Source organism: Protopterus annectens, chromosome 8.part0 (genome assembly GCF_019279795.1).
Source record: "Protopterus annectens isolate FY-2018-M chromosome 8.part0, PAN1.0, whole genome shotgun sequence".
Lineage (NCBI taxonomy): Eukaryota > Metazoa > Chordata > Ceratodontiformes > Protopteridae > Protopterus > Protopterus annectens.
The window spans coordinates 1,614,664,046-1,614,736,134 of NC_056741.1; positions in this window are offsets into that span (position 1 = coordinate 1,614,664,046).

Sequence of the window (72,089 nt, forward strand, 5' to 3'; positions counted from 1 at the left end):
GGCTAATGTACCCCCTGTCTTGTTCTAGGATACAACAAGCATGTTTCCCTTTACTCTATTAATGATACCTTTGGCTAACATACTTACCTTAAACAGATACCTTACTTTCTAGTAGGATGGGTTCTCTCAATCAGGCTCTGGCTGTAGATCAAGGCTGCCACAGGTAGCACAGTTATTCTTAAGTGTTGTTGACTCACACATTCTGCAGCCTGTCTAACTATGCGTATTGCCTGCAGCAGCAGCTTCAGCCTGTAAAACACACATCTGTATGTAACAAGTAGCTGCTAAAAAAATTCTTTCTGTGCTGACATAATTCCTACCCCAGGAATTTCCAACCTAAAATATGAGAAAGGGGATAGAATCTACATTGAGGCCTTTTATATTGTTGTGTAGTTGCATGTGATTGGCTGATTATACTGCAAATCAACTGTGTACACTGCATGTAACATTCCTGAACCACAGATTGGTTCAGAGGCAACCACCTGCTAATGAGAACCATATTAAAAAGGCAAACACCTAGTTAGGGGAACCATTGCGTATGAGCGAGCGTTAGTTGTATGCTGAACTCATTCACACAGTACTCATGTAACTATATCTTTCAATAAAGTAGTTTTGTACTTCATCAGGTATGTAACCATTTTGTTTTCAACATGATGCATATGTTTGAATATACTTGGGGGAATGGAAATTACATCAGTAAGCCTTTCTATGTACTGATGACATGCCAGTGACCTCCAGCTGTGTTACACCTACAGAGGATGTAGAGTACAGCAAGGGTATAATGCTCTGTATTCACTAGGTACAAAGGTCTCCTGGATACTTCCTTTGTTAGAAGTTGTAGTAATACCCTACTATTTGGTTGGCACTGTTGTTTATGCATATGTTATGGGAGGAAGTTCCCTACTATGGAGCACACTACAATAAACTCCTGTGTTTGTTATGTGATTATACGTGAGCATCTGTCATGCCATAAACAGCAGTGGGTCACCATTTCTACTAACCTAGTTGCTTCCACAAACTTTGTATTTCTGGCACACTGTTGATTAAGCGATGTGTAATCAAGCAGGGAATACCAATAGGTTTCCTTTATTGCTCTATGTCTACATACTGTGCTCTCACATATGTAATCCTGACATGTGTTCTCATTTATTTCTATTTCAGGAAATATTATGAATTCCAGACACCGTCCATCTTTCACGGAGGCAGCAAACAACCTCATTAATGAGGCCTTGAGACAACACCACCAAGTCCTGCTGTCCAGAGGAAGGGCAAATAGGCAAGAGTGTACAGCCCTTTGGGATGAACTGATGCACAATATTAATGCTGTGGGTCACCAGAATCACACATATGAGCAGATGTGACAATGTACCATGGATATGATCAACATGGCATGCAGACATGCAGCAGATGTGGCCAGGGATCATCAGGTCACTGGTTGTGGGCCTGCAGTAAAACAACCTTTGTCAGCCACTGAAGAATTCCTGATGAACCTTACAACACAGGACAGCTTTCAGGCATCTGTCACCCCACATGTCATGGATGTAGGTGCAACCATTTCTACTCAAGAGGAGCATCCAGGTATGCTTAGTTGGAAAAGCACTGGAATGCTGTAGCATTTGGCATGACAGGGTGCACATAGTTTTATGTAGGTGTCAGGTGTTTTGGGGGGAGGTTAGCTGCAATTTTAAGCTCCTGCATAGTTTGTGACCCACACTCCTGTTAATATAGCAGCTAATGTAAATGTGAGATATTTTGAAGTATTCATCTTGTTATACTGTCACATGCACTGCTGTGTACATTACCTCTTCCTCACATTTTCCAGGACTGTCAGGAATAGGAAGAGGCCATGCACCTGCTGCTGGTAAACACAAAACTGTTTTGTCAGACATTTAGATTTAGTTTAGTGTAGTCGCTCAAGTGTCATCACAGGCCTGCTGGCTGGATTTATGTATTGACTACATAACTGAAAACTGTACATATATATTCTGACTGTACATAGTTTAGACACATACATGCATCTTATAGGTGTTACCACAGTGATTGATTTGACAGTATTGTCAAAACATTAAAGATTGCCATAACTGTCAGCTGTGCAGAGTTTTGCAGAATGTCAAGAATATTTATTTCCAAATGATTGCAGATGTGTGGTGGATAATAATGTCCTCATGTCCTTCTATATGAGGTTGTGGGTTATAAAAGTGTGTAATAGTGACAGCAGTGTATACAGCTTGACATATATGGCAATATAGCACTGCAGAGCATAGTAGTGCAGGAATTAATGTAATGCTTTTATCCTTTTATCACAGGTGACCATGGAGGTTGGTCTTTGTCCCCTTCACAACCTGATGTCAGCGTCTTTTCAGACTCTGATGATGATGGTGGGCAAAGTGAGGCACAGCTGGGGGTTGCGGGGGCTGAATCTGAAACAGAGGTTGACATCTCTCATCCAACCTCATTATCACCGTACACAGCCAGTATGCCTATGCATACCCAGTCCCCTGTGGCCACAGATATTCGACAGCCAAAGGTGGGGACATGAACAGTGAAGTGTGGCTACTGTGGCTGCATTGACTGTCAACACTGGCCATAGCCAAACACATGGTGAGGTTCCCTACAGGTGGATTGATAGGGGTGCTCATAGGAGGCCTACTGCCCCTCCACCACCTGTTGCAGGAGTCTCATCTCGTGTCACTTGACGTATGTTTAGGGCCATCATGGATACACAGGCATGTTCAGAAAGGAACTCCAGATGAATGCTTAGGGTTATGGATGCAGCACAGTCTGACATCTATGATTGTCTCCACAGTATTGATGATACACTGGATCAGTTCACTGATGCAGTGAAAAGACATTGGTCTGGGACAGATTGCACACAATTTTTCTTGGAATGCACGTTGTCTGTGATGGAACATCTGGTTGGAGTTAAACTTCAGGCTTGTGGATGTAGGTCAGCAACTACATTTGCTGAAGAGTCAACGTAGCTGTGCACAATCACTCTCCCATAGTGGCAGTGCATCCAGTGCTCCAGAGGGGAGTGTGCTGTCCACACCAAGACATGGCAGGCCATGGGCTCGTGGTCCCATGAAGGATACATTCCCAGCAGGCAGCAGTCATCCTCAAGTAGCAGCACAACATTCAACCTTGGGTGTGGTTTTGCCAGTGCAACTCCTGGCAGAACCAGTTCACATGTTCGGGGAAGGAGACAATAAACTGTCAGCTCTACCATGCATGGCTCACAGCTGTTCAACATATAGACATGTAGGGCTAGCACTGAGCTTGGCTGTGTACACTCAGATACTCATGCACCACTGTCGCATTCAGGTCACCCTACAGGCACACATGCCACATTTCCATGGTTCATTCTGCATGCATCCCTTGCTGACTCACACACAAGCTTGCCAACTTATTGGGTCATCCTAGGTCTCCTGCACTCCCACACAACACCCTGAGCAAGTGTTGATACCTGTGCCACATCCCTCTCATCTCTCTCATGGATGCAAGGAAATAAAGCTCCATGTCTTATGCACAGGGTGACTCTATATTAATATGAATTTGTTTCATGCAATGTTGCTTTTGACTTGCTACTTCTACTGTTCATTTTCAGAATTTGTATGTTGGCATTTATAATGACTATACCATAATAGTGTGTGTACATTATGATGGATACTTGTACAAAAACCCAAACGAAGAAAAGCAACAACTGAATCAAAGAATGAGACCACAAACAGTCTCCGCTAGGTTAGCTAGTTCAAACAGATGAAGTCTGCATCGCAGATGAAAGCGCTTACACTTGTTCTGTTTTAGCTTTTTGAGTGTTAATAAATTTGCCGCCTTATCCCTGTTCGAGTCCTGCTTCACTGTTTGAACTAGCTAACCTAGCGAAGACTGTTTATGATGGATACTGTTATAATGGCTGTGTAGTCACACAATGACAGGAGTCTCATGGAAATATTTATGTCTCACTTTCAGGATTGCGTAAGACACACCTATGGGTACACATCTGCAATCAACCCATCAACATCAGAGCACAGAATTGAATGTCAGCACACAAGACAAATGTCATCAGAAAAGTAACACACTATAGGTTCTGGAGTTCATAGGCTCATAGGTTCATAGGTGTTTACTAGGCTAATGACCACAAGGGCCTTTTTAAGCCTAGCCCTCCATCCCAAATCTATGATGAGCTCTAATACCCTTGGTAACTGTAAGCATGGGCCTTGGAGATGAACCATTTACAGGTTACCTGTTTGCATCAGAGACATAAGTGCCAAATCAAGACTGAATTTCTGGTTTCCCATCCAATTGTTCAAGTTACACTTGAATTGGATTAGGGAGGAACTCTGCTTCACATGGATGGGGAGCCTGCTCCATAGACTGGTTAGACCCTTGGATACATACATACCTATCTCTCCAGCAGGTCCTATTTATATCACAGGCAAGGTTTAAGCCTTTAGAATGGGTAATTCTGGTACTGTTTGTTTTGTGGATGTGCAGGAGGTCCATCAGAATGGGGTCTGACAATGCCCTGTATGCCAGGCATAGATCTCCCCTCAAAAGCCTTTAGGAGACAGAATAAAAGGATAGGGCCTTGAGGCGATCTGCATAGGACATATTACTTATGCCCTGTATACTTTACTGAGGAAACTGTGGATGCTCCACTTTTAGGATATGCCTGGTTACGGACATAACAAAGGGAGCACTGTACTCAATGACAGGTCTGATGAATGCCTAATACAGTGGAACAATGACTTTCTTGGATTTAGATGCCATACCTTTGTTTATAAGTTGTGCAACATAGAATGATTTCCCCACCACTGTAGACAAGTAATGATCAAAAGCTGGATTACTATCTATGTGTCTCCCTAAGTCCCTGACTACTGGGTCAACTCTAAGGGGTGTGTTGTCAATATGATAGTTACCAGGGATGGATGACTTCCCAAATTATACTATTATGCATTTCTTGGCATTTAGTTTTAGTCCAGGACTCTGACACCAGATGTTTGTCTGTGTCAGCCACTCCTGGAGAACATTTGTATCATTGTGAGATTCAGTGACAGTTCCTAATTTACAATCATCTGCAAATTTAGTCAGCCACAGATCATTGACATTGGCCTTGACTTCTGAGAAGTAAATGCCAAAAAGGAGCGGTCCAAGGACTGATCCCTGAGGGACTCCACTTTTGACTGGCCTCTTTGTAGAGGTGGACTCCCCAACTCTAACTTCCTGGGTCCTGTATGTGAGCCAGTTGTCTATCCACCAGGTGACATAGGGGTCTGTACCTAGCCTCTTGAGTTTGTCAGCAATGCCCGAGTGGGGTGTTGTGTCAAATGCATTGTCCAGGTCAAGGTAGGCAGCGTGAATCATTTTGCCCTCATCCACAGCTTTGGTGACCTTCTCAAAGAAATTCACCAGGTTGAGTAGGCATGATCTGCTATTTACCAAACCAAACTGGGTTGGGTCCAGTGTCTGGAGGTTTACTATATCTCTATTGATCATCTCCATGATAATTTTTTCCATGGCTTTACATATAAGACTAGTGAGACTTACAGGTCTATAGTTTTCAGGGTCTGTAGATCGCCCACCTTTATACAGAGGGATGACTGTTGCCTTGCTCCATTCATGAGGCATGAAGCCTGTTTGGAGGCTCCAGTTAAATAGTTATTCCAGAGGCCCTGATAGGTCATGTTTCATGCTATTTAGAAGGTATCCTGGGATATTGTCTGGGCCCATTGATGCAGTGTTCTTGGTCTTAGAGAAACCATTAAGGACCTGTTCCCTACTGATAGTAGAGGGAGTTATAGCTGATGATATTTCCTGAGTGAAGGTTGAGGGGGAGAGAGGAGTAAAGTTGGAGCTGAATTTATCAGCAAGGAGGTTTGTTATATCTTCTGGCTAAGTATAGGCAGTTCCATTTACAATGAGCTCTGCACACAATTGTGTATTGGCTTTGAGGTTGCAGACATAGCTAAAGAATGCTTTTTGGTTGTCCTTGACTTGAAAGGCCAAACTTACCTCAAATTTGGCTTTGGTAGACTTTATTTGCCCTCGGATTGGTTTGTTTAGTTTGATGCAAGTGCATTTGTCCTGCTGGGTGGTGCACCTCCTGATTTTTGCCATGATTTTCTTCCTCCTATTATACATCTGACTGATTTTGTGATTCCACCAGGGTGGTTTGTTTTTTGAGTTAGTTCTGTACTTATTCCTGGTGGGTACAGCTGCCTCTATGCAGCTATTAACATATTTATGCAGGTTTTCTGTGAACTGTTCTGCATAGGCAGAAGTGTTCTCAGGGTTTACAGGGGCTTGAAATTTTGCCAGATTCTCCCTTAGTAGCAGGAAGTTAGCCATAGAATAGCTCCTGAATATTCCCAGTTTAGTTGGGGGTACAAGTTTTATTTTTACTTCAAAGGAGACCATTTTGTGGTGTGACCTTTTGAGAGAAGTCATTACTGTAGGGGGTGTGCAGCTCTCTCCCATATTAGTGAGGACCAGATCCAGTATGGTTGCACCCCTGGTTGGTGTATTGACTATCAGTCTAGAGAGTTTGTGTTTACAAAATTCAGGAATCTCTGTGCATGTACATTTGATGTTGTATAGAATTACCAGTTAATAGTGGGGTAATTAAAGTCACCCATGAATATGGTATCAGGTTGGATGGTTAGTGTGTCTAATAAGTTTAAATACATGGTATGGGTTTCCTGGGTCATAGAGGGGGACCTATAGCTTGCAAGGAAGTAGTACTGGATTTTACCTATGGTGATTTGAACATGGAGCAGCTCAAGTGCATTGTCCTGTTTGACCAGCCTTGAAGTATATTTATTTTTAATGTAAATAGAGACACATCCACCATTAGTCCCTGCCTGTGAAGTAGCTGTAAAATTGTAAATAAAAAAGTTTGGAAAAGAGGAAAGGGTTAGATTATAGAAGGGTTTTTTGGGGGAAGGAATGAAAATTGAAAGGGGGAAAATTAGGGTGTGTGTTTAAGGGGGGGTTGTTAAATGGTTAAAGAATGTTGTTTAGGATAGTGAGCAGGGAAAGTACCCGGGGAACGCCGGGGGCTAGAGCAAGTAGAGGGGGAGTCAGCAGAGACAAACAGTGAGCAGCAGAACCCCAGGGAGAGGTAGTGAAGCAGGTAAGTAGCTGCTAGAAGAGCAGATAAGGAGTAGGACAGAAGGGAGGGGGATCTATGGATCGTTATAGTTTATAGTAGGTAGGAGAAGAGGAAAGTACAGCCTAGAAACAGAAGAAGAGGTAGAAGGGGGAGTTGTCAGGCTACTGGGCAAGGGATGAGAGGGGGCAGAAAAAAAGGAGAGCACTGAGCAGAGATTAAGAAAGAATAAGGGGAGTGAGTAAGGGCATGAAGCCTAGAGTACACTGCCACCTAGTGGGCAGAAAAGAAGTAGCAGCAGGTAGCCAGGTAAAGAATCAGCTGGTGGGAAGGATAAGGTAGGTAGCGAGGGGTAAATCTTTCAGGAGGCTAAAATCAGGGAGAGGGGACTGGCTGCTGGTTTTCTTGACCCAGAGGCTAAATTACTTTATAAAGTGTAATTACAAGATGAATTAAGCAGATTAGCCTAAAAAATGGGTCAATTGTAAAACATACTTAGTAAGTTCAGTACAGTCAGGTAGGAGCACAGGGCAGCAGAGATAGATGATGGCCCAATTAGACAAGGCTTGAGGTGGTTCAGGGGTCCTTAGAAGCCAGGCAGGTCCCTTAATGCAAGGTTGTGGAGAGATTGCTAGGAAGGAAAAAAGGTAAGAAGAAAGGGTATTTAAAAAAGTGATACAGCTTCAAAAAGAACCTTAAGTGCACAGATACCTCTTCCTCACATTTTCCAGGGCTATCAGGAATAGAAAGAGGCCATGCACCTGCTGCTGGTAAACACAAAACAGTTTTGTCAGACATTTAGATTTAGTTTAGTGTAGTTGCTCAAGTGACATCACAGGCCTGCTGGCTGGATTGATGTATTGACTACATAACTGAAAACCGTACATATATATTCTGACCGTACATAGTTTAGACTCATACATGCATCTTATAGGTGTTACCACAGTGATTGATTTGACAGTATTGTCAAGACATTAAAGATTGCCATAACTGTCAGCTGTGCAGAGTTTTGCAGAATGTCAAGAATATTTATTTCCAAATGATTGCAGATGTGTGGTGGATAATAATGTCCTCACGTCCTTCTATATGAGATTGTGGGTTATAAAAGTGTATAATAGTGACAGCAGTGTATACAGCTTGACATATATGGCAATATAGTACTGCAGAGCATAGTAGTGCAGGAATTAATGTAATGCTTTTATCCTTTTATCACAGGTAACCATGGAGGTTGGTCTTTGTCTCCTTCACAACCTGATATCAGCATCTTTTCAGACTCTGATGATGATGATGGGCAAAGTGAGGCACAGGTGGGGGTTGCAGGGGCTGAATCTGACACAGAGGTTGACATCTCTCATCCAACCTCATTGTCACCGTACACAGCCAGTATGCCTATGCATACCCAGTCCCCTGTGGTCACAGATATAAGACAGCCAAAGGTGGGGACATGAACAGTGAAGTGTGGCTACTGTGGCTGCATTAACTATCAACACTGGCCATAGCCAAACACATGGTGAGGTTCCCCACAGGTGAATTGATAGGGGTGCTCATAGGAGGCCTACTGTCCCTCCACCACCTGTTGCAGGAGTCTCATCTCGTGTCACTTGATGTATGTTTAGAGTCATCATGGATACACAGGCATGTTCAGAAAGGAACTCCAGATGAATGCTTAGGGTTATGGATGCAGCAGAGTCTGACATCCATGATGGTCTCCACTGTATTGCTGATACACTGGATCAGTTCACTGATACAGTGAAAAGGCATTGGTCTGGGACAGATTGCACACTATTTGGCTTGGAATGCACGTTGTCTGTGATGGAACATCTGGTTGGAGTTAAACATCAAGCTTGTGGATGTAGGTCAGCAACTACATTCGCTGAAGAGTCAACGTAGCTGTGCACAATCACTCTCCCATAGTGGCAGTGCATCCAGTGCTCCAGAGGGGAGTGTGCTGTCCACACCAAGACATGGCAGGCCATGGGCTCATGGTCCCATGGAGGATACATTCCCAGCAGACAGCACTCATCCTCAAGTAGCAGCACAACATTCAACCTTGGGTGTGGAGTTGCCAGTGCAACACCTGGCAGAAGCAGTTCACATGTTTGGGGGAGGCGACAATAAACTGTTAGCTCTACCATGCATGGCTCACAGCTGTCCAACAGATAGACATATAGGGCTAGCACTGAGCTTGGCTGTATACGCTCAGCCACTCATGCACCACTGTCACATTCAGGTCACCGTACAGACACACATGCCACATTTCCATGGTTCATTCTGCATGCATCTCTTACTGACTCACACACAAGCTTGCCAACTTATTGGGTCATCCTAGGCCTCCTGCACTCCCACACAACACCCTGTGCAAGTGTTGATACCTGTGCCACATCTCTCTCATCTCCCTCATGGATGCAAGGAAATAAAGCTATGAGTCTGGTGTACAGGGTGACTATCTACATTAATATGAATTTGTTTCATGCAATGTTGCTTTTGAGTTGCTACTTGTACTGTTCATTTTCAGAATTGTTATGTTGAAATTTATAATGACTATACCATAATAGTGTGTGTACATTATGATGGATACTGTTATAATGGCTGTGTAGTCACACAATGACAGGAGTCTCATGGAAATATTTATGTCTCACTTTCAGGATTGCATAAGACACACCTATGGGTACACATCTACAATCAACCCATTAACATCAGAGCACAGAATTGAATGTCAGCACACAAGACAAATGTCATCAGAAAAGTAACACATTATAGGTTCTGGAGTTCATAGGCTCATAGTTTCATAGGTATTTACTATGCTAATGACCACAAGGGCCTTTTTAAGCCTAGCCATCCATCCCAAATCTATGATGAGCTCTAATACCCTTGGTAACTGTAAGCATGGGCCTTGGAGATTAACCATTTACAGGTTACCTGTTTGCATCAGAGACATGAGTGCCAAACCAAGAATGAATTTCTGGTTTCCCATCCAATTTTGCAAGTTACACTTGAATTGGATTAGGGAGGAACTCTGCTTCACATGGATGGGGAGCCTGTTCCATAGACTGGTTAGTCCCTTGGATACATACCTATCTCTCCAGCAGGTCCTATTTATATCACAGGCAAGGTTTAAGTCCTTAGAATGGGTAATTATGGTACTGGTTGTTTTGTGGATGTGCAGGAGGTCCATCAGAGTGGGGTCTGACAATGCCCTGTATGCCAGGCATAGATCTCCCCTCAAAAGCCTTTAGGAGACAGAATACAAGGATAGGGCCTTGAGGCAGTCTGCATAGGACATATTGCTTATGCCCTGTATACTTTACTGAGGAAACTCTGTGGATGCTCCAGTTTTAGGATATGCCTGGTTATGGACATAACAAAGGGAGCACTGTACTCAATGGTTGGTCTGATGAATGCCTAATACAGTGGAACAATGACTTTCTTGGACTTAGATGCCATACCTTTGTTTATAAGTTGTGCAACATAGAATGATTTCCCCACCACTGCAGACAAGTAATGATCAAAAGCTAGACTACTATCTATGTGTCTCCCTAGGTCCCTGACTACTGGGTCAACTCTAAGGAGTGTGTTGTCAATATGATAGTTACCAGGGATGGATGACTTCCCAAAGGATACTATTATGCATTTCTTGGCATTTATTTTTAGTCCAGGACTCTGATATCAGATGTTTGTCTGTGTCAGCCACTCCTGGAGAACATTTGTGTCATTGTGAGATTCAATGACACCTTCTAATTTACAATCACCTGCAAATTTAGTGAGCCACAGATCATTGACATTGGCCTTGACTTCTGAAAAGTAAATGCCAAAAAGGAGCGGTCCAAGGACTGATCCCTGAGGGACTCCACTTTTGACTGGCCTCTTTGTAGAGGTGGACTCCCCAACTCTAACTTACTGGGTCCTATATGTGAGCCAGTTGTCTATCCACTAGGTGACATATGGGTCTGTACCTAACCTCTTGAGTTTGTCAACAATGCCCGAGTGGGGTGTTGTGTCAAATGCCTTGTCCAGGTCAAGGTAGGCAGTGTGAATAATTTTGCCCTCATCCACTGCTTTGGTGACCTTTTCAAAGAAATTCACCAGGTTGAGTAGGCATGATCTGCCCTTTACGAAACCAGACTGGGTTGGGTCCAGTGTCTGGAGGTTTACTATATCTCTATTGATCATCTCCATGATATTTTTTTCCATGGCTTTACATATAAGACTAGTGAGACTTATAGGTCTATATTTTCCAGGGTCTGTAGATCACCCACCTTTATACAGAGGAATGACTGTTGCCTTTCTCCATTCATGAGGCATGAAGCCTGTTTGGAGGCTCCAGTTAAATAGTTATTCCAGAGGCCCTGATAGGTCATGTTTCATGCTATTTAGAAGGCATCCTGGGATATTGTCTGGGCCCATTGATGCAGTGTTCTTGGTCTTAGAGAGACCATTAAGGACCTGTTCCCTAGTGATAGTAGGGGGAGTTATAGCTGATGATATTTCCTGAGGGAAGGTTGAGGGAGAGAGAGGAGTAAAGTTGGAGCTGAATTTATCAGCCAGGAGGTTTGCTATATCTTCTCGCTCAGTATAGGCAGCTCTATTTACAATGAGCTCTGCACACAATTGTGTATTGGCTTTGAGGTTGTGAACATAACTAAAGAATGCTTTGTGGTTGTCCTTGGCATGAAAGGCCAAACTTACCACAAATTTGGCTTTGGTAGACTTTATTTGCCCTCGGATTGATTTGTTTAGTTTGATGCGAGTGCATTTGTCCTGCTGGGTGGTGCACCTCCTAATTTTTGCCATGATTTTCTTCCTCATATTATGCATCTGACTGATTTTGTGATTCCACCAGGGTAGCTTGTTTTTTGAGTTAGTTCTGTACTTCTTCCTGGTGGGTACAGCTGCCTCTATGCAGCTATTAACACATTTATACAGGTTTTCTGTGAACTGTTCTGCATAGGCAGAAGTGTTCTCAGGGTTTATAGGGGCTTGAAATTTTGCCAGATTCTCCCTTAGTAGCAGGAGGTTAGCCTTAGAATAGTTCCTGAATATTCCCAGTTTAGTTGGGGGGTACAAGTTTTATTTTTACTTCAAAGGAGACCATTTTGTGGTCTGACCTTACATTACTGTAGGGGGTGTGCAGCTCTCTCCCATATTAGTGAGAACCAGATCCAGTATGGTTGCACCCCTGGTTCGTGTATTGACTATCTAGTCTAGGGAGTTTGTGTTTACAAAATTCAGGAATCTTGGTGCATGTACATTTGATGTTGTATAGAATTTCCAGTTAATAGTTTGGTAATTAAAGTCACCCATGAATAAGGTATTGGGTTGGATGGTTAGTGTTTCTAATAAGTTTAAATACATGATATGGGTTTCCTGGGTCATAGCGGGGGACCTATAGCTTGCAAGGAAGTAGTACTGGATTTTACCTATGGTGATTTGAACATGGAGCAGCTCAAGTGCATTGTCCTGTTTGACCAGCCTTGATGTATATTTATTTGTAATGTAAATAGAGACACATCCACCATCCCTGCCTGTGACGTAGTTGGTCTAAATGTGTGGAAGGCATAATAACCCTGCACTGCTGGTGTGCTGTCCGCAGCTATAAACCACATCTCTGAGAACGCACACATCAACATTCTCTAGGGTAAAGAGAGCTTCCAAGGAGGGGAGTTTTTTGTCTAGGCTCCTATCATTGAGCAGTAATACCCTTAGATTTTTATGGTTTTGTTTTGCTACATCGGAAGTACTTTCAGTTTGGCATTACCTTAAAAAGGCACACAGGGGAAGACAAAGTTTTAGCTAATATTTGAAAGCCTAGAGGAGAGAGGTGCAGACCATGCCTAGCAAAGCAGCTTAGTCTGTTGACCATCTCCTTCCATGCTGACAATTATTTCACCCCCTTAGAATGACACCAGAAACAAAGCCAATTATTATAGTCAATCATCTTTTGTTTGTATTGTGGCATCATCCTTGGAGAAGGTAAAATACTGCTCAATGCTAGGCTCATACCAGCCTGAGACATATTCCGAAAGCTCTCTGATGTCTCTCTTCATATAGTCTAGGGAGGTACATCTCAGGCCATTTACTCCCACATGGACTATGACTGAGTCATATTAGTAATTGTGATCCAATGACCTGAGAGCATGTGTAATGTGGCAGATCCTAGTACCCAGATAAGCAACTGACCATAACTTTCTCCTTACGCAGCCTGGTGAGAAGGACATCAGTGTATCTCACAATGGAGTCTCCAGTGACTAGAATGTTGGATTGTGTGGTGACTTGCCTTATGGGCTTAGAGTTAGAGGTTCCATGAGATGTAGCTCTATGTGTTGATGTGGGTGTTGTTTTGAAAGAGTGTGTTTGTGACTACTGAGGGTATTTCTTATGTGTACTTTGTCTAGGAGGTCTTTGTGGTTTAGGAAGGTTACATGTAAGTGCCTCAGTATATGTGGGTCTATATGTCTGCTTTGAATTGTGCATGATGGGTGCAGCATGTGTACTACTGACAACCTTATTGACATTAGGAGTACTTTTATGTGAGAGCTTTGCCTCCAGTGACGTCATGTAAATACATCTCTCACATACCGTATCAGTGTGTTTGAGAATTAACTGGTTGTTAGTAAACATGAGGCAATTTCTACATTGCCTCAGGATGCCCATATCCACCAAGCTGGTAACAGAGACAGTAGGAAAGTTCATATCCATGGCAACAGACCCTTTTTTATTGATTAGACTGTTGGAGTGAGAATATCAATCACTGTCAGGAGTATCCAGTTTCTAACTATGTAGACAGTGCTTGTCACTGCAAACTAGTTGCCATGTGTGCAACTAGATATTGGAGACATTTCAATTATACTTTTACAGGAAAAATGTCACTCAAGGTGTCTGAGTCTGTACAGAGCACTGCCAAACACTTGAGGGGAAACTAATAAATAGACCCTGAAATTTTAAGGATGAAGTATTTAGGCAGATATTCTGAAGTTAGAAAGAAATCAAGCAGTACTTACTGAAAACAGAGACTTAGCTTGTCAAGAATGATGAAAAGAGGGGAGTCACATGAATGGCTACTGTCTGGCTACTACTAATCCTGGTCTCACCACAGCTTCTCTCTGTTGGGATACAATACTCCATTGCTTCTTTTCTCACCAGAACCATATGTGTTCAATAGGCTAAGGAACACAATGGCTCCTTTAAGTCTAGCTATGCATCCCTAAGCACTATCAATGTATGATACTAGTGATAAGTAGAAGCAAGGTTCTGGTAGCTGAAGCATCTACAAGCCAGGGTGTGGGGCTTGAACCATCCATGGTTTCCCTGTGTCCATTGTAGACATTGGTCCAGAAGCAAGTATGATTGTCCTGTTCCCCATCTAATTGTGTAACTTGCACTTGATTTGTGCTAGGGTGGAAATGTGCTTCACATGGATGTGGAGCCTGTTTCATATAGAGCATAGTCTCTGGGTTACATACCTGTCTCTCCAGCATGTCCTATATCTACCAATGTCAAGGTGTAAGTCTGTAGAACAAGTAATTCTGATGCTACCTGTTTCGTGGATATGGAAGAGGTCCACAGTGGAGTCTGACACCACTCTGTATGGCAAGCATACACCACCCCACCAAAGCATGCAAGCGACAGACTACATGGATAGGGCATTTACATGGTTTGCATGTTACAAACACCATGTAGTGCTCTACCGAGGAACCTCTGTGGATTTTACAGTTGTCGGATATGCCTGACTAGTTACATACCAAAGGTGGCATTGCACCAATGATAGGTCTATTGAATGCCAATTACAGTGGAACAATGGCTTCCTTGGATTTACATTTCATACCTTTGTTTAGAGGTTGTGCAACATAGAATAATGTCCACAACATTACAGACATGTGACAGGCAAAGGGTAGATCACTATCATACCTTTCAACTGTACAGATTTTTGCAGAATGTTCAGATTTATGCCTCATATTTTTGGTCCGTCTTTCATAAAATTGTGGTTTTCTGGTAAATTACTGGCAAATCATTAAAGATTGAAGTTAGAAAATAATGACAGAAATTTGAGTTTCAGACTCCATACCCTGCAGAAAATTTGTGCTAATGCAAAACCTGTTATTCTAGCAACTTTCTGAGTTTATAAGAGCAATATTTAAAAAGTGTCACCATTTTTGGGCGTTAGTCGCACTTTTATTTATGACTTTGTCCAGATTTCTTGAGAGAGATGCTCAATATCTGTGTCCATAAATCACTGACTATTCGGTCAACTGTTAGAGGTTTGCTGGCAATACAATAGTTACCAGGGGTGGATGACTTCCCAAAGCATAGTATTGTACATTTCTTGGTACTTAGTGTGATCCCATGGCTCTGATGACAACTGTATGTCTGTGTCAGCCCTTCCTTGAGAACATTTGTGTCAGTGTGAGATTCAATGACAGCCCCTCATTTGCATGAAGTCAGTGATGACTAGAATGTTGGATCATGTGTTATAGATTGTTCCTCCGTGACATGTTGCTCTATGTGTTGATATGTCTCTTGTTTTCACAGAGTGCATATGGGGCTGCTGGGAGTATTTGTTATCTGGACTTTCTTTATGAGATTTTTCTGATTTATGTAGGTTACATGTCACTGCCTCAGCTCATGTCTACTTTGGATTTTGTGTGATGGCTGGGGTGTATGTACCACTGACTACTTTATTGACATTCAAAGCACTTTTATGTCAGAGCTTTGCTTCCAGTGACATTGTATATTATACATTTCTCACATACCATATCAGTTTGTTTGATAATGAAGTGGTTGTCAGTAAATATGTTGTGATTTGTACATTGCCTCCGGATGCCCATATCCACCAGGGTGGTAAAGGTCACAGGGGGACTCCTCATATCTATGACAACAGATCCTTTATTATTGATTACACAGTTGTATTGAGAATATCACTTAATGTCACAAGTATCAGTTCCACAACTATGAGGACAATGCTTGACAGTGTATGCTTGTTGTCCTGTGTCCAACTCAATATTGGAGTTAATGCCATCATGGTTTCCCAGAAAATTTCACTCAAGGTTTCTGGTTCTGCACATAACACTGCCAAACAATGCAGTGGAAAATTAATACATACACTTTGTAAAGGCAAGGATGGTGTATTTAGGCAGTTATTCTGAAGTTACACACTAATCAAGCAGTGCATACTGGGAAAAAACAATTACCTTGTGAAGAATGCTGAAAAGAAGGGAGTCACCTGAATTGTTGCTACCAGACTACTACTACTACCGCTAGTCTCAACATGGCCTTACTGTGACAAAATACAAAGCTCCTATTCTTTGTGTCTCACTGGAAGCAAAACATTAGCACCAAGCTCAAGATAAAAATGCAGTCACAGCCTGTTTGATGATCCACACACTTCTCTCACATGATACAAGGCTCTGTAGGCTTGTTGCATCCTTTTACAGGTAGATGTCTTAATTAGCAACCAGACAAATAATTTGATGTTTGCGTGTATTATGCCTTGGGTTCTGAGTCTCATATCATTTGACTATGGTACTGAATGATTGTGATTAGCAGCACAGCTGTTGCATCACTATATAAGGTTAATAAGGTTAAGTCTCAGGTGACATAGATGTCCAAGGTTGCTCCATCAAGCTCCACAGTGGCAGTGATCTGTGATAGGTGACAGTTTCACAGCAATTCATGCAGCCCAGCCTTCAACAGTGTAATGGTGGTGATCTGTGTGACATGGATGTGAGGCCTAGTGCAGACAGCAGGCCACCTCTGGGTAATGTCTCTGTCCCTCCCACATGTCCTGGGTATGTCATACTGTATATTTATGTTCCTAGAACACTAAACGGTGTTCCTACATCACTTCACATAACATACATTTTCTGTCTGGTTGTTTGACAGACATTGTAGACTTTCAAGTCTAAAGTAAAGACAGCAAAGTTGGACAGGTTTTCTGTGCATGCATGGACATGCACATCTTCAATGCAAAGAGTGCATACAGAGAGTGTGGTTGAGGCTGTGAATCCCAAGGGGGTAACAGCATGACCCTTACTTTGCTGGAGTTGTACATTGTCATATTTATGAGTATGCTCTTGTGACCATGTCTAATAACAGGATTATGGTTCATTCAAGGGCCACAAGCCTGACAAAGCCATGTACTCAATCTACCATGTGATCCCACATTGTCAGGTATAGTTTTACCTTAGAATGTCACCAGAAAGTTAATAACATGTTACATGTAAGTATCTGTCAGGCCACTGCCTAGCCATTACCTGCTGTTATGTATACACAAGTAATAATCTATTGCTAATGGCATTATCTCAGACTGTTGCAGAGATGTGTACAGTGTCCCCAAACATCTACTCCTACTCCACACAAACACAACAAGTGAGAGATGCATCTACATTAAAAACTTTGACTCCATGGTCTCTCACATACCTGTCAGTACATATGACAATGAGTGGGGTGCCAACATGCCCACCTCACCTCCTAGTCCACCCAAACCCAGATCACACATACCTACATATGCAGAGGTCCTTACCAGAAACATACCTAATCACCAGACACCTCACAAACAGAAATGCAAGCATGCTACACATAATACTACCTCTGCAGAACACAGTACACATAATAGCTAATGCACCACTGTCTCACTAGTCAAACCCTTACCACAAAACACACATTCAAACATATTAGTCATAGGTGATTACATCATGAGTCACATTGATGCATTGATGTCTCTCTCACCAGGCTAGATAAGGTAAAGGGCATGATCAGCTGTCTTTGAGGTGCCAGGATATGGTATTTCACACATACAGTCAAATCTGTCAACAACATGTACTGTTATGACTATATCATAGTTTCTGTTGTTGTGTAAGGCTTGAGATGTACCTCTCTGGACTGTGATATGGCAGACATGACTGAGCTCTCACACTACATGTCTCAGGCAGGTGTTCCCTTGGCCATCAGCTGTATTTTACCTTCAGCTAGGATGATGCCTCAATGCAAACAGAAGATAATTGATTTCAATAATAGGTTCATCATCTGGTGTCAGTCTAAGGGGATCTACTATCTGTCAGCCTGGGATGACATGATCAACAAACATTGATGCTTTGCTACAGATGGTGTTCATCTGTCACCCCTGGGATTTTGGATACTTGCCAAGGCTCTTGCCACCCCCATAGTGCCCTTTTTAGGCAGTGTCACAAGGACAAAATTTCCAATGTAAAAGCAACCTCAAGGTCATGCTGTCAAATGCTAGAAGTGTCAACAGAAAACTGCACTCACAGGAAGCTGTCCTCATCTTAGAATACACAAACATTTAGACCTTTGTGCAGTCATGGACACCTGGTTCAAGGCTATGGGAGTACCTCAGCCATACCATGCTACATCTTCTTCCATACATGCAGACTTTAAACTGTAGGTGTGAAAACTAATAGTGGCAGTCTATAAATATTCATTAAGGATACATAGACACCCACATGGGTTACGCAGTATGATTCCATGGATACACTTCAGGTGCTATTGACTGTTTGTGGGGCACCTATTCAAGTCATTGTCAGCTACAGGAATTCCTCCATGAATCAGGATACCCACTCTGCTTATTTGGATCTTCATGGGTTTATCAAGCTACATCTGGACACCATGGTTTGGGGTGACTTTTACTACCTGCCAAATGGGTAGATTAGTCATGCTCAAACTAACTTGCCTATTAGCTCTATTGCCCTGGGATAGCTGGTTGACACCCCCACAAGGGGAGAAAACATACTAGATTGGTTGCTTACCAATATGGGCAACCATATATCACCCCCACTGTGAGGTTCTCCCTGGTGATATCTGATCAAAAACCAGTCTTATTCAAAACAGGTATCACACCTGACACCCTCCTACAGAAAAAAACACTAAAGACATTCACCAAAACAGATTATAACACCCTACAGGATGGTATAACTATCTTCACTGCACCTCCTCCCTCAGATGTAATTGGCAACTACATTGAGCTCTACACCAGTGCTTTATACAAACACCAGTATGACTGCACTGAATTAGCTGTACCTGATATGAGTACAACAAGCTCCTCATGGTGAAGCAAACCTGCCTGGTAGACAACAGCCAGTAACAGGCTTTACAATAATAAGAAGATATTGCTGTCTAAGGTTATGAGGGAGGGAGCCCCCTTAATTGGGAATACTCCCTCCTCTGCTTAAACTAGCAAATACGTGTTGTTGTGAAGTCCTCCAAAACAAAGTATGGGTCCAAATTATTATCCTCTGCAAAGGACAACCACAAGGCATTCTATAGTTACAGCTGTAACCCAAAAGGAAAGGCCCACATTTGTACCAAACTCATGTTTAACAATACCTCATATACAGATCATGTTAACATATCTAACCTGTTGGCTGACAGGTTCTGTGAAACCATCACTCCCCTGTCCCCACCAAACATACCCCATGACATCTCTACCACCTGCTCCCTACCTTGTATCTGTATAGAGCAAGTCAAAAATGGCCTCTCTATAGACAAAAATACAGCATCTATGGGACCTGAAAACATCACAAGCTGAGTCTTACAAGGGCTCCAACATGGAGTACTAACACCATTTGGAACTCTTTGCAAACATAGTGCAACCACCGGCTTTGTCCCAGCTAAATGGAAATAGCCACTATTATCCTCTTGCACAGATATGGCACATCCACTGACTCAGAAAAATATATACATATTATCCTAACTAGCCATATCTGCAAGGTCATGCAGCAAATCCTCATGGATCTTATCAACAAAGTTATAGGTAATCTCCACACAGCTGACCCAACACAGTTTGGATTTGTCAAAGGGAGATCATGCTTGTTAAACCTGGCGGACATCTTTGAGACAGTCACTTAGGACCTGGATGATGGGAAATCTGTCCATACAGTCTATATGGACTTAGACAAAGCATTTGACACTATCCCCCATTTAGCTATCATTCACAAATGCACGCAATTAGCCATCGACCCTTAAAACATTAGAGGGTCATCCACTGCCTCAGTGATAGCGGTAATAAAGTCAAAGTATGGGAACCCACCTCTGATAGTGGAGATCTAACAAAATGTGTTCCACAAGGTTTAGTCATGGGTCCTCTACTGTTTGGAATCCATTCCTCCAAAGTACAAGCACAAAATATATGTCTGTGCCTGACAAGGTTTGCTGATGCCTGCAAAGTGGGAGCAGTCATAGAATTTCCAATGTTGTGTCAACATCCTACATGAGGGTCTTACTTGAACAAATGATTGTTGCCAAATCATGGCCTTAAAAAGAATGCAAATATATGTATCATCATTGCTTTTGGTATAGTGACGTTTCTGCTAAGTACCACATCAATAGCGACACCTACCATATATACTCAGAGGTGGGAGACCTGTGCACACAGGTTGACTGCTAACTTCCCTTAGATCACCATGTCTCCTCGGTGGAAAGCAGGGCATTCTATCATACTCATTTAATAAATGAAGGCATTGTCTCCAGAAAATGCAGATGTCATAACCTCCATGTCATCTTCCCTCTTCAAATCAGTAGTTGAGTGCAACTGCCCTTTTGGTATGTAACTTTCCAAGCACCTGTGGCAATTGGAGAGACCACATAATTTCTTCACAAGGGGAATTCAGGTATTCAGCATCTGTCCATGGTGATCATCTGATATTACTGCCACTTTAATGTGTTCCATACAGACTATTCAGAGGTGATCTGTGGCTTGCATATGAGGCAATCTTTTTGACCCTGCTATACTGGAAATGCTGCATATCCATAAGTGAAATGGTACATGGGTTACTCATTGTATAGACTTTAACCTGGCATGTAACATTAATATAACCTGCTGTAGGGACAGAATTGTCTACCATAGTTTAACACATCTTTGGAACAGATTTGCACATCATGTCAAACAGAGCATCACATTGGCCCTCTTTCTATGCAATCAGTGCAATTGGATAGGTGACTGTAATTTCACCATAGTGGTTCCACCTGTGTCCCTCATGGACAGGGGCGATAGGTGCCGATTGTGTACATAAGGGTAACAACTTGGTTAGGATTTAAAAGGGCACTAGGTCCATTAGCCAAGTAAACTCCAATGAACCTATGATCCCATAGGTAGATGTAAAATGCTCTGACTATCATCCATACACACAAACTTGGCTGCAATGAGAATAATATCACAACCTATTTATATCTGCAGAACACTGCACAGCATACACACTAAGTTGGCTGCAGTGAGATTAAAACTCCAGCCTATCTAGTTTTACACAATACAGATCAAAGTGTTTAATGCACATTTCATGGCCTAAGTCTAACATTACCATGGCTTTAGGTAGTCTTATGGTAGATGACATCAACAGGCCTGGTGGAGGGCAAGAGTTTGGAGGCCTGCATGACCTACTAAGTCTCAAAACCTGTTTGTTTGTAGTCAGTGTGGGATTCATATTTGTTTAAGGAAGTTGCGCATACACATCCAAACACAGCAAGTGGACAGAGTAATATTAGAAACCCTACTTATCTAGTCTTACATACTACAGATCACAGTACTTATCACACACACCACGGCTTAAGTCTGACATTAGCATGGCTTTAGGTAGTCTTATGGTAGATTACATCAGCAGGACTTGTGGAGAATGAGAGTTTGCAAATCTGCATCAACTTCATGAGCCAAAAAATGCAAAGTAATGCCAGCTTTGAAGTCAGTGTGGTATGCACACTTGCTCTTTAGGGGGATACACACACGCACACACACACACACACACACACACACACACACACACACACACACACACACACACACACACACACACACACACACAGCAAGTGGCCTGGAGTGAGATTAGAACCCTACCTATCTAGGTTTACACTCTACATATCACAGTACATATCACAAGCGTCAGTTGGGAGGGTGGCCTAATAGTTAAGGAGTTTGCCTTACAAACACAAGGTGCAGGGTTTGAGTCTCACAAAGTGTAACTGGCTAGGCTTAAAATGGCTCGCAAGGGCAGTTAGCTTAGTACTAACCTATGAACTATGAACAGCTTAATTCTGATGTTACCATGGTTTTAGGTAATCTTATGGTAGATGACATCAGCAGGCCTTGTGGAGGATGATAGTGTGAAGACCTGCATCAACTGCATAAGCTACAAAATGCAAAGCAATACTAGTTTTGAAGTCAGTGTGATATGCACACTTACTTTTTGGGGATATATATATATATATATATATATATATATATATATATATATATATATATATATATATATATATATATATATATATAGATATATAGATATATATATATATATATACACACACACACACACACACACACACACACACACACACACACACACACACACACACACACACACACACACAGCAAGTGGGCCAGAGTGAGATTAGAACCCTTGCCTACTTAGACTTACACACTACAGATCACAGTGCTTAACACACAAGCTACAGCTCAAGTCTGCCTTGGAAATGACTGCAGGTGAACTAATCCTACAGAACATAAACAAGCCCTGTGTTGAACAGCTTGGGACGCAGGCAGAGGCACATTGCTTCCTACTGTCATCTGCAGCTAGAAGCCTAACAGTCAGAAAACTGTTTTGTAGCCCAGCTATGTGACAACAGCACCCATGTTGGGCATATGTGTCTGTTTGCATTTTGATGGGCAAGCTGTGGCAAAGCTAAATAAGCCCTGTCAGTGAGTGCACACACAACATAGTACATTATGTATGTGTGGTGAAATCCAGCAGACAGAGGGGCTGTAGTGAATGTGGGTGTAGATACAAATATGTGGCTTGACAATATATGTACATATTCATATAAAATGCCAAACATTTCCAAGGTTTCCTCATGCTGTAATAGGGACACATGGTGTGACTCACCACTGTCCAGATGTTTTCAGCAAGTACACAGGTTTGAATGATAGTTATGTGCGTTTCACACTAAATTGTGGTTTGCTGTCAAATGTAGTATCATTTACTCATGACGTGCGAGAAGACTGAAAGAATTCTGAACTTCAGATATCCCAATTGTCCTCGAATTGCAACACATTATTCTAAGCACTTCCACATTCTTGTAAGTGCATTATCTAATGTTGAGCCCTATCTTTTGGTCCTTTGTCCAACATTAGAAGTGTCATCATGCAGCTTTAATCTCCATGAACTGAGTATGTATAGCAATGCACATATATACATATACATATACATCTATATACATATAATAATAATAATATATATATATATATATATATATATATATATATATATATATATATATATATATGGGTCTATATTGCAAGCGCAAAACCTCACATAAGCGAATATGGAAACGTCGACACATATTGAATGAGCTGCGAAAACACCGAACGTCCTGAACCGCGAAATTCAAAATGTCGAATCGGCATAGTTGTCCAACCCCACCAGCTACTACATACTACCTACCCAAACAAAATAAATAATCCACATACATACACTTAACAAAACCCTACTTCTAACCATAAACTAAAGCTTACATGTATTACTATGTATGCACTTACCTTAACCCGCACCCTGACCCTAAGGTCCATAACTATTGTACAATTACATTAAGGAGCTATACCCAAACAAACTAAATAATCCACATACATACACTTAACAAAACCCTACTTCTAACCCTAAACTAAAGCTTACATATATTACTATGCCTGCATTTACCTTAACCCACTCCCTAACCCTAAGGTCCGTAATTATTGCACACTTACCTTATGGAGCTATACCAAAGAACGGCCAACTATTACGATTCGACATTTCGAATTTCGCAATTCAGACGTTCTGTGTTTTCGCGGTTTGCTCAATGTGTGTCAATGTTTCCATATTCGCGCAACTGCGGTTTCACAGTTGTAATAGGTAACTATATATATATATATATATATATATATATATATATATATATATATATATATATATATATATATATATATAGATATGTGTGTGTGTAAGTAAGTTTTTTTTAAATTGTGGGAGGAGCAATGGATTTGTGCTCTGCTTAACTAAGTGTATGGGCATTTGCAGTGGTATTTTTGGCTTGTTTGTGCATTGATAAGCAGCATGCAAATGGGCGGTGCATTGCTAACATCACAGACTTAATGTTCAGTAAACTGACTCCAGTCCACAGCTAGCTGTACTCCAGGCCAGGATTATGATATGATTAGAATACTCAAAGCTGGATCTACCTATGTACTCAGGTCAATAAATAAATCTAAAATTTCAATCACTGTGTGCTGTATGTAATATTCACCTTTCTATTTATGTCTTGTAAATCTCATATGCTTAATTTGTGATGTATGTATCAGCATATTATACTCCCTGTGATCAAATGGTCAATTTAGTCAAGTTATTTATCAGACATGCCCCATCTGTGACATGTAATCAGTGTACCCAATTTCAAGTTATCTGCTTACAGACTGTAAAACAAGTAAGATGAAATGTATAGGTCTACAGTGAAATCTGAACAAGTCTTGGCCCAGGACAGAACCCTGTAGGACACTCTGACTGTGATCAATTATTTCACTTGTCTAATTGCAGTATGATACTTGCCATGTCCTATATGTAAGCCAGCTATTCACCTTATCAAGGGTACATCAGTACCTAGTTGTTCTAATTTATTGATCAGTGTTTAGTGTATGGCCCTGTAAAATCTCTATAAATTACAGCACAATTTATCATTCATAGCAACTATTATATTGTCATAGTACATCATGTTGCAGGTGGTACTTACATCTATTTTCAACATATGAATGCTAATATATGGTTTCATGTCCCAGCCTTTACAATTCTGACACTGACTAATGCAATATCACCTAACACTTTTCAAATGGGTCTTGGATGTGTGGCACATACACAGATTTGCAAGTGATATGTGAAATATGTTAATACTAGTATAGCACACACAGAGGGTCACAAATTGTAAAGCAATAATTGTTACTCCTTAACATTCCAAACATCTGGATATCATGGGATTAGAGCCCATCAAACAAGCTACCCACCTTAGTCCTTTGAGCCACAGAGGATGCTTGGCAGACATGGCATCATTCGTCACACCATCGCCTGCATAAATATGTAATTTGCTATTCTCAGTTAACTAACACATAAATATGTAAGTTCAAATTGTATGTTACTGCCTTGATCCCCTGGGAAATGCTCATACAGCATAGAAGAGTTAATGTTATGGCAGTTATAAGGGGGCACTGCTGTTTTGAGGGGTGGGGAAACAAAAGCCCATGTTCTGCTAGGGCACACACTAGTCTAACTATCATTTAACCTCACTTTCTAACATGTCCCTTGAATGAAGTACCAGTAATCTGTTGCAGTAGGACTGCATGAAAATTCCATGCATGAGGCCTACTGAATACAAATGATGACATCTTAGTGGAATGGGTGTCTTCTGTAGTCCCATGTGGATGTAATTTCTGTCCAAATAGCCCAGTATAGTTGCCTGCATAATGTACCTAGTTCATAGCTACAATGACACAATATAACAATCCACTACACTACCATGTAGGCATGGACTTACCTTGCAAGTGCAGCAGTTGACACAACTGTAGTTCAGGGATGACTCTGTCTGATGTAAGCAGTACACATCCAATACGTAGATAGGTACAGGATGTGTGATTTGGCTGGCATAAATTCTCATATGTGTATGTGAGTAAGAGTAATATGTTAGTCCCTAGGTCCCTAGAGTGTCCATAAATGTGCTGTGCACTGTCTCTTAACCAAAGCTAGGGCATACTGATCAAGCCCACATCTGCCTACAGGGATATCAGCAAGGGGTTCTGCCTCTGTGTCCTCCTGTGACTGTGGCTGTGGTGATCTAGGCACTGATGGGGGGCTGTGTATGCCTTCCCTTTGCTTATCCTGCTGCAGCTGTTTCCATAGTATCAGATTGTGTAGCATAGCACATACTGTGACTAACTGTGCACATGTGGCTAGAGTATACTGCAGGGCTCTACCAGATATATTGAGGCACCGGAACCATGACTTCAGAAGCCCAAACACACACTCTGTGATGTTCCTAGTTTGTGTGTGTGCCTTATTATGGCATTCTTCAGTGGGTGTATGTGTATTTCTGATGGGTGCCATCATCCACAGTTCCAGGACATAGCCAACATCCTCCAGTAAATGGCCCTGTGGGATGTCCCCCTAATAAACATCTGGAAAAGCTGTGATGTGTGCCAGATATGGACGTCATGATAACTGTCAGGGTTGCCAACATGCACATTCATGATAATTCCCTGGGCATTGCACAGGCCTTGGCAGTTGATGGAGTGGTATCCCTTGCAGTTAATGAAGATTCTGCCCTGGTCACCAGATGGTGCCTTGGTGTGTACATGAATGCAATCTATGGCACCCAATACTTCAGGCTAATGTTCTACATGGTAGAAGTGTTGCATATTGCTAGCCCTCACCTCAAGGCCAAGGGGAAAATATATGTGCTCACTGGCATGTGAGAGCATAGCATCCAGAAATCAGTGAAGTATTCTGGATGCAGATGCCTGTGACACCTCCATCATGTCTTCAGTTGTTTTTTGAAAAGTATCTGTAGCTAGTATCCTAAGGGCTACATATACCTTAGTTTGGGATGGGTTCCTTTCTGTTAGCTCTGGCTCTGAGTTGAGGGCAGCAGAGCTCATTGAGCTTTTGTAATATGTCCCTGCCCACCCTGTAATGCTCTATAATCCCCAGTTTATGTAGCTCCTGGAAGGTTACCCTGGGCCTGAAAACTGTTCTTCTTCTCGGCCTAGGCCTGTTGTAAGCAGCACCAGCAGCATTGACTTCAGCATCTAGCACATATAGATGTAGAATAGCTGCAGCAACCCCCTAGCATTATTTCAGTTAAAATTGCAAAGTCTCTACTCCAATGGTTTAGAGTATTGAGAGAAAGTCAGAATGTAGGGTGTATGCATACTTTTTACAGTTGTGGTGTAGGTCCACCATATGGGAATGGCTAATTCTGATGCATTTCAGCTGCTTAGGGTATAATTGGCATGATTTATGGGCCCTACTTTTTTTTTGTATGATGTAGTGCTATGTGCCATTCAGTGCAGCACAGCTTATACAAAGTTTATATTATTAATTGAATATATCCAGTTTGAACTTGATAGCTGCCTGCATCATCACTGTGTCTCGGTAGTCTGTTCGGGCAAATATGCTAAGATAAGTGGTGCACCATGCAAACAAGTGCACTGAGCATGAAATATCCTAAAAGTAACATGACACACTCCCCTGATGTCATCCACATCCAGTGAGAATATCAACACTATGTAGGATCCTACACAAAAGGGATATGCGGACACAGTTGCTCCATTTAACGATTCAACAAATGCACCTCATTTGCATACATATTTGTGTTGACAGCCTGGAAACTACATGGTTCTTAGCCATGTAAGCTGGGTAACAGCATGAATGCACCACTGTATGTTCCCAATGCAAAGTCCTATAGTACATTTGTGCAAAATACATTATCCATGTTTATTTAAAATTTTTTTTCTGTTAAGCATGTTTGTGCAATGTGGTACATAGCATGAAAATGCAAATATTATTTAAAAAAATTGTTAATTTTACATATCCACTTCCTTTTTCAAACCTCAACAATGTATGTTTTGCATGTGTATGTATGTGAGCTGCTAGTTTCAGGGGAGTTATGTCCATATTTGTGCGCTTTTACATCCCCTTCTTTCTGTGTATACTCCTGTACACAGAAAATGTCTCTGTGCACTATGAGCATGAACACAGAGTCTACATGGATGCCATTCACCTTATTGGATCACTCCACCTGCCTCATTTGCATAAAATTAACCTGATTAAGTAGGAATTTGCAATACACAGAAGTTTTTTTGTTTGCATGTGCTTGGACATTGCTAAGCGATGCATACTGAATCTAAAAATGTTTGTGTTTGTGTGCACATCTCACCATGATGCATACATGGAAAAAAAGTATAAGCTTTACTGAATTTACACCAGTGTCTAAATAAATTACTCCAAATATAATAACTTTTTGAAGAAAAACAATAAATTTCAGCTAATAAGCTAATAGATTTTCTTACTATACAAAAGTTAAATCGGTACATTTCTATTAAATCACTTAAATTTAACCAATTATTAGTATTTTATCATTCATTTTAATACTAATTAACTCGTTTTGACATGCAGTGTTAGAAATATTTATAAATTCACTAAATGATGGAGTAGTATATTTCTTCCAATTCATTGTAATAATTTAGCAATAGTCAAAATACTCAAGAGAAGAGGGTATCACAACCTATGTACATTTCCACAAATTAGAGCACTGAACAAAACTAGAGCTTTAATTATTTTTAATTTATTTGTCTACAAAGCATACATACATTATTGATATTTTCTCAAAAAGGTTTCATGATATCACAGTTAAAAAACATGTGTTGCCAGTCTGCCTTCAACTATAATTTACAACACCAGCACCTAACCTCTGTTTTATACATAAACTCTATTTCATGGAGAGTAATTAGAGTCCCGTGTATGAATTACAATGAAATCAATTTGCAGTATAAAGAGAAAGTATTTTCTTTGAAGATGACGTTATTAAACTCTTATCCTCTTCCAGTACACTAGAATCGTTAGCTAATTAAAAATAGTTCCAATAACTGCCTTTTAAAGGCAGTTTATGTTTCCTGTCAATTTTTATATTTTACATAAATATGATTTCCCTAGGTGATTATGAAAATCAAGATTATTAAGAAAATCTAGAAGTGGAAAATATTTTTTATTAAATCAGGGACTTGAATCAATTTTAGAATTAGTAAGTTGTCTATTTATCTGTAAATTTAAAAAAGTTTCCTGTATTGGTATCATATTTATTCATAATGAAATCTGTATTATGTAATTTTCCTCCATTTATAGTCTGATACCACAAAAAAAAAAATAAAATTTAGATTTTTTTTTAACACCAGCATTTTCGGAAAATTTTAAGTGTTAGTTCAACCTATTGTGAAGTCTGTCAGGGGATATTATGAAAATCTAGGCTTTCAAATCAGGATTTATAAAAATAAAATTTGTTAGTGTAACTAAATAGCATGATATAGTATGAGTTAGAAAGTTTATTAATATTTCTATTAAAGGATTATTTTAGTAGCCATTTAAAATTGTTTCCTGAAATCTAAGCATGTTTCCTAGTTATGTTATTGTTATCATTTAATGAGATACTTAATTAAGTTTTTCCCATGTGGTCAGAAAATTAGGATTTAACTGCAATTTTATATTTTTGAGGGCAGAAGACAATGCATACAATTATATATCTGGAAAGCCTACTCCATCATTGAACCGATCTCTTGTATGGTGTCCCAAAGCCAATCTTTGCTTATTTGGAAACCAGAAAACTTTAAAAAGTGATTATTAAACTGTTTAATAAATTTGTTTTGAGAGAAAAAGAGGAGTTGACTGAATTATATATACATTTTTTGTAGTATAATCATTTTAACTGACATGAATCTGTCTTCCATGGGGACAAATATTTATTCAGATTATCCATTAATAATGTAATAGAATCTGAAATGCTATTGTAATTAATTGATACCATTTCATTATAATTATGTAACAATATAATCCCCAATTTTTTAATTTGTTTTTTCTTCCCATTAGACTCAAACCACTTTTGTTACATTATATGTCTGTTATTAATCAGCAAAATATTAGTTTTCCTATTATTCAAGCTTAAGCCTGATACTGATTCATTTTTTTAATTTTTTGATTAAATAGTTAAAATTAATGTATTAATACTGCTAATTCTTAATAAAATATCATTGTCAAAAAGCTGAAGTATAGAAGATTAACTATAATTTATTTGAAATCCTTTATATCTAAATTTGTTCTTATGCTTGCTAGAGGTTCAATCACTAGGACAAATTATAAAGGAGATAATGGGCAACTTTGTTAAGTACTGTTACAGATTTTTATTGATTGAGACATACGAATCCAGTTTAATAGATGTAATGGAATTCTGGTAAAGGTAATTAATAAATTGCGTGAAATTATCTGAAAATTCATGTTTCTAATGTAAAAGACAAAAACTATCAACGGTATCACATGCTTTATTTATATCTAAAATAATTATTGATGACTCCTTTTTCATTGTGTTTCTATAACCGATTAGTGCAATTATTGTTTTGATATTATCATGAAATTGTCTCTTTAGCATAAAGCCATTTTGATTTTCATCTATTAATAAAGTGAGGAAATGTTTAATTCTATCATCATAAATTGAAATAAATGGCTTATAACTGATATTTAATAATATTATAAAATTGTCTCTTTAGTAGAAAACCATTTTGATCTTCATCTATTAATAAAGTGAACAGTTTTAATTATATTAGTATAAAATGAAATAAATAGCTTATTATTGATAAATAGCTTATATTTTTTATTTAATAAAGCTATGTGTCTATATGAAGAATATAATGTGGGTTCTTTATCTTGTTAGGAGAACTAAGTGCATATTTCCAAGATGGGTTATATTAGATGCATTTTTCATTAGAGAAAAAAAACTTTTAGTAGAGCAACTAATTCCTCATCTGGTAATAATTTGCCTAATGCTGGTATAAGTCCATCATTAGCAGGAGATTTATTTTTCCTTATTTTTTAATTTGCTATTTTGTTTCCTTCATTGTCATAGTTTTTCTTATTTTCTTTATTTGATCCTTAGTTTCTTTCTTTTGTACATTATTTTTAAGAAAGTTGTAATTATTTCTTCTTGCATCTTATTCTCATTTGTTTTATTAAGTTGCTCATAGTAATCCTTACAGATATGTGCTTATCCTATATATCTGTATTTTTCTATTACTATCTGGTATAGAAATGCATTTAATTTGATTAAATCTCATAACTGATTTTGATCTAATTGCTAGTTTAAGCATACTGTTAGTATTTAAAGAATATGATTGCATTTTTTTCTAAATTAATTGAAACGTTGTGTTGTAAAATTTTAAGATATTTGGTATTTATTTATTTTTTTCATTTCATCAGCTAAATACATGTTGCCTTTTTGTATATTAGGTTTTAGTTTATAAAGTTGTATTTGTTATTCTAATAATTCTTTATTCCATTGTTTCCTTTTGTTAATTATGAAAATATATAAAATGGCCTTTAAAGAGTCCCACAGAACCACATCTAAAAACCTCACCATTATTATTAATATCACTAATATCTATATACTGCTGCATTTCATCAAGAAACTAATTGTTTATTATATTTGTGGTTAACCTTTTGCATGTCACTAGATTTTTTGGTTTAAGCACAATATCTCATGTAATATTATTATGGTCTGATAAAGAGTATGAGTCCACCTTAACTTTCCCTAACTTAGAAACTAATTCATTAGACATAAAGATCTGATCTAGTCTGACTGAGTTCCATACCCAAATAAATAATGAGTATAAAACAATGAATCAGATACAGAAAAGTCATTAATGTGATGAAGATTAAATAATTCTACTAAATTTAATACAGATTTAGCTTTTAGAGGTATTTTAGATTTTATAGAGTCATTAGTATCATTTTGACTTAATAAGCAATTAAAATTTCCAGTCATCACAAGACTTCTTTTTAAATTTGTACTTATAATATTTAAATATTTTTTAGTAATTTTAGCCAATAGACATTTACTAAAGTATAGCTTCTTCCCTGCATTTCTATTACTATTATATGCATCATTCCTTTACTATCACTGTAAGTTCTAATAATTTTAGGCATTAGGACAGAATTTCCCCAAAGAATTGTAACCCCCTTTTTTCTTTGAAACTACAGCTAACTAGGACTGTGCAGTTTTTTAGAATTAAGTCTGTCAATATCCTTATGAATTAGGTGTGTTTCTCACAGAAAATAAATGTATAACCTTAGGTTTGAATAAATTTAGATATCTGAGTAAATGTCCTCTCTTGCAACCATTATCTGAAGCAATTATATTAATTGAAATGCATTTTAGGCAAAACATATTATCAAAGAGATAGATTCATAAGATATTCTTCAACCAATAACTTTATCTTTCAATATAATTTTGAATTACCTATGAAAATGAATAAAGAGAATATATCAAGTATGCACATATAAGTTTTAATACTTGACATGGACACCAAATTTAGAACATAAATACATTTAATTTTAAATAACCAATCTTTAAAACAAACTCCTAAAGTGGAATCTAACATTCCTAGTTTTAAGAAAAATCCATCCAAACTACCCACCAGTCTTTAGTACAGACAACAAAATGAACCCACTAATAATACTTATAATTAGAAAAAGGCATTGCGTATTTAATAACTAATTAACACATATTGAGCTACACTTTTTTTTGTTCTTATTTACTCTGACCCCTTATTTCACCCGCCCTTCATCTATTTTATTTATCTCTTCCTTAATACTTCTCTTTTCTATTTCACTTCTGTTTTCTCTATTCCTTTTTCTCATTCTCCTTTCACTTCTTCTCATTTCATTCTCTTCTTCTCTCCATTTCCTTTTCATCTCCCCTTCTTCTCTTCTTTCCCATGTTTTCCTTTTTCACACTTTTCCACCTGCCATTCCCATCATCTCCTTCTCTCTCATCTCCTTTCTTCTCCTCTTTATTTATTTTAATTCTTGTCTGTTTCCAATTCATATAATTTACTTTGAGATTCATATTTAAACTTAAATAGTGTATCAGCATATACATGTATATGTATAAGCATATGCACTTTTAAATACATACACAGATTTCTACATGTCCCTGCTTGTCATGTATGTATTTATATGCATACTTATCACTATATCTAAATATTTATATACTGATATAGACTCTTACACATGTGTATTTCTCACAACCAATATACATATCTATATAGTTTTGTATATTTAACTGTTTAATATATGTCATATGTTGAATAAATGAGGGAGTGAGAAAAAAAAAACATGTTATTATCTACATAATTAGAATAAGCAATTCAAAGGAATACAAAGATAATGTTTTATCTGCAAGTACTATAACTTGAATTATTTGTAGGAAAGAAGAAAGAGATATCTCTCTCCCCCTCTCTCTCTCACTCCCAATCCCCTCCCCCGCTTTTCCCCTACTTCACTTCTTTTTTCCCCTCAATTCTCTTTTTAATGCTCTTTTTCTTCTATGATAATTTTTTATTTCATCTATTTAGGTAATTATAAGATTAGCATTTAAATGATTAAAGATAAATATTTTTATACATTGGAGGTTGAACAGTAAACCACTTCTATGTGGATCTGTTAATATCACTCAATCAGGTGACAAAACCAGCAAATCACACAGACTACCTATTAAAAATTGTATACCTCTCCAAATGAAAATATATAACGGAAAAGAAAAGAATCAATAAATCTGCATCAAATATATTATTTAAACTGTCTATAGAAGGAAATTGCTTTAGATTTATTTTAAACAATAATACAATTTCTAAAATAAGTACTGAATATGATATATATATATAAATGCATATGCACAGTTATACACACATACACATATGCAGAAAAAGTAAAGTTGCTATTCATAGATTAACATAACATATAGGTTTTTTTTATTATAAACTGTTTGTTTTTAAACTGAAGTGGAACGATATTTTATAGACATAATAGTTATTTAAATTTTTCAGATTCTTTACATTTAATGCATTTTGATTATTGGTTATCTATTGGATATTTAAAAATTTCAGAATCTTTAAACTGCATATATTTTAATTATTAGTTATATAACATGTATTATACTTTTTATGCAAAATTAGTCAGAATTTTAGATTCTGTAAACTGAATGCATTTTGAATTTAAGATGTGCATCACTTATTTAATAAACTTTTTTTGCTGGTTGAATCAGTTGCCCATATTTTTGATTTGTACAAAATGATTATATGATTTCTAAATAATATTTTTTAAAGTTCTCAACAATTCCGAGAACAGCTTAGTACAGCATTTTTTTGTTAGTAGAATTTCCATTCATGCTTGCACTGACTTATATTTGCAGAACCAACCAGCAAAGAGATATTGGTTTTGAGGTTCAGGGTGACTGTGTATTTTGTATAATCTTGGGCTTCTTCTCTTTTTTTATGCATGGGAAAATCTGACAAAGTATGCACTTAGGTAAGGGAACTCTCCTTCATGACAAAAGAAAACAAACATGAGGAAATGGTGTTTCAGTATTCCATTATCTAAGTACCTTTGGTGTCATATTGCACTAATATACAACAGTAGGCATCATCTCTTGGTGATGATGATTAAGTAGACTTTCTATTTCTATTTTATGTACAAGTTTTTTGACAATGGTGGGAATTCAATAAAGCCTACGCATTTGTGTGTGTGTGTGTGTGTGTGTGTGTGTGTGTGTGTGTGTGTGTGTGTGTGTGTGTGTGTGTGTGTGTGTGTGTGTGTGTGTGTGTGTGTGTGTGTGTGTGTGTGTGTGTGTGTGTGTGTGTGTGTGTGTGTGTGTGTGTGTGTGTAGGTATTGCACCGCTATGCTTACACAGACTTGAACATATTAAGATTCAATAAGCAGGTAGAGTGATCCAACATGCAGAAAGACATCTGTGCAGACCCTGTGTCAGTGTCTGTAGTGTATGCAGAAAAATTCCATGTACAGGCATCTAGACAGAAAAAGTGGGTGTAAAACTGTAGAAATGTGTTCATAAAACCCCTGAAAGTGTTATACCACATACACAGCTATTATTCTGGATGGCAAAAAGATTAAGAGAATAAGTTAAATTAATATGTTTTTATTAATAATCTCAGCATGGTTGTACTACATACTGCAGTGCACAACCATGCTTAATAGAATAATGAAAAAAGAAAAATAATAGGGAAAAAATAATTTTATACTATATGACAGAAATGTATTATAGGACCTTGCATGGAGTCCCTACAATGATGCATTGCTGCTGTTGCTAATGTGATATGGCTATGAAGCATGTAGCTTTCAGGCTGTCAGCATGAATATGTATGCAATGAGATGATTTTATTGAATAGAAGAAAAGAGTAATTGTGTCCGCATATCCCCTTCATGTAGGCTCTTAAACCATGTTGATGTTTACACAGGATGCGACTGATATCAGGGGGGGTGTGTCCTCTCACTTCTATGCTCTTGTAAGTTTAGGGGTGCATATTTGAATGGTGGGCCACCAGCCTGGTGTGTCCTTAAAACCAGATGTATTCAATTATTCATTTTGACCCTTGTATAAGCTATGCGATGCTATGTGCAACATCACACACTGAAATAGGCCCATTAAATTATGTTAATTATATTGTAGGCAGGTGGAATGTATCATAGTTAGCCAATCACACATTCTGGGCCTACAGCAGAGTTGTATAAAGTATGTATACACCCTACATTCTCCCAATATTCAGGACCATTAGAGTACAGACATGGGAATTTTAATTGTGATAATGCCAGGGGCTGATTCAGGTCTGCTACATCTGAATGTGCAATATTCTGAAGTCAGTGCTGCTGGTGTTGCTGACATTAGGTTTAGACAGAGAATATGAACAGTATTCAGGCCAGAGGTAACCTTCCAGGAGCTACATGAGCTGAAGACTGTAGAGCAACACAGGGTGGTCAGGGGCATACTACAAGAACTCACTGAGCTCTGCTGCCCTCAACATAAACCCAGATCCAACAGAGGGGAATCCATCCCAGTGAAAACAAAGTTATGTGTAGCCCTTAGAATACTAGCTACAGATACTTTCCAAAGACTGTCCGGGGACATGATGGGGGTCTCACAGGCATCTGCATCCAGGATACTCCACCAGTTCCTGGAAGCCATGCTACCACATACCAGTGAGCACATATATTTTCCCTCACCACTGAGGTAAGGTCCAGCAATATGCAGCACTTCTACCATGTAGCACACTACCCTGAAGTACTGGGTGCCAAAGATTGCAGTCATGTACACAGCAAGGCACCACCCAATGAGGAGGGTAGACTCCATGTTAACCACAAGGGTTACCACTCAATCAGCTGCCAGGTCATGTGCAATGCTGAGGGGATTATCCTGAATGAGTGTGCTGGCAGCCCTGGCAGTTATCACAACTCCCATATCTAGCATGTATCACAGCTGTACCAGATGTTTGCTAGGGGGGATATCCCACATGGCCATTTACTGGGGGATGCTGGCTATGCCCTGGAACTGTGGATGATGACACCATCAGAAATGCACACACACACACACACACACACACACACACACACACACACACACACACACACACACACACACACACACACACACACACCCACAGAAGAACACCATAATGAGGCACATGCACAAACTAGGAACATCACAGTGCATGTGTTTGGGCTTCTGAAGTCACAGTTCCAGTGCCTAGATATATCTGGTGTAGCCCTGCAGTACTCTCCAGCCATGTGTGCACATATGTTCACAGTATGTGCTATGCTAGACAATCTGAACCTGTGGAAACATCTGCAGCAGGATCAGCAAAGGGAAGGGATACATAGCCCCCCACCAGTACCTAGGTCACCATAGCCACAGTCACAGCAGGACTCAGAGGAGGAATCCCTTGCTGATATCCCTGTAGGCAGACATAGGCATGCTCAGTATGCTCTGGCTTTGGCTAAGAGAAAACACATAGCACATTTGCTGACAACCTAGGGACTTTGGGACTGACACCTTACTCCTACTCACATACATATATTAAAATTGATGTGAGGCAACCCATACAATCTGTACCTATCCATGTATTGGCTGTGTACTGCTTGCACCAGACAGCATGAGCCCTGAACTACAGATGAATCAACTGCTACATTCACAAGGTTTGTCTCTAAACTACACAGTACTTGTAAGGATTATTATGATATGGCATTGTATATATGGATCTGCTACATTTATGCTAGTAAATATAGTCGGCTATTTAGACAGAAGTAACATCCACACTGGACTACAGATACCCAGTCCACTATCATGTGTCCTTTAATAATCCCTAGGCCTCATGCATGGAATATTTAATACATCAGTCAAAGGAGATGGTACACGGTGGCTTCACATGATATTCAGACTACTGTGTATCCCAGCAGAACATGCAGTGTTGTTCCTCCAGCCCTAACACAGCAGTGTTCCGTTATAACTACTTTAACATTAACTCATTTAAAACTTATCTACAAGCACTGCACCTATGAGGAAAAAATACAGGCAGTTAGAAAAACAAGAAAAATAAATGATCAGCTATGCAAGGCATCCTAGGGTCAGTACATTTTTTTTATTATTCCTTGACTAGCTAATTTGGCTGATTAACTGACTGACAAATCATGTATCTGACTTGATTTACTGACTGACTGACAAATACATCAGTGAGTACAGGACCTTTATACATTTCCTGACAAATGCAGTCCTCCCTCATTAGATATACATTGTGTCCTACGTTGGTCATGCAATGTGTCCTAAGTTGGTCATGCAAATATTACAAGTTATTTTAAAAGTGCTGTAATAGCAGACTATTTCTGTAGAATTGCTATACAACAAGGTTTCCTTTGTTGGTATACAAGTACAGAGTAATAATTTCTTGCTTCAGCTTGCTTTTGTCATCATATGTTCTTATTGCTTAATTCTTATCATAACATTTCTAATGAGAAAGAGTATTTATTATTGTTACAGCTGCAATTTATATTATTGCTACTGTTGAATAATTCAAAATTAATAAAAATTTGCAACTTACAAAGTAATACAATACAAAAGCTTAATAAAATCTTTGTATAAAGTCTGCAGCGTGTGTATGCAAGGCACAACTGCTCTTGTCATTCATTCTATAGACAATGCATGAAATAGAATAATATACATTTCCTGATTCTTTGATGTTTATGGCATATATGTACATTTTACAAATCATGTATTTCGCATTATTTGCATTCTTTACACATATAGTTTAGGAATGTTTTGATAGAAACAGAAATGTACTGATTAATGCATGTTTTATACAACTTCTAATAGAAGAGCCATTCCTGCTGTTACAATACATCAGTGTGTGTCAGTGTGTGACCCTTGTTTCAGGCTGCTGTGACCTTTCCATTTGATTTTTTCCTAACAAGTTGCTGAGCTAATAATTACTGCAATGTCTTATAGCTAGTTTGCATCTTTTGTCTGACATTTGATTATTAGAGGAATTATTTTTAATATAAATATTTATATTAATAATTATGCCTTGATAAAGAGAGGAATCATTCATAAGCAGTATCTTATCTTGGCTGATGCCCTGTTAGCCAGACAGTATTTCCATGCAGCTTTGTATTCATGCTTTCAGTTACTGGCTTTCACATATAAGATTGTTCTCACATGATTCTCAGGAAAGATTTCCTTGAGCTGGTGTCTCAACATTGCTTGAGATCCCCAATGCTATAACAGTTCCCCCTGAATAGACATGGAATTCATGTTTGTTGATTTTGTTTAGTGCATATTATCAAGCTTCATTGGTTCAGAGTACTTCATAAATTGTGCAATGTCTTAGACCTGATGTATTTGGTCCACTGTCAAAACCTGTACTGCTTGCCATCTTACACATTCGATTCCACACTTGATGACAACAATTACTAGGCTTATACATCCTAAAATGCCAACTATGACCAGTATAAGCTGCATTATCTTTCTTCCCCAGCTACTGATAGAACCACTTAGCCAAGAGAACCATGTTTCTTTTTGTATTTGTGCTTTTTGAGCAACTTCCTCAATTAGCTTGAAGTGACTCCTGATTTCAGGTTCATTATCAGGAATATAAATAGAATATTCGTCTCCTACCAATGCACAAAATTTAATGCCATGTGGTTTTGTAAGACCATAGTTTTTATGGCAGTCATTTCTATGGTAACTTTTAATTCCTCTAATAGACCTGCCAGTTCCTTCTCCATAGAACGGAAATATTAATACTCATGCAAGGACATCATTTCATACATCCATTTTTTTCTATGTCAATATATCTTTTTAATCTAAGATTTCTCATATTAGAATTAGGCAATGTAGTATGTCTAATGGATGGAATTACATGTCTTAAATAACAAAAGCCATTCCAGTTTTCAGGAAGCCATTTGTAGGCTCTTTTACCACATATGTAATATATGCCTGCTTGGACTGGAACCATCCATGTAACTCAGTGTTTAGTTCTATCTTTTTTTTTATAAAGTCCAGCAAGTTTTATTACTAAAACATTCAAAACATTGTTCAGTAATATTTACAGAAGCATAAACAATACTACAAGAACTTTTCCCAATAAATGGGTGATTATTTGTTCCTTCTCCTCGTAAACAAACATCAGCAGTTACATTTGTATGAACAAGCCTCAAGAAAGGCTGTTTCCTTGGGATAGAGTCATTCCTTGGAACACAGTCTTGGTTTGTGAGATTCAACATTTCCAGAAGGGTAGATGGAATAGGTCATAAAGGAATTCCTACTGTTTGCATCCTGTGGTATCTCAGCACATATCCAACATTGTTTAGCATTCAACGTTTCTGAGTACAATTGCAGTGATTTGGTAAAGGTATTCAAGTCCACCTTTCCTTGTATTGAGGAATAAAAATTTGTCAGGATCATGATTAATATCAGGATTTTCATGGTTCAATATTTGCTGGAAGAGAAAATAATTGTGTTCTTATCAGTTGTATCTGATATTATGTCCCTTTATGTCAGTTATTACATTTATTAGCTACTCAGTTTTCTACCCTCCATTTTAATCTTTTAACATGATCTTTATGAACTCAACCATTTTTGGTGGCTGATTTTTATATTGCTGGATTTGTACATCCACTAACCCCACTTTGGTAACAATGTAGGGTCCTATCCATTTTGAATCCCATTTACTTGTGTTTCCAAACTGACGGACCATTACAAGATCTCCTTGTTCCAATTGTACCTCCCTTGATTCCCAATCTCATTTTGTTTACACAGTTCTGGATTATGGGCTTGTCCAGGTTCCCAGACTCTCCCTTTTGCCTAACTGATTTGGTCTTGGAGCTGGTCCCACAATTTTGTATCTTCTAATGGTATTCCATAAGGGATTTCTCCTGCTTATAAATTCATAGGTCAACCCATCATTAGTTCATGTGGAGTTAACACACATCCCTCAGAAGAATTTTGCATCTTAATCAAAATGTTGGGTAAATGTTTTACCCAATGATTCCCATACTCAGAAATAATTTTATTTAATCCTTCCTTCAGAGTTCTATTAGCTCTTCCTAATTTTCCAGAACTCTTAGGATGGCAAGGAGTATGAAACCTTTGCTTGATTCCCCAAGATTTACACATTTGTTTTGTCACTTTTCCAGTAAAGCGAGTCCCTTGATCACTATGTATTTCTCGGGGCACTCCCCATATTGGAATGATCCTTTCACTTATTATTCTAACTACTGAGTTTGCATCTTCCTTTTTTGTTGGATGAGTTTCCACCCATCCAGTATATTCATCTATCAAAGTAAGTAAGAAAAAAACCCCTCATGGTGCTGTTGGAAGAGGTCCTACAAAATCCATTTGTACCCTTTCCCAGGGTCCCAATGCTTGTGGGAGTCTATATTGTTTTCTCCTATTTTGTTTTCCCATATTGTGCATGGCGCATGTGACACATCTATCTACATGATTTTGGATGTATGTTGTCATTCCTTCCCATTTAAATCTAGAACTAACAATTTGTTGTAATCTTTCCCTTCCTGGATGACCTAGGAAATTATGATAATAAGTTAACAACATTTTTCCTTTTTCAGGCTCAATTGTTTGTACCCTATGTAAAGGACCTTTTTTGAATTCTCCTGGTACCAACAAAGGTTCTGGAAATCTAACCCATTTCCATTCACTTCCTTGTATTATTTCAAATTCTTCTATTTTCTCTTTCTTAATGATGTCTGGCTGTTCTCTTAGAAATTTTACTAAGCATCCTAACTGCTGATTATCTTTGTTTGTTTTTGCATTTAAGGTCATATGAGTACCTTGTTCAAATTCAGGACCCCATAACGGCTTCATTTCATCTGTTCCTGCCACTGTTAATCCACATACAGTAGGTGTTATGATGATCCCATCACACTGGATTTGGGTAATTTTACCTACCTCACTTTGCACTGTTATGTTCATACTCTATACACTGATCTCTTCAAAAGTGAGCTGTACAATGTAAAGGTAAAGGATTTAGAGGTAAGTTCATTTGTATTTGGCCCTTATTCAAAATATTTGTACTATTTCCCTTATTTGTTTTTCTTCCATGTCATTTGTTTCCCATGCCCAGTATTGAGGAACATTTTGTATTGGATAAGTTTCTTTGGAGTCAAGGGTCCCTTCTTTTGCTAGCTGATCTACTATTTTATTAGCTTGACTGTGTACCTCATTTTTGGTGTGAGTTTTGACCTTATTTATACTCACTGTAGAAGGATTGTCATCTTTTATCAAACTCCAAATTTATGTCAACACTTTCTGATGACTGATTGGTTTACCATCAGCTGTAATCAAACCTCTCCTTGCCCAAATGGGAAGAGATGATGTTAAGACTCGGACTACATATTTACTGTCTGTATAAATGTTTACGGGTCTGAGCAATAACAAGGCGACTTGTTTAACTGCTTCTAGTTTAGCTCTTTGTGCTGAGCATCCCCTGGGAGACTACCCTTCTTGTGTTCTTTGGTCTCTACATTGTATATTACCCATTCTGTCATAAAATACTCTCTTTCAGAGCTCCAGAATCTGGATTCATCTATGTACAATTCTGGTGCTCCTTCAATAGTGTTTCTCCCCATTTTCCAAGTAAGGACATTCATGAGATTCCCCTTGGTAATTAAACAGTTCTGGTAAAAACTTATTCCACCATTCTGCTATGATGGCTTGCTTCTCACATTCTCTCATTCCTTTCTCAACTGGACTCATAGCTCGGGAATAATAACCCAAAACCTGATATTGAGATCCTCTTTTTTGCAACACTATGGCCATCATAGTTAGACCATTGTGTCCAAACTGTATAATGAACTCTTTATCTCTTTCTGGGACACCCAAAGCAGGTGCAGAAATGAGTTCTTCCTTGACCTTAGAGAAAGCTGCTAGTGACTCATCATTCCAATTGAGAAGTTCATCTCCCTTTTTGTTTCCTTTAAGGATATTAGACAAGGATTTTGCTTTTCCTGTATAATCTGGTATTCATTCCCTTGAGAATCCAAAGATTCCTAGAGCTTACCTTAACCTTGCGACAGTAACTGGAATCGGTAACTGTCTGATTAGTTGCTTTTTATCTTCACTAATGCTTCTTTGTCCTGCTGATACCGTGACATCCAAGAAGGTAACAGAATCCTTTATAAACTGACTCTTCTTAGGGTTCAGTTTTAATTCTGATTGTCTTATTGCTTGGAAAATTTCGGCTAGTGCATTCAAGTGCTGCTTTTCAGTTTCTGTTCCTACAAGTATGTCATCCACATATTGAATAATAGAAGGTCTACATTCTAGTGGTTTTAATATTTTCTGCATTACATGATAAAAAACTGTTGGAGCATTATGAAAGCCCTGAGGCATTCTTGTCCAAGTATATTGTTGGCCTTCTACAGTAAAGAAAATTTCCATTGTGAGGCTTTATCTGGAGTAATACTTCAGAAACCATTACTCACATCTAATGTGGAGAAAAATTTCATTTTTTTCCAGAATCTGAGCAATAAGATCAGGCATGCTTCCTACTATTGGCAAAGAATGAGCTATCACCTTATTAAGTTCTCTGTAATCAACAGTAAGAGGATAACTTCCATCTGGCTTCTGTACGGGCCAGTATGGACTGTTAGCTGGTGACTTAACTTTTCTCACCACCCCTTGACCTTCTAAAGCTTTCACAGTATTTAGTATTGCCTGTTCTGCCTCTTTCTTTACTGGATATTGCTTTATAGGTTTCTTGGGACTGCCTCTTACTTTAAGAATAAAGTCAAGGACGTGTCCACAATCATTCCTATGTTTGGCAAAAATATCCTGATAGCAATATGTTTTTAATAACTCAACTAAACCATACTGTCCTGGGTCTTTCACACTGTATTTGCATAATGCTTCAGAGATGACTAATACTTCATTTAATGGTCATTTAATCAATTCTCTGTTACACAAATATATAATGTAACCTCTTTGATTTAAGATATAATTTCCAATGATGTTTTGTAGATGAGGACCTGATACCCATGAATGCTGGAAAGTGTCTTCCCCTATCTTTGTTTCTACATGGAGACTTGCTTGAGAGATTTTTCCTCCCAACCCTTGCAAGTTTATAGTTTTTGTTACTGGGAATGTTCTTGTAGTAATACTAACTGCAGTTTCTGTATCTTTTAAATATGTATCTAAGTGGTTTCTTATCCAAATTTGAGAGTGTGGTATTAGTGTTCTTCTTCTTTAATTTCATTATGGAAAGCGGTTAGTTCATCTGCTGTCTCTTACTTGTCTATTTGATCCTTTTACACTTTACTGTGAGTGGGAATATATATATTTTTACAAAGCTTCTATAGTCCTGTGTTGTTCTAATGTACATAAAAACTGTTGTAAGAGAGCTAGAAAGAATGTTTTCTTAACAAAATCTTTTTTATTTTGATTTGATTTTCCTTTCTCTGAAAACTCATAAATCAAAGAAGGCAGTTTATCAATAGGACTTCTTTTTTTCCTTTTAACATTTGTTGATTTTGACTGACCCATTCATGAATAATATCTAATAATAATAAAAAATGTGCATCCCCTGTCTGTGAATTATCACCAACTGCACTATCTGCTTGGTTTATAACTTCTTCAAATTTATGAAAATTAGAGATAAAATTAACCTTGATGCCTTAGCTTTTTCCAAGATATTCTTTTAGAATCTGACATCCCTCTTTCTTCAGAAAATGAAACAAAACTGTCAGATATTTCTTGCGAACTTTCCTCAGTAACACTTTCCGATTTCTCTTGAGACTTTTTTTCTTGATATGGCTTAGTAAATCTTAATAAATATCTGTTTCTAGATCTGGCTACAGGTACTTTTTCTGGTATAAAATCCTGGTTTAAACCTCTAATACTGTTACTTTTAAAATTCAGTTTCTCAGATCTAATAGTTTCTGGTTGCAATAACATCTGTGATGCCTTAGCCCTACCACATTTAAAAATCTAATTTCCATGCAAATTCCTTTAACTGCATGCCTCATAAATTACAGATTACACATGTAACTATAACAGAACAAAGCTTTAGTGCACTCTACAAACAAAAGAAAGACTAGAGTCTCACCCTATTTCGGCAGTGTGGAAATCCTTCTTGGGAGTTAGCTGCAGCTTTTTTTTCCACCTTCCTTTTCCTGCAGATGAGACTCCACGGAAGAGGACTGATCCAACATTGTGGATTCTTTATGTTTTTCCATCACTTCATGGAGGAAAACTGATCCAACCTTGTGAATTCTTTGTTCTTCCTTCAACCACTGACTTTTAATAGCCAAGACCTTTCTGCAATACTGCAACTTTACTTCAACTTTCCAACCTCTGCACTTTCTATTTTGCTTCCTTCCGGGTTTCCGCACCAAAACTGTAAATGTATCTACAAGCACTGTACCTATGAGGAAAAAATACAGGCAGTTAGAAGAACAAGAAAAATAAATGATCAGCAAAGCAAGGCATCCCAGGGTCAGGACAGTTTTTATTATTCCTTGACTAGCTAATTTGGCTGATTAACTGACTGACAAATCATGTATCTGACTTGGTTTACTGACTGACTAATACATCAGTGAGTACAGGATTTTTATACAGTTCTTGACAAATGCAGGCCTGCCTCTTTAGATATACATTGTGTCCTAAGTTGGTCATGCAATGTGTCCTAAGTTGGTCATGCAAATATTACAAGTTATTTTAAAAGTGCTGTAATAGCAGACTATTTCTGTAGAATTGCTACACAAGTTTTCCTTTTTTGGTATACAAGTACAGAGTAATCATTTCTTGCTTCAGCTTGCTTTGTCATCATATGCTCTTACTGCTTAATTGTCTTATCATAACATTTCTAACGAGAAAGAGTATTTATTATTGTTACAGATGCAGTTTACATTATTGCTACTGTTGAATAATTCAGAATTAATGAAAATTTGCAACTTACAAAGTAAGACAATATAAAAGCTTAATAAAAACTTCATATAAAGTCTGCAGTATGTATATGCAAGGCAGAACTGCTCCTGTCATTCATTCTATAGACAATGTATAGGTTCATAGGTTCATAGGTTCATACTAGGCTATCTGCCCTAGGGCATTTATAAGCCTAGCCAGAATGTGTTTGGCTTTCGCCACCCATTTTAAATTTATTTTGCTATGCCCTTTTTCGAGGTTAGTATACTGTGCCTCTGTCTAACAGTGACACAGAAGTGATACCTGGGGTAAACCTACGATCTCCCATCCACTCATCAAGATTCCTCTTGAAGAGAGTCAATGAGGGACTCTGCCTAACCTGGACTGGGATTTTATTCCAGAGTGAAGTGAGCCTCTGGTTTATGAATCTGTCTCTCCGGCATGTCCTATTTATTTCAGTGCTGAGGTTCAAGTCTCTCGAGCGCGTAGCTCGATGGGATTTGGATTTTCTGAGGTGCAGCATGTCCATTAATTCCGGGTTGGACATGGCGTTATACGTCAGGCACAGATCGCCTCTGAACAGGCGGTATGCCACTGAGTAGAGCTGGAGTTTCTTTAACCGGGCAGCATATGGCATCTGTTTGAGCCCTTTGATCCTCTTGGTGAGGTACTTTTTGGTTCTTTCCAGTTGCTGCAGGTGTCTGGTAAGGTACATCTCAAAAGGGGCATTGTACTCAATTATGGGCCTGATGAGGGATGAGTAAAGAGGCACGATGACCTCCCTTGATCTAGATGTGAATCCCTTCATGATTAGATGGGCTATATAAAATGTTTTTCTAACCACTTTGGCCACGTGGTTGTCAAATGAGAGATTGCTATCAACGTGGGTCCCCAGGTCCCTAATTACTTCTTCCATACTTAATGGATTACCACCTATGTGGTAATTTGTGGGCACTTTGTTTTTGCCAAAGGGGATGACTATACACTTTTTGGCATTTAGCTTGCGGCCATGGCTCTGGCACCAGTTGTCTGTTTCTATGAGGCCCTTTTGGAGGATGCTTGTGTCGGCTGGAGAGTCGATTATGGCGTCCAGTTTGCAGTCATCTGCGACCTTGGTCAGCCACAGTCCTTCCGTGTTGGCCTGTACCTCCGAGAAATATATACCGAACAAGAGAGGTCCCAGGACTGAGCCTTGTGGGACACCACTTGTAACTGGTTTGGAGTCTGACATGTCTTCAGCAATTCTAACCATGTGGGTTCTGTCCTTGAGCCAGTTTGCAATCCATCTAGTGACATAGGGGTTTATATTTAAGCTGGTGAGCTTATCTATAATGCCCGAGTGGGTATTGTATCAAGGCTTTTGTGAGGTCCAGGTAGGCTGTGTGGACCACCTTCCCCTCATCAATGGCCTTGGTGACTGTTTCAAAGAAATCAACCAGGTTTAAGAGGCAGGATCTGCCCTTAACAAAGCTGAACTGGGTAGGATCCAGTGTTTGTAGGTCCTCAATATCTTTATTTATGAGGTCCATGATGATCCTTTCCATAGCTTTGCAGACCAAGCTAGTCAGGCTTATGGGGCGATAGTTTCCAGGATCCGTTGAAGCACCACCTTTATGGAGAGGGACCACTGTTGCTGTATGCCACTCTTTGGGCACATATCCTGTAGTAAGGCTGAGATTGAACAGTAGTTTTATGTTTGGGTTTAGCTCTTCTTGGAGTTCATGTAGGATGCAGCCCGGGACACCATCTGGTCCCATTGATGCTGTGTTTTTTGCTTTGGAGAGGGCGGCTCTTACCTGAGCATCTGAGATGTCAGGGGAGCAGCACTCTGCTGGGATAGATATTTGCCCTTTTGGTGAGGAGGGGGGGAGAAGTTTGCGCTGAACCTGTCAGCTAGGATGTTGGCAATGTCTGTAGGTTTGGTGCATTTTTTGTCATTTTGGACTAATTCTGAGCATATCTGGGAATTACCACCCAGGTTCCTAACATAACTAAAGAAAGCCTTGTGATTATCCTTAGTGTCCTGTGCAATTTTTCTCTCGAAGCTGGCCTTAGACAATTTTATGTGTGCCCGTAGTTTTTTGCTAATACTGATCAGTGATGCCTTCCCTTTTTGGGATTTTGCTCTATCATTTAGTAGCTTCCTCCTTCTATTGTATAGTTTGTTTATGGCTGGGGTCCACCAGACAGGACGTCTGCCTTTGGAGGATTGGGTCTTGGTTTTATTTGGGATTGCATGATCCATGCATTCCTGAAGTTGTTCATAGAATGTGTTTATAAAGGATTCTGCAGTCTGGGCCGTATTTTCCACAGGCCTGGGGGCTTTGAAGGATTCCACCTCAGTTTTGAGGAGTGTGAAATTTGCTTTAGAGAAGTTTTTCACTGTGGTTTTCTGGGCAGGGGGTGGGGTCGGGATGTGAATATCCAGTGAGATTAGTTTATGGTCTGATCTTACCAGTGAGGGATTCACTTCTGGTCTGGAGCATAGAGTCCCCATGTTGGTGATGATCAGGTCCAGTATGTTTTCCCCTCTTGTGGGAGTGGTAACAATTTGTTCCATAGCATTTGAGTTTATAAATTCTAGGAACCTTTGGGCTAGGGTGTTGGAGCTAGAGTAATGCTCCCAGTCTATGTTTGGGTAGTTGAAGTCACCCAATATAATGGTGTTTGGAGAGACCTTCATATTTTCCAGTGTTCTCAAGAAGGCCGAGTGGGGTTCCTGGGTTTGGGAAGGTGGTCTGTAGCAGGCTATAAACTGGAAGGCAGTTTTACCCACTGTTAGTTGCACATGGATAGTCTCTGATTCTTCGTGCTTTGCCACCAACCTGGAGGTGTGGGTATCTTTGATGAATATCAATACTCCCCCTCCTTTTGTGGTTCGGTCCAAGTGTTGGGGCCAAAAAGCATGCTATGAGGTATAACCTGGTAGTGCTGGGGTGCTCTCGGGAGCCCTGAACCAGGTTTCTGTTACTGCACAGATATCAATGTTCTCCATGCTAGGGAGAGTTTCGAGTGCGTGCATCTTGAGGTTTAGACTTCTGGCGTTGAGTAGCATTACTCTTAGTTTCTTAACCCTTGTGATACCTATGGAGGTGGGTTTGTCTTTTGAGCCTTGCCTAAAAAAGGCACTATGGGGGTAGCAAGAGCCTTTGCCAATATATGAAAGCCCAGGGGTGACAGGTGCAAGTCGTCCCTAGTGAAGCATCGTGGCTTGTCAAGCATATCATCCCAAGCTGACAGGCATTGGATCCCCTTTGAATGACACCAGTACTTAAGCCAATTGTTGAAATTGATCATCTTGTCTTCATATTGTGGCATCATTCTTGGTGAGGGTAAGATGCTACTCAAGGTCAGGGTCATACCAGCCTGGGCTAATGCTTAGAGAGCTCCTTTATGTCTTTTTTCATGTAGTCCAGGGAGGTACGTCTCAGGTCATTCACACCAGCATGGACAATGACTGAGTCATATTTGTACTTGCCTTGGAGTGACCTGAGTGCTTGTGTTATGTGGCGGATCCTATCGCCCGACAGGCTGCTCACCGTGACCCTCTCCTTGTTCAGCCTGGTGAGCGGGACGTCAGTGTGCCTGACAATAGAGTCACCTATTACAAGTGTATCAGGTGTGTTGTTTAGTCTTAATGGCTGTGACTGTTTGGCACACTGGCTTTGTGAGATATGTGTTGCACGTGTTTTGTTTTGGGGTAGCGGCTGCTTGGGTGTCTGCTATGGAGGTCTCTGCTGCTTCGGCAGATTTTTATTTAGAGCCTCCGAATATGTTTTTGTATGATTATGTGTTTGGTTTGCTGTCGTGGTAGGTCTATGTGAGACTGGAATTGTAGTGATTGTGGTTTCCTTCTCCTCCTGACTGGTTATGCCAGTACTGAGTTGAGAGAGCTTAGCCTCCAGTTTGGCTATATGGTTGCATCTCTCACATGCGTTGGAATTTGTTGGGAGGAGGAGAGGGTTGTCTGTGTACATGAGGCAGTTGTAACATTGCCTCAAGATTCCCAGATTCACCAGCTGGACCGGAGAGGGGATTGACAACTGACCTTTGGACATGCTAGAATAATATTGGGAATTCCTTAATAATTGAAAACCAAGGCCAGTGGGGAGTGAGGGTGTAGTGCTTTTAATTTTTAGTGCTGACTTATATAATTGCTTTAGTGAGCAAGTGCCAGGTAACTTAAGTGCAATGTGTTACAGGTAACTTAAATGAAAAAGAATAATATACATTTCCTGATTCTTTGATGTTTATGCCATATATTTATATTTAAAAAATCATGTGTTTTACATTATTTCTATTATTTACACATATAGTTTAGGATTGTTTCGATAGAAATAGAAAAGTACTGATTAATGCATGTTTTATACAACTTCTAATAGAAGGGCCCTTCCTGCTCTTACAATACATCAGTGTATGTCAGTGTTTGACCCTTGTTTTAGGCTGCTGTGACCTTTCCCTTCTATTTTTTTCCTAACAAGTGGCTGCGCTAACAATTATTGTGAAATCTTATAGCTAGTTTGCATCTGTTGGCTGTCATTTGATTGTTAGAGGAATTATTGTCAATATAAATATTAATTTATATTAATAATTATGCCTTGATAAAGATAGGAATTATTCATAAGCATTATCTTATCTTGGTGGATGACCCTTTAGCCAGACATTCTATTTCCATGCAGCTTTGTATTCATGCTTTCAGTCACTGGCATTCACATATAAGATTGTTCACACATGCTTCTCAGGGAAGATTTCCATGAGCTGGTGTCGCAACATTGCTTGAGATCCCAGTGCTATAACACTCATCAATGGTATATCAGCAGTCCAGGCAATCTCACTGTACGTCTCACAATGCAGGAACAATAATGTACATACATATGCTGTTGATTGTGTGATGAATGTCTTCTTTCTGTCAGGCAGCATGTGTGGCTCAATAGACTAGGGAAATTAGCATGTGTGATAGTGATGATATTTCTAATCTTGAAATATCCACATCTTTTGGATGTGAGGTATTATTATGTTGTTTTTTTACAGACTGTCAGTCTGTGTGTAGTGAAACTTCATTAACCTCTGTCACATGTTAATGACATCAGACAGCTGAAGAATGTTGGGGACAATTTGAATGAAGAGCAGTACTGCAGAAATAGGGACAAATGTCATTGTCTGCAACACACAAAACCCCGGACTGGAGTACAGGTAGGTGTGGGCTAAAGTCAGTTTATAACTACTGGCAATCCCACTGGGCATGCTCATTACACTTAGTTAAACAGAGTGCAATTCTGTTGCTCCTTACCAAAAATGGCCTGTTATGTATAGATATGGCTATACATACATACATATATGTATACATCTCTGTCTGTCACTATTTATCTCTTCCATAGATAGTATATCTGTTTCTTTGTATATATATATATATATATATATATATATATATATATATATATATATATCTATGTATATATCCACATACACACACACACACACACACACACACACACACAGATACCATTTATATATACATCCCTATTATATACATAAATATGTGTGTGGATGTCTGAATTGTCCTACATACCCTGATAATGGTGAGTAAGCCTGCACTATGACACATCTATAAAGTTGCTCAAAGGATCCAAAGTAAGGGCTCAACAGTACACCTACAGATCCCTGTGCCTGATGGATGTCATGACACATACAGCAACAGATGAGCAGGTGATGTAATGTATAATGTTGTCTGTACATACATGGACAGGGCACATTGTTCTTGCCTACAGGCTTGCACAGCCAAAAGTAATCAGCCACATATGGGCAAACTGGTAACTGTAGCCACATAGATAGGATACATAACAGTTATTTGACTGCTAGACTCCTATATGCAGATAACAGTATGAAGCAGTATCACTCTACAGGCCAAAGATGCTGTTCAACACAAGCATAGTTTGTGTAATCTGCAAGTAGTTTGCCTGCAGTCACATACAAAACAGATATCAGCTGTGTTGTATGTAATAAGTATTGTGATATATAGTGTGTAAGACTAGATAGGTAAGGGTTTTACCCTCACTCCAGTCCACTCGGTTTGTGTGTGTGCATGTATCCCTCTGCAAAACAACTAAGACTCCCTCATTGACTCCCAAACTGCAATTGTTCTGCACTTTATGGCCCTGTAAGTTGCTGCTGGCTTCCAAACTGCCCTATTCTACATGGCCTGCTGATGTCATTTACCTTAAGAATAACAGCTGCCATTCAAAGATCAAATGTAAGCTGTGGTATGTGCAATAAGTACTGTGATCTATATAGTGTAAGACTAGATAGGAAGGGACTCTAATCTCATGCCAGGCTACTCAGTGTGTGTGTGTTGGCCTTGTAAGCTGCTGCCAGCTTCCAGACTGCCCTCTTCTACAAGGTCAATGTGTGTGTGTGTGTGTGTGTGTGTGTGTGTGTGTGTGTGTGTGTGTGTGTGTGTGTGTGTGTGTGTGTGTGTGTGTGTGTGTGTGCGTGTGTGTGTGTGTGTGTGTGTGCGTGTATGTATTTCTGTATGGCATAAATATGATCACCTCAGTAACTTAGAAAGACGTACTTTTTTGCAGTATTTTGGTTTCAGCAGATGATGTCAGCCTCCAAATGCCTCACCACAAATAGGATTGCTGATGTCAACAAGCATAAGATGTCCTAAAGAGATAGTAATAGCAGATTTGAGCTGTAGCGCATGTGTCATGTACTGTGATCTGTAGTGGGTACAATTAGATAGGTAAGTGTTCTAATCTACATGCAGCCAACTTGCATTATGTGTGTGTGTACTTTGCCATGTCCTGTAAACAATAATTGGAAGTGGTGTTTTCCTCGATGTAGCCAGGTTTGTGTGTGTGGCTGTTAGAGCATTTTACATCAGCTGAAGGAATCAAAGGATCTTTGAACTTTGGTAGCCTAATGGCCCTACAGCCCTCATAATCCTAGTTAGGTTTTTACCCTTATTTACATGATTAGCGCATATTGCCCCATCCATGAGGGACAAAGGCAGTAGCCCTATGGTGAAATGATGGTCACCCAGCCAATCATATAAATTGCATTTGATGAGGTCAAATGAGTTGCTCTGTTTGCCATTTGGTAGGTTTCTATTTCAAAAATGTGTTAAAGTTTGCTAGACAGATATCTTCCACAAGCATGTATTACTAATGTCATATACCAGGTTAATGTCCTTACAGCGAGTAATCCGTATACCATGCCACCGACAAATATGCAGCATTTCCAATCAAGCAGAGTCACACATTGCCCTGTATGCAAGGCAGAGATCACCTCTGAGTAGTCTGTATGCCACAGGCTACAATGACAGTGATTTCAGATGATCCCTATTAAACAGATACTGAAGACATGAAGTTCCCTTGTGAGGGACCATTATGCTGTGTGCAACTGTCAGTTGTGCTTGGAAAGGTACATTAGCAAATGGCCATTGCACTCAAATATTGGCATGCTGAGGGGAGAGTACATGGAGGTTATGAGTATATCAATTTTGGGTGACTGTGCCCTCAGCTATGACATATGATTCCCATCTTACCACTGGGGAGACATGGTGATCTCAGGTACATTAGGTGTAAACCTGTGTGGCCAGGCCTGTGTGCCCAGGTCTATCACCCCTGAGTATGTACATCACATGTTGCTACTGATGCGCTACTTACCAGGAACTTAGGTGTTATTGATGGAAATGATACTACATAGATATTTGCTTGGAGTTTACAGCTATTAGTATGTAAACAGACATGTATTCATCAATACCCTCTTGTAGGGTATTGACATAGCTCACAGTTCAGTTTTCAGGCATCAGCCAATGTTGTCATCCACAGGCATTTAGTTTACGCTTGTATCATGGTTAAATGAATTCCAAGCAGTAGAGGACCTAGGACTAAGCCCTGTTTAACACTGCTGCTTACAGATCAGCTATTGGAGCTTTATTCCGCTATTTTGAGTATGTGTTCCATAAGTGAGCCACTTAGTGACCTCTATAATGATATTACCTTGGATGCCTAAGTGAGTGCTTTTGTCAATGATGCCTGAGTGGGGGGTTAGGGTTCCATGGTTTATCTAAGTCCAGGGAGTTGTATGCCCTGATGTCCCCTCACACAGGTCCTTTGTGACTGCCTCAGTCATGTCCACCAGGTTTAACATCCATGATCTACCTGTCAGAAATTCAAACTGTGTACGGTCAACTGTTTTTAGATTATATATATATTTGCTGATCTGCTCCATGATGATTTGACCCACGGGTATACAGATATGGTAACTCAGGCAAATAGGTCTATAGTTCTGGTGGTCAGTGGATGTACCACCTCTGTGCAAGGGGATAACATTTGCCATTTTCCAGTTAGCTGGGATGCAGCCAGTGGTGACAATATGATTGCAAGGCATTCCCAATTCTGTTAGTAATCCTTGTTGGGTCCCATGTAGGATGCAGACTGGGATGTTAGCATGTCCAATAGATACTGTGTATCCCCCATAGACAGGCCAGTTATGCACTGCTCTGTAGACATGGAAAGTATGGGACAGGTTGTAAGAATGTCATGTGGGACATGTGGTGGGGACAGTGGAGTGAAGTTGACACAGAACCTGTGGGACAACAGGTTAGCTATGAGTACAGACTCATTAAATGTGGTATCATTACATACGAGTTCACCGAAAATCTGGACCTTTACTCTGAGGTTACACATGTAACTACACTGTGTGTTGTGGTTCTGCTTTGTGTGGAAGGCTAATTTTGTCACATACTGTGTCTGCACGACATCACAACACTGTGTGCTTGTTTTAGCTGAGGAGGTTGTGACTCCATTTTTGAGGGGCACCCTCACCACAATTGTCACACAGCAATTTTTATCTTTTATTGTACAGCCTGCTAATTGCAGTTGTCTACCAGGATGGTTCGCTGTGCCATGAGAAGTTTGCTTTCCTCCTGTCAGGTATAGCTGAGTCTATGCAGTTGTACTGCTGCTTACGTAGAGCTCTGCATACTTACCTGTCCCATCTGGGGTGGTGTAGTCAAGCTTTGTAAACCATCCCATAGGAGGTAATAATTGCTTTGTTGAAGTATATTTCTGTATTTTCTGCAAAGTTGGGTTAGGTCTGATATTTTGTTTTAATGAGACTGATCTGAGGTCAGATCTCACCAGGGAGGACTTCACAGTGGGGGGCTGCAGTGGTACCCATTTTGGTAACCACATGAAGCACTACATTGGCTCCCCTTGTGGGGATGTCACACCACTGATCCAGGGTATTGTAGTTAAGGATGTGGACTAACATTTGGGCAAGTGAGCTTCAGCATAACTAAGCAACACAGCTGGTGGTTACTTAATGCCATCCCAAACCATGGTGCGCTGATATATCTTGATAGACACAAGTACATTCAAATAAGCACAATGGGTGCCTGGATTCATGGAGCTACTCCTGTAGCTGGCAATGGTTTGATTAGGTGCTTTTCCAGCAGTGAATAGCACCTGTGTCTCTAGTAAATCACACTGTTTCACCAAATCTGGATATGTAGCTATCCTTAATGAATACGTATACACTACCTGCATTACCTTGCACATTGTCACTTTAACGTCTGAACATGTGGAAGGATATGTAGTCGGGTATGGCAGTGGTGATGTCCACAGCCTTGAACCAGATGTCTTTGACCGCACAAATGTCTGCATATTCCAAGGTGGGGACACCTATTGCCATTCCTAGCATGTAGCACCATAACTGTGATGTATGAAGATGGCATTCTCATTGGAAAGCTTTCCCTCCAGACAGTGCCTATAAGATGCACTGTGGGCATATCAGCAGCCTTGGCCAGTACTAAACATCCCAGTGGTGAGATATGAAGACCAACAGTGGCAAAGCTTTGACGTTTATAGAGCAAGTTATCCCAGGTAGACATGTAGTGGATCCCCTTGCAATGACACCACACACTAAGGCAATTATTGACATCTATCATTTTCCATGTGTATTGAGCCATCATCATAGATGAGGGTCATATGCAGCTGAAAGCTATGGGCATACCCATGAGAGACACAGAGTGTCTAAGCTCAGTCATGTGTCTGCATACTGTCCTGTTATGTGTGTCTCTAGTCATACACACCTGCAGGAGCTATGATGTCATCATTATGTTACCTGATATTCCTTGGGTTGTGGCAATGTGTCGTATGATGTGTCAACCCACAGACAGCTAACTGTGACCCTTCTCATATGTTGTCTGGTGACGTGGACATAAATGTTTCTCATGATGTAATCACCTATGAATAATAGGTTTGATTTTGTGTTTTGGCTCAGCTGTTTGACCAGAGAGAGACAGTGGTGCATGAAGTATTATGTGCACTGTGCTCTACAGTGGTATGATTTTCTGAGGTTTCTGTTGCTTGGCAATGTATCTGGTAAGGACCTGCACACATGCAGGTGTGTGTGATGTGGGTGTGGGTGGAGCAGGAGGTGAACTGTGCATGTTGGCAAAATGCTCATTGCCATATGTACTGATTGCTGTTTGAGACACCATGGAATCAAGGCTTGAAATACAGTCACATCTGTCACATGCTGTGTTTGTGTGGTTTATGAGTAGAGGGGTGGGGACACTTTCCACAACTCATCAGCAGTCATTGATAGTGCCATTAGCAATACAGTCATGCTTGTCTGTATGTCACAGCATGCAATCATTAGGCAGTGTCATGAAAGATGGTGAAATGTAACATGTTACCTTTATGTAGGCCCCTAAGGTAACACAGCACCTGACAGTGTGCCATATAATTCTTTGCCAGCCATGTGGACCTTGGATTAACCATAATCCAGTTATTAGGCTTGGTACCAATACTTATCCACAAATGTGACACTGTGCAAATCTAGCAAAGTTAGGGTCATGCTGCCATACCCTTGGGGTTGTCAGCCTGAAACACAGTGTTTGTAGGTACTCCTTGCAGTGAAGATGTGGATGTCTGTGCATGCACACTGGGCTTGTTCACCTTTGCTGACATTACGTTGGCCTTGCAAGTGTACAATGCCTGTCAAGAAACCAGATAGCAAACTGGTTGTTGTGTGATATTATGTGGGAACACAGGCATGTGTTCTGGGTACATAACTGTACAGTATGACATACCTAGGACATGTGGCAGGTGGACACACTTTGGCCAAAGCTGGCCAGTACTCTGTAGTAGGCCTCAGAGCCATGTCATGCGGATATCCACCATTAATCTGTTGAAGGGAAGGATGCATGAAGTGCTATGAAATTGTCACCTAAGATAGATCACCGCCACTGTGCTGCTTGTTTTAACAAGCTTGGACATCTATGTCACTGGACATTGTACATTATATTCTGATGTTGCAGCTGTGCTCCTAAGCACCATCTGGTCAGTTTCCTAGTAACATACCAGCAACTCTAGTTCAGAAGGCATAATACATGCAAAAATCAACTGATTGCTCAGGTAGGCAATCAAGACATCTACCTGGAGAGGAGTATGTGAAGGCTACAGAGCATTTCATGCTGTAGAACAACTATGTGGATGAACAAACAGGCTGTGTCCTGCTTCTCATCATGAGCTTTGTAGTAACATTTTGCATGTGATGACAGAAAAATTATCAGAGCATGGTATCCCATGACAGAATGGTTGTGGTGAGACCAGCATTAGTAGTAGCCACACTGCTTGAGTAGTGTCCAACTGCAGAATACCTGTGTAAATCCTCCCACCTTACCTTCACAGAGAATACATATTAGCCTTCCCTCCATTGTCTGTCTGTGCTCTGTACAGATACTTTGGATGACTCTTTTATTTGAACATGATGGAAGCAACTGCAATACTTAGTTGCACAGAAGACAACTAGCATGCAGTACCAAGCAGTTTCCCTGGATCTTTCAGTCATCTGATATGTAAAGCCATGAAAGGAGTTAGCATGGATATGATCAGTAACAATGTCATACATCTACTAACACTGGACCATACACAGTTTGTTTTGCTCAAGGGCAGACCATGCCTACCTACCCTAACTGGTGAACCTCATTGAGTGTTAAACTATAGAAATGGATGAGGTGAATATGACTAACTTCACCTACTATGCCCTGACAATGTGTTTGACAGTATTAGGCCAGCAGGCCTTGCTGAAAACTGTGATGGTTATTTCCAGAGTGGTATGTCAGCTGGTGGATAGCCAAGTGTTTGATAGTGATAATCTGGGAAGATAGCATTGGGTAGTCCTACACTACAATGATGCCAGTCAACAGTGAAATTCCCTCAGACATCATTAGTGGAGTACCCCTTCTAGCCATTCCCTTTTTTGCAGTCGAGGCCATTGTCAGTGACCTCTGACTGACTACATTAGCAGTTGATTGCATATTAGGAGCTGTAATTGAATCCTACACAGAACCAACAGTAATCCAGGATGGCCTGAGACACACATTGAGTTATTGTTAGAGCCACTGACAAATAGTAAGTGCCAAGGACTGCCCAACAGTATCCTTTTGGAAGTCATCCACCCATGGAAAATATAGTAATTTTCACACACCACACACATTTGGGACATTACTCATGGACTTATGGACAGAGAGTAATGTAGCCTTTGACTTTCACTGGTTGGTAAGCTGTGGGGATCCATTTAACTTTGTACAACCTATACAGAAATGTATGGCATGTAAATCCCAGACTGTCATTGCTACACTGTATTCGGCACTCATCATACCTATCATTGAGTGCAATGGCACCCTTGCTGTGTCACTACACAGGCATATCTTACAACTGCAGCAGTGACACAGGATCCATGGTACTGCAATACACATTGTAGATAACATGTCCAATGGAGTCCATGCGAAGACTGTACATATGTAGTCTTTCTCATAAATGGTTTGCAGGGGATGTGTATGGCTGCCATACAGGGAGGTGTCAGATCCCACTGTGTACCTCCCACTTATCCAAGACAGAACTAACACCTGTTCTATAGACCTACACCATCACTGTGGAATAAATAGTACATGCTGGAGAGGCAGGTATGTAACACAGACACTACACGCTATATGTAACATGCTCATTGCATGTGAACCACATGTCTGCTGTAACGCCCGTTACGTGCAAGTTACACAATGGGATGCAGAACAAGACAATCATAATTGGTGTAGGACAAATATCTGTAATGGACACAGGAAATTTGTAAATTTGTCATCTCCATCACCACAGCTTGTAGATGTGTTTTCTCCAAAAACCCTGGTGAAACTTATTAAGGGTATCAGAACATTTCATAGATTAGGGATGCATGAGTAGGCTGAATTATGCCATTGCCCTTGTTAACCTGTTATATACATATGAACCTATGGAGTCATGCACTTATAGTGCTAACCTTGCTGAAAACATATTTCCTCTGTACTGACATTTCATCCTGTGCAGTGATGTCTATGGATTTATTGCCGTTGTATATCCATAAGTGTTCCCTACAGATTCCTGGAACTGAACCATAAACAGGTCCGTGACACACCTTTCATTGTGTAAGAAGACAGCCATTGCAACATCATACAATTTAAGGTACACAAAATAATGTGGCTTACTCATTACAAATGTTAGCATATAGTATCTGTCAGTGACCAGTACAAGTGTCATGGCAAAGCAACACTGGATTACACAATTATGTATTAATTTATAGTCATCCTGTGCATCAGACACATAGCTTCCTTTCCCTGCATCAGTGACGAGGATGACAAGGACATGGCAAAGGTATCAGCATTTGTACATGGTGTTTTTTGGGGGTGCAGGAGGCCTAGGCTGACCCAATAGGTCATATGTGTGTGAGTCAGGAAGGAAAGAGGCAAGATGGACCATGGAAATGTGCTGTGTGCGTCTGTAGGTGACCTTATTTTGACAGTGGTGTGTGACTGTGTGTGTGAACACAGTAAAGCTCAGTGCTAGCCCTACTGTACATATTTTTTATGTTGGACAGCTTTGAACCATGTATAGTAGAGCTGACAGTTCACTGTGTCCACCCAAGAGCATGGGAACTGGCTCTGCCAGGAGCTGCACTACCACCTCCAGGCCCCAGTTCACAAACAGTGCTAGTACCTGATAGTGACTGCTGACTGCTGGGACCATGTCCTCCACAGTAATACCCTGGATGACAAACCCGTGGCCTGCCATACCTTTGTGGACAGCACATTCCCCTCTGGAACACTGGATTTACTGCCACTAAGGGAGCATGATTGTGTACAGCCATGTGGACACTCAGCAGATGGAGTTACTGACCTATGTCCACAAGTCTGATGCTCAACTCCAACCAGATGTTCCATCACAGATAATGTGCATTCCAAAGCAGATATTCTGTGATCTGTCTTAGACCAAAGTCTTTCCACTGCATCAATGAACCGATCCAGGATATTAGCAATGTGGTAAAGGTAGTCATGAATGTCAGACTGTGCTGCATCCATAACCCAGAGCATTCATCTGAAGCTCCTTTCAGAACATGCCTGTGCCTCCATGATGGCCTGAAACATACATCTAGTGACCCATGATGAGACATCTGCAACAGGTGGTGGAAGGTCAGTGGGCCTCCTATAAGCACCCCTAGCAATCCGCCTGTGTGGAACCTCACTAGTTCTCTGGCTATAGCCAGTGTCAACACTGGAGCCATAGTTGTAACACTTTCCTATTCAATGTCCCCACCCTCTGACTATCCAATATCTGTGGCCTCCGGTGACTGGATATGTGTAGGCATACTGACTATGTGCAGTGATAATGAGGGCAGAAGAGAGATGTAAATTTCTGGGACAGATTCAGCCCCTGAAACCCCCACCTGTGACTCACTTTGGCCACCATCATCATCAGAGTCTGAAGAGATGCTGACATCAAGTTAGGTAGGGGACAAAGACCATCTCCCCCCAGTCACCTATGATAAAAAAAGGAAAACACAGTACATCAATACCTGCACTATTATGCTCTGCTGTACTATGTTGCAATATATGTTAAGCCTTATACACCGTTGTCATTATGACAGACCTGTTTAACCCCCAAACTCATATAGTAGGACATGAGGACATTACTTTTCCCACAAACATCTGTAGTTACTTTGTTAACAAAAGCTCTTTACATAGCAATCTCATCATCAACAATGAGGTACACTTTTGACATTTGTAAACACTCTGCAAAGTTGACACATATGACAATCTGTAATGTCTTGGCAATACTGCCACATATATCAGTGTGACCACACCTACAAGGCATAGGTATGACTCTAAAGTGTGTACAGTCAGAAAATATTTGTGCAGTTAGCAATCATGCCAACAGTACAGCAATCCAGCCAGCAGGCCTGGGGTGACACTTTAGGGAATGCATTGCAGTAAATCTATATCTGTAACAAAACAGTGCTGTGCTTATCAGGAGCAGGACCACAGACTTGTCTGATTCCTGACAGAGCTGTGAAAATTTGAGGGAGATGTAATGCAAACACCACTGCATGTTGCACTATAACAGGGAATATGTCCATATATCTCACATTTACAGTAGCTACTTTGTTAATTGTTATGTTGATCAAAATCTGAGCATGAGATTCAAACTGCAGTTAAACTCCTCTATCCCCAAAAACAAACAACTGACACCCATGTAAAGGTATGTACACCCTGACACACTGAATTCTGCAGTATTACAATGCGGATCAAACTAAGCCTACTTGGATGTTCCTCTGGCATGGAAAATGTAGCACCCACATCTACAATATATGGTGTGATGGATGCCTTAGAGCTGTTGTGTGTTCCTAGGTTCGCCAGGAATTCCTCTGGCTAACAGTGGTTGTTCTGCTGCAAGCCCTCCACCGGTGACACCACATCTGCTGCTTTTCTGTGTGCAGCATTTATCATATCTGAAACACGGTGTCGCACTTGCTCGTATGTCCTGCCCTGGTGACCTATGGCAATAACATAATGGACAAGGTCAGCCCACAGTGCTGCCTTTTGTTCTCTGTTTTGTCTTCCCCTGGACAGTAAAAGTTCATGATGTTGATGGAGGCCCTCCAGGATTATATCATTCTCAGCATCCCTAAAAGGGACATGGCATCTTGCATATATGTTTCCTGAAAGACAACAAAATGGGAACACATGTCAGGATCACACACATGGGAGTACACTATGTAGAGATACAGCAAGAATAGAATGACTGGCAGTATCCACTGCTTGATTACGCATGCCATATTCCACAGAGTTCAAACATACTAAGCATGTGGATACAATTAAGATAATAGCAATAGTCAGCTATTCCTGTTTGTGCCATGACAGGTACGGCTGTATGATCACACACCCAACACAGGAGTCCATGGTAGTGCATCCCCTAGGGGCAACCACCCTGATAATATGTCAAAACAACAGTGCCAAATAGCAGTGTGCTATTACAACCACTATAAAGGGACATTCCCAAGAGACCACTGTGCCACATTGACAAAAAACATTCCACCCTTGATGTATTGTATGTCCTCTGTAGGTGTAACAAATCTGGAGATCAATGACATCATCAATACAGTTCTCAGAAAGTCCTAATGCTGTAATCCCCATTCCCCCTTCCCTTCACACATATCTAGCATGTTGTAAACAAAAAGGTTACATACCTGATGGAGTACACTACTCCTCTGTTGATATGTGCAGATACAGAAAGTTTTTGGCAACACATTTACTGTGTGAAGAAAGTCTCACAAAGACTGGTTCCCCCTAGCCAGCTTTTTGCCTGTTTAACATGGTTCTCACTACCAGGTGATTGGCTTTTAACCAATCTGTGGTTTTGAAATGCTAATAGCAGCCAACACAGCTGATTTGCAGTATAATCAGCCAATGACATGCAAACACTGAACAAGATATAAGGCCTTCATGTAGATTAGAAACCTTTTCTCATATGTTGTGCTGGACATTACTGGGGTCAAGATACTATGTCATCACAGAGGGTACATCTGTAGCAGCTACTTTTACATACAGATGTGTGTGCTACAGGCTGCAGCTGATGCTGCAGGCAATAGGCATAGGCAGAGAGTGTGAACACTTTGGCAGACAACAAGCTGTAAGAGTAACTGTGGGAGCTGTGGCCACCTTGTTATAGGGAGAGAGCCAGATTGAAGGTACCCATTCTACTGCAAATGAAGGCATGTGTTTTAGGCAATGGTATCACTAACAGAGTACTAGGAAACATGCATGGTGTGTCCTTGAGCTACATAGGGGTACATATACCATTATGTCAACCATGTGGGCAACTGCCATGCCATGTGTTACATTATGGTAGTCATATGGAACATGTGGGCTGGCAGTCCTTTTTAGCAGCAGGACCTCCATATGTGTATGTTAGTTGTGCAGCTGTGCTAATCTGTAATATCATTATGAAATGACTGTGTGCTGCACTCAGATATTAGTTGACCTTGTTTGCATTACCTAAGTTAAACTATGTGAATGCATATAAATGCATGACCTGACACTTTATGTACTTTATAGTGTTGCTATAGGGATATGTCAAATGTGCTCCTATTTGCAGGCCTTTGACTTCCATTACTGAAAAGCAGACATTGCATTTCAAATGCACTGTGTGGCTAAAGAATGCATGACTCAGTAATTCATTGATGGCTTCACGATAATGTAATTAAAATGCTACACATCACTGGATTTGAGCCCAGGAACATGTGTGGCAAAAGCACTAGTTGCAAAGTATTTAACAGACTGAACTACTGAGTGACTGTAGCAGCATGTGTATTTGTGAAAATATAAGCCCACACATACAGGTTGTGACATAGCTCCATTACATCCATTATTATGTCCCTGGCTTTATAAGAGATTTATTTCTCCATCAAAGTCCCAGTTGAACATGTATTTTGCCATTAATCAGGCAAAAATAAATAAAGTGATGCAGGTAAACTGTCCCTCCAAAAGTAGAAATACAATACAAACAAAACAAAGGAGGCTCCAGACCACAGCTGCTAAAAACATATAAAGATTTAATCCAAAGTAAGCGCTTTTGTAGCTCAAGGCTACTTCATCAGACAAAAACATACAGCAAATCTACAGTTTATATACCATCAAGTCACATAATCAATCAATTAAATCATTATTAAAACTAATTAACTTAAAGGCACATAGCTGAATCCATTCACTTCTACTAAACATTAAAGCTTGAAATATATAAAAAGCATATATTATATGCCTAGTTCATTCGTCTAAAAAAGTAATCATAAATAAATAAATAGAGATACAACATTACATAGTTGACTTTAAAATCTAAGCAATACATACATAGCTAAATACATCTCAACATTATTTTCTAATGCCTCTATTCATTAGTACTGGTTTAATGCAGATTTTGTCATTAATACCCTTACCCACATTCGTCTGTAACCTAATAATCCATTCAAGTTCCTTGACTTCAACTTTGTTCCTAACTTCTCCCCCTCTAATATTGGCATTAACTTTATCTATAACTAGAAACTTAAGTTTATGTTCATTACCATAAACCATGGTATGCTTTCTCAAGACATTGGTATCTATGTTCCTGGAGATATCATAAAGATGCTCTCTCATACGATCATGTAATCTACATGTCGTCATGCCAAAATAGAAACAACCACATAATGCACAAGTGGCTAAATACACTAGATTGGTCATATTGCAATGTGCTGCCAATCTAAACGTGTATATTCTCCCTGTATCTTGGTGTGTGAATCTACCCGTGCTATCTAGAGAACCATAGAACCTACTCTTACCACAAGGGTATGTGCCATATTTCATCCCTACTTCAGAGTTAGCTAATTCACAACTAGCTCGTGGTCCACACAATATGCTTTTCAAACACTTTTTGTTCTTATAAATATATCTAGGTCTTTCTCCTACAATCCCCTTCACCTTGTCATCTGCACATAAAAATTTTCCAATTTTAATCAAATATATGTTGCAGTAACTGAGTGTTACTAGAATACGTAATAGATATTCTCAAGGTATTACTTCTATGCTTCAGTGCTATAGAGGGGGCTTCCTGTTTAGAGAAGTATGGTAACATGTCTACTTCTCTTCTGTTGGTGATATCTGCTGTCGCTTGATGAATCTCATTCCCATTATGACCTCTCTCTAGAAATCTATCTTTCATTTCTGTGAACTCCTGCTCAAATTTGACATAATTGGTTATTAATGTAGAGGTTCTCACCCCCTGCCCCCTAACCACAATTTTAAAAATGTGTTTGGGGTGCATACTTTGTCTATGCAGATAGGATTTTCTGTAACACTCCTTCCTATAGATCTCTGTATCAAATTGGTTATACATTTTCTGTATAATTTTGTCATCTAGGAAGTCAATTACAGAGAATGAACTCTTCATTGTGAATTTCAAGAATTGTGTGCTGTTGCCTAACCTAATAAAGAAAGTGGTGAATGTATCAATGTTACCATCCCACAACATAAAAAGGTCATCCACAAACCTTCTGTAAAAGCCAAGTCTACCCTGCATCTCTGTAATCACATGTAGCTCTTCCCATGCTGCCATGACAATGTTGGCATAGCTATTGCCACATGATGTGCCCATAGCTACGCCATCCATTTGTCTGTAAATAGTGTTATCAAACACAAATAGTTTATTTTCCAAAATAAGTTCCATCAGCATTGCTAAAAAGTCAATAAACTGATTATCATATGTCTTGTCATTCAGCAAGTACTGCTTAAACATTTCTATCCCCATTCTATTGGGAATCAAAGTGAAAAGGGACTGAAAATCTAGGGTGATCATTAACTACTGTCTGTTTAATTTTACACAATCAACAAACTCATGCAAATCTGCCAAAAACTGATTAGCGTCCTTTAATATGAACTTGTTATTTGATAGTATAGTTTTCAAATGTTGTTCTACATAAACAGACAGTGGTTCAGTACATCACCCTCTCCCTGCCACGATAGGCCTCATATGGGGTATCATAGCATGTTTGTGGATCTTGGGCAACCCTCGTATAATAGGTAGTAGTGGTTTTTCTACAATGAAATATGTAAATAATTCCATACTCATTAGTCTACTCTGCAGGCATTCAAAAAGGGAATTATAAATGCATCTTTTGCTCCTGTTGACTCTATCAACACTTAATCTGCTCATAAAACTTGTTGTCATTTAACATTTCTTTCATCATTTGCATGTAAAATTCAAAGTCTAATTGAAATGGAATTGTCATAGCATAGAACTTCCAATGCTTCCCTTTCATTCTTATTAAAGTTGGAAAAATATTGGACAAATGAATGAACTGGGCATATAATGTATGCTTTCAAGCCTTAATGTTTAGTACAAGTGAATTAATTCAGCTATGTGCCTTTAAGTTAATTAGTTTTAATAATGATTTAATTGATTGATTATGTGACTCGATGGTAAATAAACTGTAGATGTTGCTGTATGTTTTTGTCTGAGGAAGTAGCCTTGAGCTACGAAAGGGCTTACTACGGATTAAATCTTTACATGTTTTTAGCAGCTGTGGTCTGGAGCCTCCTTTGTTTTGTTTGTATTTTGTCATTAATGTTTTAGCAGGTGTACTTCTACATGTTGCTGATAAAAGTGCACTTTTACCTGCTATTAGAGACCTCACCTACATCCATTATTCTGTGGCTGGCTTTCCAGTGGTGTACTCCCATACTAGACTCCAAGTTACACTCTCAGTTTTTCAATTACTTATTCAACAAGTTTGCACGACACTGTGATGTACAGCTCTGCTTAACCATGCTTAATGACAGTAACTTGCAATTACTATGTTTTGTTTAAACTAAGTGTTTTAGTTAACAGCTGTGTGGTGTGACAGGTTAATGCAGTAATCTGCAGGTACAATGGTCTTGGGTTCGAAATAGGGGACAGGTGTCTATTTTGTACGGGTTTATTATCTTTTAAAACACATATATCAACATAGCTCCATTTAGCTGAGCTTACAGTCACTGTGAAATGCTCCACACCACCCAGCATCATGCAAAAAATCTTTAAAGAAAATAAAAATGAGGAGATAGGACAGGGGTGCAAGCAGGGGGGAAACATAGTGAAAGGCAGGTAGGGATGCACAGGAAGGGTGTAGGTAAGAACCATAGCTATCCATTCTTTCATCAGCAACAACTGTGCATTTTGACAGAATTTGTAGATGAATTTGGACTGTCATGCCCAGAGCGAGGGGTGGTGACAACATAACTGCATTGTCAAGCCAATTGGACCAAATTACGTGTCCAGTGTCAGACACGTGTATGAAATGGATAGCTATGTATGGGCCAATATTTTTTTTTTTTGGATATGTGCCCATTTTTTTTTAAGGTGAGAGAGGAATTTTGGGGAAGAGACATAAGTACGTGTGGGGGAGGTGGGAAGGTGAGGAAGATTTTGCAGACAGATAAGACAGACAAGACAGAAGACAGGAATGGTGTGTGACATGAGAGAGGGTGAACACCTTGGATGGGGAGGGTGTTGTGGAATCCTAGTCTCAGGTGCCTTCACAAGGTAGCAGCATGACTGAAATCCCCACCCATGGGACTATCAGCACTGGTCCTTCACTGGCCTGGTGTGGCAGTGGTTGAGGCTGGGCGGTGCGGTGAGGCTTCCCCACCAGGGTAGAAAGCATGCCCTCCATCTGATGCAGGTGATGTCCAACACTTTGGAACACTATCCTGCACACCAATCCTGGTAGTTTGACATGGGTGACAACACCACCCCTTTCACTACCAATCACAGAGGGGGGGCCAGTTCGAGCCCGTAGGGAAGAACTACCCGACACCATAGGTAGTGCAGGGTCAGCAGAGGGGGCACCACCCAGCTGTGGCCCATGTGCTATGGTTGGAGAAGCCAAGGTAGGTGGATCATCTGGAACCAGCCTACCTTGTTGTGCTGTAGTAAATTAGACATAGCCTACCTTATTGTGTGGTAATAAATTAGATATAACAATAAGTTAATGTTAGTAATAACCAAAGCAATGTTAGTATTAACATAATAGAACATAATATTGATTAATCCAAACACATATTAAGGTATATTATGTGGAACACAACAATAAATAATATAACAGTAAGTATTTTAACATCAAACCAGTATGAAATAACCCATAAGGTCAACAAAACAGTTAGTTGAATAGAATATATTAATAGTAAATCATAATAATAAATAATATTAATAAATTAAAGAAGACAAGGATTGGGGAGAGAGTGAAGAACATACTATTAATGAATTTGTGAATGATATTAATACACAGACTACTAACACATACTTCTACAGGTGTGCAGTGTCAGTTGTGAGTACAATGACTCAAATTCTTCTATAGATGATGGGGCACATACATACCTCTCAAGCTGTTAGCATGGGATAGTATGGGCCAAGCACTAACAAATGCAGGTATACTACTACATGGAACTGTTTCACATAATGTGCACGTACATAGCTACCAACATGTTCTGTAAATGTATTTCCAAATACATTGCATTCCAGGTAATCATTTATCTGCTAATTTTGGACCAGACAGATTCAACAGTTGTCATCGCATTATGAAAAATTGTGACAGTTGAGAAGTATGTTTGTGTGCATTAAATAGACTAGACAGCCATCATGTCTTAGATGGCAGGCATGGGAGTAGAACCCAAAAGCTGTGACACCAGTGGACATGTGCACGTAATGTAACAATTGACTGCAGTGACATTAGAACACACATGCAATGAATACAGCCCTACTGCAGTTATTTGAACACATTACTTATCAGACCATAATCCTGCTTTGCACTTTATGGTTATTGCTCCTTAGAATCTGTGAAGTATGCACATGATATCTGCCCAGAATGTGGGCTACCTTACTCATATACTTTGTTCCTGGAGTGGGAGGAATACAGACCATTATTTGACTGAAAGTAGCCTGAAGACAGCCCTGAACTGCACTGTGGGAAATTACTTTTGCACTCTATTTATTTCATTTTTTCCTCAGCTGCAGTGACATTAGAATACACATGCAGTGAATACAGCCCTACTAAAGTTATTTTCATACATTAGTTATCAAACCACAATTCTGTTGTAAACCTCATTGCTTATTATTATTGGTATTGTTTGTTTATTACACTACAGTTATTAGAAAATATCACTCACCAAAACTGCCAGGTATATCAACAGGTTAGTAAGACTCCAATGAATGCTGCAGAATTCCTGCTATTGGCCTTTATATATGCTGTTTTCCCACCCTTACACATCATAGTGTAACATTCTAAAAAGCTCCATGTTGCTTAGCATTGTACAAACCAGCTTAGCAGAGCTGAGCATCCTGTAAACTCGCACAACTGTGTTTTAGCTAAGCTTAGCAGGGAGCAAACAGGAGTAGCTGTTTGACATGTTTAAGCAGTGCTTAGCACTGTGCAGCTTTTCCAAATGTAACAATTGTGTTTTAAATTAAACCACCCTTTAGGTCACCTCACATATTTCCACAGCAATAAAGGTCAAAAGTATGACTGTTTGGAGTTGAACACAGTACCAACTGCACTTTAGGCCATGACTCTTAGTTACTTGGATAGTAAGAAAATCACCATACCTTTAAATATACTACTAAGCTACCTGTTAGCATTGTTAAGTAACACACCGCACTGTGCAAACAGCCATTCAAAAAAATAAAATAAAAAAATCAGACACATATAACTAATTAATTAATTACATCCTGTTTCTATCTTTAGATGTCTGGCAGGTGTCAGCTGTGCATGTATAAGTGCAGCTCAGCACTGCTGCACTCTTTGCCACACCATGCAAACAAGCATAAAAATAAAAATAAATAAATAAATACAAGTTAAAAAAAAAACTATTATAACTCACACATATTGCTAAACTAGCTGGGTACATTACAGGGATTTGTATCCTGCCCATAACATCTGTCCAGGTATTCCCTGGACAATCCACAGCCACTACTGCCTACAATATCCATGTTACTGTGATCTCCCTTGGTGGGACATCATGATTAATATGCATGGCATGCTGCTGAGGGGGAACCATGGCAGTGTACATGGGTACATTCTGTGCAGGCTCTACAGGGAGCCCACATGGATTTTCTGAATCCTGTGTAATGTCAAAGATAGACCTTATTTTCAGTACTGCACAGTACACGTAATGTAATAAGTCCATGCCAAGTGAAAATAATCCCACTTTTTGTTTTATAAAATATGGCTGCCATACTAAATGTTTTGCATCCTGTTCATGCATTGCTGTGCACTCAAGGACAAGTCAGAGAAAAATTGGTTTTATACAAATGCTAATGTAGAAATGAGAATGAAGACCCAGTATCAAAAATACATTTATGGGGATGTTTGCATGATGAGATACTTCTTATTTTAATAGTACAGATAATTTTATTTGTTATAGCAACAATACTTGTCATATACACAACATGAAGTTATGGAATTCACAGTGGCTTTTTGAACAGAATGGTAAACATTTTCAAGATGTCTGAGTTTTCCACAAGTTTTACATATTCTTCTTAAAGCCAGACACTTTGGTGAGATAGCTAGATGGGTGCATAAATGACAATGGCAATATTTCTGGTCTGACTTCTAAACCTGTGGCTTTGTGACTTCCCCGGTTTGAAAACATTGGCTCCTTTTTGTGGGTACAGATGTTTCTTTTGCATAACCATGCCATGTAATAAAAATCTCTACAGTGTCATTATCTTGTTTGCCTGTGCCATAGCATTTTCAATTTGGGCAGCAATTTGTATTGTTTTTCTCTAAGGATAAGTCAGGCTAAGTAACAGTGCTTAATGTTTTCAAAGTCATTAAAAATCAAACTTAAGATTTAGAGCTTCTAAGAGTTTGCTACCTGTCAATGCTGGATCATAAAATATATTCCCTAACCAACTAGCTAGGCTACACTTAAAAAAATTGTGTCCTGTCTGACTTTCTAATCCTAAAGTATAGGGTATTTCCTAACAAGACTAAAGTTTCAATTGAATAATTCTTAATCTCAATATACAAATTTGCTGCTATCAAATTATTGTGTTCACACTTGTATATAAGTATTAAGTTACCTCTTAATAATCTGTAATTTATTGTATATGGAGATAAAATGCAGGCTTATTAATATAGTCCAAATGTTTAGCATCATTAATTTGCTTACTAAGTACCCTTGTACTTTTGCTATTCTATTAATCTTAAAAGGACCATAAAAACAAACAGCTACATAGTAGTCTCTGTGGTCTGACCAATATCTTTTAAAGTGGTTGTGACATCCTCACTCTGGGCCAGTGATCAAGGTGCCTGAATCCTTGCCACTGACACTGCAGAGGGATGTTCACTTAGAACACAAATGGATACTATCAGTATTTCCAGATGCAGGCATCTCTGCATCAAGCACAATTTCCCTTAAAAGCACACAGGAAACACAGTCATCCTGAGGTCTGGACTTTTCTGTCTTCTACCAAATTTCCAATAAGACTCCCCACTGGTACAACTGTAGGGTTATGTCCTCAGCTGATTGCCCAAGCCAATTTCTCCAGCACCCTCTCTATGAAAACAGTGCTTCATGTCCCTGCCCCACGTAGATGACACACACGCACCCTTTGCAATTTAATTTTCACACACACACACACACACACACACACACACACACACACACACACACGATGGAATAAATCACCCTCTCTACCAACTTTGCCCAGACTAGGGTACCCAATTGATATTACATTATGCTTAATATTTCAGCATGTGGCATGGAATCAAAAGCCTTAAATAAAAAATTAAAAAAATTTTTTTTTTTACATTTATGCCCCGCACCCCCAGCTAATTAAATATACCTACTCAGAGATCACACTACAGTTAAGACAATGGTAAATGTCCCATTCTGCTCTGTATGGCGATCTCCATTTAAAATTTTCGAAGTTTCAATACTTCGATCTTTTGTTCTCTATCACATGAAGTTCAGTGTTTTGAAACTTCCAGCTTCCAAAGCAGAACCATAGATAGATAGATAGACAGATAGATAGATAGATAGATAGATAGATAGATAGATAGATAGATAGATAGATAGATAGATATACCAAACCGATCTGCCTTATGCAATTTTTGCAATATGTATCAGTCTTGGCTTGTTTTCTTAAATGTCTTTGATCTACTTCATGTCTCTGTATCCCCTAATGTTAGATTGCAGTCACCTAAAAATTATAACAGGCTTTCCTAAAATCCTATTATTTGTGTCACCGTTCTACAGAACTGTGCAACTCCAATCCTTGGTGGAATATAAGCCACTGCCTCTGTCCTTCCCAAGCTCTGATAACTGCCTTTAAACTCCACTTAACTCATTTTTTCATTACTTAATTGCTTATAAAACTCTATATTAATCCCCTTTGTTGTCATTATTTCCACTTTTTCCACTTGCATCCATTTAGTACATTAAAATATTTGTCTTACAATTTCAATGTTTAAATGTTTTAGGATCTAGACATTGAGTCTTGGTTTAGGCCTTCAATCAGTCCAGTTCCTTTAAATCTAAGGTGAAATACTTTTGCCCCAACCAAGCATCTAGTTCTTTCTTAAAGGGCACCAAGGAAATGAAGCTTCATAAATGCAGTGGTAGGGAAATTCACCACCTTCTAACTCTAATATGAAAAATCATAGCAAGGAAGCTAGAATTCAGTCGTGAAATCACTATTAATTTATTTGTGTTTCTATAGTTAGAACATGGAGAGGGAATATGAAATCCCTGCTGCAGCTCCATAAATATCATTCTGATTACTTTTATAAATCAATATTAAATCCCCACTTACAAGGCTCTAGTTAGATGAGAACAGAAAGAGCTTTTTTAATCTTTCCCGATAACTCAGATGCTTCACTGAAATCATCTGCCTTGTGAAACAACTTTGGATACTTTACAACCTGTTTATAATGTTCCTGTTATAAATGCAAATGGTCGATCCATATTCCAGGATATGTCTTAAATAGATTTACTGCCTGGGAGCAATACTGCAGCTTCCCAGCTGTTAATGGTCCATA